Here is a 61,160-nt window from a genome sequence, read left to right on the forward strand (position 1 = left end):
CATTTCTGTTGGGCAGCCTGTCCTGGGACAGTCTCATCCCTTTGCTTAGATAAGAGATGCTGAATCCCGAGATGCAGAAAGAGGCTCTGGTTGAGCTGGGGGTGGAGCCGGTGTCTCCTGACTCCTAGGCCCAGCACCTGCACGGCTCAGGCCCTCTCTTCATGCCCGACAGCCACCATGCCAGGTTAGGTCATCAGAAACACCGCCAGGGATTTCCGAATGAACTCCTTACACAGTAAAAGGCGTGTCACAGAGTATGGGACAGAGCAGGGAAGGGTTCATCCTCACTTTGTCCCTGTGATTAGGTCAAAGGCCTCACTTTGTCCCTCTGATTAGGTCAAAGGCTTCACTTTGCCTCGAAATTGCAGACGAGCCCTTCTGGGCTGCCTAACCCCCCCACACACTTTCTGCTCTGTTTCCCCGTGTGTCCATTGTGCTGTCCCTCGGGCAGAAGAGGTTGAGATGCCTTTGCCGAGAGGTGGTCCCCCTTTGCTGGGGAGAGTGAGGGAAGTTGTGTACCCCCGGCCTATGGCCTCGGGCATTGTGTCTGGAGAGTGCTCATGGCGGTCTCACAGGTGAAGGTCGGAGAACCTAGCACGTGCAGCCGGGTCTGCTGTGGAGGCGGTGCTCTGTGATTCTTGAACTTACCCAAGATCAGATCCTACTTTCTGGTTGTTGGTCAGTTGGAGGAGAAGGTGCCAGAGAATTGAAAAAAAGAATGTCCAGACCAGCCCTGTGAGTGAGAGGCACAGGGGACCCGAGTCCCACCTGCGTGTGGATACCTGGCGAACTCTGAATGAATTTTCAGTTCCTCCCCGGATATTACTCTATGGCTTAAGGAAGGGGCAAGGCATGTTGTGGCAATGATCTGTACTTGTCCTCACAGGGCCCTTCGATCTACATGTCCGCACTCCCCTTCTGCTCCTTGGAGATGAGGTGGCAGGTTTAGGAGCCTGGGCACTGCTGAAGGCACAGCTGCCAGCACCGGGCTTCTCCCAGACTGGCTCCATTCACCTCACCTGTCACCTCCTGCTGAGCCCCCAGGCGTTAGTCCAGGTAGGTGCATCGGTGCAACGTAAGCAGGGACCAACTTCTCCCCCTGGACAGACTGCTGCGTGAGCAGTGGAAGCCTGGATCCATGACCCAGCCCCGTGGCCAGTGCTTCCTCTTTTGTCATAGGAGGCACTGGTGACATTTTTGCTCAGCAACTGCTTGGCTCTGAGTCTGCAGACCCACCAGAGAATGCCAGCTTATTTTTGCCTTTTCAAGTATGTCCTTGGGATTTGGCAGAGTAGATGGATGTGTGCTTAGCCCATAGCGGTTGACACTGTCACCATTCTTTACCCAGAATCTCGTGTACCAGGCATGGTTCTCGGCATCAAAATACAGCAGCGCATTAAACCTCCCTCCTGGTGGGTCTGTCTGTTTTGGTACAAAAAGCACCCAGCCAGCATCTGAACGTCAGTGATATAATGCGGCCAGTGAGCTCGGGTCAAGCACGTTCTTCTCCAGTCACTTTTACTCCATTGTTCCTTTTACTATTCTACAGTCATTAATTTATAAAACAATGCTTTGGTGCAGGAGCAGAGCCTAATCCTCTCCTGCTACTCTTGGTGGGAGTGAGTAAAACTGTCCAGCCTGAAATGTGACCACAGTTTGTAGCTCAAAAGCTGTCTAGGCGCATGTAGGTGGAGTTTTGGTTTGGGGCTCTGACCACGTTGGTGTTGCCCGGCAGCACTGCTCCACACAGGCCCCTGCCTTCCCTGGAGCAGGAGGTGAGGATGGGTCTCACTTTCCCTGCGTCCCTGGCCTCACACACTCACGTAAATTTTTGTACAGGCTGTCACATTCATTTTTGTTCTTGTGTGTTTCTAATTTTCGCTTGTTCCTCTTTTCCTTTTTCTTTTTTCCTTTTTCCCTTGTACTGCCCTTTGAGTATGTTGTTGCATCTGATAAGGTGGGCTGTGCACACCCTGCATTAGAAATAGCTGGATCGCCCTCCGTGCTGTCTCCATCGCTTTAAAAAGCAAAAACTTAACAGCTGCCTTGATCCATGTATTATCCTAGACATCTTTTAATTTTCTAATTTTTTGGAATATTTGCTTTGTTAGCACATAACCCACTGGTGTTTGATACCTGTTAAAATCCTTGCTTTGAGGAACCTGTTTGGTCCTCCTCATATTTGGTGACAAATGCGCCCTTATTAAATTTGTTTGTTTGTTTTGAAGAAGTGAGATGGGAATTGATTTAGGCGACTGCTGAAGGATTCTTTTCATGGAGTATTTAAACTTCTAAAGTCAAAGTCTGCAGCACCTTGCTCGATATTTGCTTTTACACAAAATTGCTCAGCACGTGGTTCCTGGCTGTCGCTGTGTCACGTGCGTGATAGCCCTTCCTGCCTGGCGGTCACTGGTGAGGAAGTGGCAGGCTCGGGGGTGAGCAGCTGCAGGGTACGCTGTTGGAGGAAGCAGTCACTTTTTTTTTTTTGCATTCAAATTCCCCTATGCCATTTACTTTACTTTGCCTTCATAAAGGGGCAGTATCGGGTCCAAAATCCATGCCACTCTTTTGTTCCCTGTACGAGGCTGGTTTTTCTGAGTATCAGGACAACATGGCCTTCTCCGAAGAGGCTGGCTCACCTGGATCTGGTGGACACAGGGACCGCTAAAGGGGACCATATGTTCCACTCTGCTTCATCCAGTGGGCATTCAGAGCCGGGTCTGTGGTTTGCCTCAGCAGCCGTGCAGGCCTCCCTGCACTGGCCTTTACTTTTAACCCACGTTGGCAGTAAATGGCTGACTCCGTGTCTGTTGCAGCTGATGTCCACCACTGACGGCCGTGTTGTTACTTTTCGGTAGTGAGACTCCAATACCCTAGTCAGCCGTGAAGGAAGATGCTTTGGCAGACCAAACCTTGTATTCTCACCCCTACCATGGTTCATCTCACCTGGGGGAAGGGTTTGGCCACCACCATCAGGCTGACCATGAGGCTTTGTTTCTCCTTTCATGCTCTGGCCCAAATGTCGACACTGCGTTTTTCACTGACTTGGTCTCGCTTGAGACAGGCCAGAATTTATGAAAGAGTCCATCACATTCTGGTTGGGGAACAGAACAGAAGTAAGTGTCACATATAGAAGGAGTCTAGGCTGTCCGGGTTGGCAAATGCAGGCTGGGATCTGTGATGGCTGGGCTGTGCCCTGGACACAGGCCTTTCCCGTGGCTCCTGAGAGCCCAGGGGTCAGAGTGAGAACAGCCTTGCCTGGGTTCCTCCATTCTCTTCTGCTCACTGGCAGGTGTGTCTGCTAATTAGGAGCTCCCCCAGACCTCGGGCCCTTCAAAGCTCAGACCATGGACGAACCTTGAGTCCCTTCTCCTGGGCCTTCTGTGTGAGAATCCAGTGCCTTCTGAGGTGACCAGAGGCAGGAGATGCCTCCTACTCCAGGGAGCACCATTCGGAGGACTGTGACTCACTGCATCATGCTGTGAGCTTGTGGGGTTCCGGCCGTGGTCCCTGCAGAACCAGACTTGAGATGGGCTTAGTGATGGAAATAACAGGACTGATTCCAGGGCAGGGGTGGTGGGAGGGAACAGGGGATATTGAATGTGACCTCAAACACCTAGGTGGGTGATGGTTCTGTTAGTTAAATTGGGAGCCTGGGAGGTACCTGCCAGGAATCAAATTCCAGAGTAAATGGTGGACATGAGGCATTTTTAAGATGCCATTTGTCATCCAAGTTAGGACTTCAAAGAGGCACTCGGGTCTATGAGCCTGGGGCTCAAGTGAAGGTGCCGGACTAGAGATACACGTTGGGATTTGTCTTTCTTAGCTGGAGTTCACAGCCTTACATGTGGGTTAGCTCTTCTCAAGAGGTGCAGACTGAGGCTGAGGGGGGGGCAGGGCTGAGCCTCGGTTGGAGGAAAGCCCAGACAATGCAGCTTTGGTGTGTCAGTCAGTGGCATTTGGGATTTTCAGAGCAATGGCATTTATCCTTAAAAGGCCGGGTGGTGGGCAGGGCCAGCCAGGATGAAATCTAAAGGGAGGGTCGTGGCCAGATGTGCATCTTGGGAAGATGCAGAGGCTGCAGGGTCCGGGAGGGGAGACTACTCAGAAGCTGGAGTTGGAGTGGGGAGAAGGTAGTCACACTTACTTGTGACGGTGGGAAGGAGTCCTAGGGAGTCCCCACCCTACCGGACTCTCTTTCCCATGAACAGAAGGCAATCAGAGGATCTGAGATGAAAAGTGATGCGTGCTGTGAGGGGAGCCAACCTGGAGAATGGTGCTTGGACAGTTCTGGAATAGTCTTCCTGCAAAATAGAGTTAAAAAAACACAGACTCTAAAGAATATTGACAGTAACTGAGGAGGAGGCAGTTTTTCTGCCCTCCTAAGGGTAAGTCATGTATACAGGGATACACAGAAGAATCGGGCAGTCTTTTGCGGGGGCTTGATGCTTACCAGAGGCAACAGTGCAAGTTTAAAGGGGGAGAAGGGCAGCGGAGGGAAACTAGCCAGGCCTCGTGTCAGGTACCAGTCGGCCGCCCTAATTGCGTATTCCATTCACATCCATCCCTCCCAGGTGGGCGGTGGCAGCCCCCTTTTGAGGATTGGCAAGACTTCTCAGAGGGGTTAAGGTAACGGTCCATTTAGCGGCTAGTAAATGCTGTAGCAGGATTCAAGCTGGGCCTTGTCAGACTTAAAGGGCATGTTTTATCTACTAATTCCGGTACCTCCCTGTTGTACCTGGAATGGTGAAGTGGGTCAGTTTTGGAGCCTTTCAGAAAAAGTGCGATTTAAGTGCCTCAGGACTGTTTCACAAATCTCAGTGTTCTTTGATTGTTCGGAAGCAACGCAGTGCTTTACGCCCTACCGATGTAAGGTCTTACTCCTTTGACGATGACGTGGTTGCAAATGACATACAGGTGCAAAACCAGACTTAGCAGCTTCTGAAGGGAAACTCTCCAGTTCTTCCTTGATCCACTGTCTTCTGCGGGATGTAACTCTGCTGCAGCGTAAGCCTGAGTTTTCCGTATGGATTGAGGGTTTGATAACCAATGTTAACATAAAATGATCAGATGGAGAAAATCAACGCTGGCAATTTATTTTTGGGTTTCATTAGACAAGATGCACTATCGGTTAATGGCCCATATAACGTATGAAATTGAGTACAGAACATTGCATTTCTTACTTTCTACTTAGAACTGTGTTCCATTGTAAGGTTGTCTGCTTTGAAAATTCAGCTCAGCCACTAGGGCGCCTGTCAGTGTATTGGTGTGATTGCATTTACACAGTGCATGTAATCTGGGCTTCCTCAACCCCAAACACTCCAGTGCAGAATCATGGGCTGCAGCAATCACTTAGTTATACAAATACTTCTGAAACTATATGATTCCAAAAAAAAAAAAAAAAAAAAAAGGAGAGAGAGATTGCCTTTATCAAAGTTCCTTTGGAATTAAACTGCAAACTGTTGTTGAGCAGTTCTGGCTTGCTTTATATATGAATATATACATTTCTTTGCATGTAACTTGGTTTTTGGACTAGAACACCAAGCTCTTGTTTTCCATGAGCCACAAAAATTGTAGCCAAATGACACACGTATGAAATATTTCTTTTTTTCTGAGAAAGTATCCTTAAATTTGGAACTTGGGCTCTGATTTTGCTTTTAGCTCTTCCCTACCCTCTTGTCATCTCACTCCTATTTCCCATGTGGCCTCCAAGATGTCATGGTCTCAAAGGAGTGGGTGGACAAACACCATTTGTTCGCCATGCAGTGCTGCTCTAGAGGAAGCCCAGCCAAGAACTAAAGGACATTATCAGAGCGGACTTCCTGGAAGAAATTGGATCTACATTCATTTCTGAGGACAGAGTAAGAGTCAGCCAGGAGAAGGAGTCAAGAAGGTGGCTCAGGTGGCAGGTGCAGCCCGGGAAGAGACATGGAGGCTTGTGGGGTGGGGACCCGGGGAAAGTGCCCTCTGTGGTCCAGGGTGGATGGTGCCCCTACTGGGGAGGACACTGGAGAGGACCTGGGAGGAGGCTTTGGAGGAGCTTGGGTTTTACTAAAACTGACCCAGGAGGCAGTGAAGGGTGTCAGCAGGAAGTGACTCTCAGGAAAGGTATTTCTGGTTTTGCTTCTGATATTCTACAGAAAGAAGGACCGGGATGGGCGAGAGCAGGTAAGTCTCTCCCTTTGAGACCCATCCCGTCATTCATTTATTCATAACATGCGCACTTCTGAGTGTCTAGGGGAGAGTGGACCCACATTAATAAGCAAAATTTATTAGCTTCTTGGGAGCTTAGCAGTGTCAGAAGTTGATGGCCTAGAATGTTCTAGGAATAGAGGAACAAAGTGCAGAGGTTGGAGGGAGGGAAGGCTTCCTTGAGAAACAGTCAAGATGAGCCTGGAGGCAAGTGGGAAGTAGGAGCAATTCAGGGGTCCCCTGAGGTCACTGAGGACCACGGTACTGAGGTGAGGCTTGGTGACCAGGGTCAGGGTCAGGGTCAGGGGTGGGGCTAGAACTCTACCAGGGAGCCTCTGAAGGGTTTGAATTGGGGGTTGATGTAATCAAATTTGTGCTTTGGGAAGGCTGCCCTGGCTATGTGTGTGTGTGTGTGTGTGTGTGTAGCGGGGAAGAGGGGGAGGGTGCCCCCAACTGGGGGGGCATTAGAAGACCATTCACAGGCTGGGAGGTGACCCGTGAGAGAGGGACGTTGGGGTTGCTTGGGGACGGCAGGGGCAGTGTGGATGCTGGATTTCCTTTTGGGGAGGGCTTGTTAGCGGGGCCGCCCAAGCGGCACCTTGTGGCTGGAAGAAAACAGATGGAGGCCACCAGGTGGACTTTCCTCTTCTCTCCTTCCCTGCCTTGCCTGATGATCTTAGCTCAGCCAACATTTGGAACAGAAGAGGTAAGTTCTAGGGTAGCCCAGTACTTTGTTGCGCTCGTTCGAGTGAGATCTGATAGGACATAAGTTTGTGTTCAGATCTGCATGTTCACTTAGCTAGAAACGTCCCGTCTTTTGGATTTCAATAGGGGTTTTTATTCTTGATAAAGATTGCTTTCTTGGTGAGAGGAAATTTAATACAGCTGTTGTTTTTCTCAAAAAGAAATCATATCTTTTAAGAAATTTAATATTCAAAAGAATCGGAATATTTAAAAATGATAAAGTAAGGTTTTGGGGTAGTTTCTTTGGTTTCTGAGTTAATGTGGAATTAGAGCCTTTGCATTAATTAATAGCACATCCTTGTCAGTATTTAAAGAGCTGTTAGTGAGCGCCACAGGCCCCACCTCTCAAAGCATCGTTAAAGTTTGCTCTGAAATAGTGAAGTCATACAGTTCTTGTTTGCAGAAGCTAAACTGTTGGTATATAATATGCATCATAGCTCCCTTTATAAAATAAAAATAGGATTAACATTAAGAAAGTGGAAGATACTTGATTTTTTTTAAAGCTGAAACAAAAACTTTCTTGTTCTAATGTTGCAATTGGAAATTTTGAAAAGAAAAATCCTTCTGTAATATCATCTACGTGGAATACATATATGACTTTCACGTTTGAAAAGTAACTGCGCAGTGGTTTTTGAAGTCAGGAGCATTCCACATCAGATACTGGCAGTGATGGTTGCTGGTTTTCAATGGAAGAGCCCAAATTTGCCTTCTTAGCATTTTTTTTTTTTTTTTGTAGTGAGCGGGTTGAGTAGTTCTTTGCCAGCATGATTTTGGGGCAATTTGGGGGCAGATGTCATGCACCAGCAGTGAGATGTTTCCATGAATTTTACTTTCTTGACATCAACAGGGCACATGTGGTGCTTATACCTGCAGGCTGGGATGCTGCAGTACTCCCTGATCCATCATCGTTATGTTCTGGAGCTGCTCCGGTCAGTGAATGATTTTCTGTGGCTTGGATGTAAGGTGGTCTGATGCAGATGATCAGATGTATAGTTAAAGTGCTATTACTTGAAATAAGAGAAACCAAGAAACATGGCTCTAAAAACACAGGATGAGGGAGGAGAATTGTCTGAGATGCTTGCAGTGGAGAGTCTTCTCAAGGGACTCCCTCCCCGTGATTCCTGCCAATATCCACCCCAGCCCTGAACGGTAATCCTGCCGAAGCAAGCATGCACTTTGCTCAGAAACGCAGTGAATTTCCTTGTGCCTCCATTGGTTGGCTTTTTTTTTTAAGGCAATTCTTGCCCTTTGTTTAAATGCCATCCCTGTTAGTCACCTTTTACACTCATTCTTCTGGACCTCGTCCATACATAGCTGCTGAATGGATGAACAGAATATAGTATCTCCATGTAATGGAACATTATTCAGACGTAAGAGTGAAAAAAAAAGAAAAAATAAAAATAAAAGGGAAGATGAAAAAGGCCTCCTTCTCTGGGAAGTCCACCCTGTCTGCTCAACCCTACCTTTTACCTTTGAAACCCAATACCTTATATTCCACTATACTCTTTTTGACAGTACTTACCAACTTCTAATAAACTTTAACGTTTTCCAAAAAAAAAACAAAAAAGAGGGAGATGCTGATACCACTTCAACATCTACGAGCCTTGATAACAGCATGTTTAGTGAAAGGAACCAGACACAAACGGCCACATATTGTTGATTTCAGTGATCTGAAAGGCCCAGAAAAGGCACATGCAGAGGCAGAGAGCAGGTGATGGTTGCAAAGGGCTGGGTGGAGGGGGGTTAGGGAGTGACTGCTAGTGACAAGGGTGCTCTTCTGGAGTGATGAAGTGTTCTGGAAATAGATGGTGGTGAGGGCTACACAACCTTGAGTGTGCAGATGACTGATGAGCGCTGTCTCTGGGAGTGCCTGTTGTTGCGGCCGCTTTATTTTGGCCTCATCCTGCAATGTGAAGAGGCATCTTCTGCTGTGGCCTTTCTACTCCTGAGAGTGGTGAGGCTCAGAGACTTTGTAGAGTCATGTTTCTTTTTTCCCCTTTGCTAGGTGTAGGCAAAAAAGGTTTAAGCCTGAGAAAGTGCTCCATCTGCAGAAATGTCCTTTAGTTTTGCATGGTGTAAAAATCTTGAGAGCTTTTTAATCGTTGAGGACAGTCTGTGGGGGGAGTTAACCCATGAAGCCTGGGTGAGACCTGGAAGAGCCGCGCTTCCCTCCCTGACACGGGTGGGGACTTCACCCCCGTTCAGGCAGTGAAGGGCCCAGACCCGTGAGCGGAGTTGACACTCGTGAATATTTACGTGTATCCGCTGCTTCATCTTGGATATTAATTTCAAGCTGAGTCTGTTTGTGGCAGCAGCCTCATCCTACATCAGGAATTTATAGCATCTGCTCTTTGAGGCGAAGACCAGACTTTATTATTTAACAGTCTCTCTTGAATTGATATCTCAGATTCCTTTGTCAAAAGCAAAACAGCAGAAATACAGATGTCCTTTAATGCCGATGTGACCTGGAACGGGTTTAGTCTCCGTGCATCAGTGGCCTTATCTGTGGGTGGAGAACATGATAACAATGCTTCCCTCAGAGGGGCTGGGGAGGGGGGAGTGAGAAGCACAAACGTAGGACTTACACGTGATGCTCATGAATGACCGAATTTAGTGCTCTCAGCCTGGTGAGGCCTCAGGGGCAGAGATGTCAGAACAGAGCACTCCTAGCCGGAACTCGATCCGTGTTGGCAGCTGTTACGATCACTATCACTGTGGGTTATCAGGTAGTTTTAAGACTTGGTAATATGAATTCCTGAATAATGTTAAAAGACTAGACATCTCAGACCCAGTTTACATAGTTCTCAAGAATTCCTCTGAGAAGTGGATGTTTTTTTCCCCATTTTAAATCTGAGTTGAGTCTCTAAAGAAATTCTGTATTCCTCCATCATTTTGCTTTAATTCTCCATTTCTTAAAAAAAAATTTAAATGAAGTTACTGGGGACTGAACTGAGGGCCTCATGCATGCTAAGTACGTACTCTCCCAAATGAGGTATAATCTCCCCCCTGTTTTTTTAAACTTTACTTTCTTAATATTCAGAGGTTAGAGGCCTCTAATTCTTTTTCTGGAGACTTGTCCGTGAACATGTAAATCTATAATTAATGGACAAAACTTGGTTTATTAAAAACATCAATAGAATATTCTGCAATCCATCCAAAAGGAAATGCTCATTGACTTAAAATGTTTCTCCTTTATGGTGATTTCTTCTTTTTGGTCTAGCTTAATTTATTAACAGCCATCCTCATCATCATAGTGACCAAACTCTCTGTGAGTGGACACTTACCTAAGGCTAAAATGCTTTCCTCATGTTTTACTTCATAGCAGGTGTTTGAGGGTAGGTATCAGTGTCTACTTTTTTGCAGCTGAGTGATTGAGAGATGGGCCAGCTTGTCCCAAATCACACACAGCTGGTGGTGTCTAGCTCGGTGCTGGAATCCAGGCTGCACAGGATGCAATCTCAATTGCTCCTCTAATCAGCCTCCCATTGAGTGGTTTCCCGAACTCCTCTGATTCCATAAATGACCGATTTTAGCAATCTCAGCCTGATGAGGTCTTCAAAGGAGAGACACCAGTGAGAATGTGAGACAGAGTGGCATAAATTAAAATTGTACATTTTCACAAATGTTTTATTCTCAGGTAATGACTTAAAAAGGTAATTTTTTTTTTTATTTTAGTGCTTTGTAAGCACTAAAAACAAATCATTTAAAATAATTATTGTGCAAAAGAGAAGTGGGCTTTGAAAATCCAACCATTGCTAATGTTACTGTTTTTCTCTAGGGGCGCTTATTGACTGAATAATTTACAAACACTGAATTGGTTTTGTGTAGTCTTAGTATGGAAGAAAAGATTGTCAGTGAGTATTGTAAGTAATATCCTTACTCTTTTCTTTCCTGATGATGAATATGTTAGTTGTTTTCATGGCTTAAGTATATTTCATCATTTGTGAAATTTGAGTAATATCGTTTACCTTGTCTGACTGTGAGAGTTAGACGCCTTGTATACAAAGCACCATAGAGGTGCTTAATAAAAATGTGCTGTCACAATGACTGATACTTTAGAAGTATCAACTCTGAATACTAACAGTGTAGCTTATTTCTGATGCATATTCAGTATGTATATATATGATATATATGAATATGGCTTAAAATAACAAGGATTCAGTTTATTTTTTTTTTAGTACAGTATGAAGTTTTAATGAAATCTGTATCATTCTTGTGAGACAGGGAATAATTAAATTGCCTTAAGCAGACGAACTTGAAGATTATTTACACAGAATGTGTAGTGTTAAAGTTCAGAATTCATGTTGCCGTGTAAACATCCACTCAGACTTTTAAATTCGTGGGATTCTGACCAGAACCATTAAGTTTAGAAAAATCCACATTGATCGTTTTCAGGGAATAAGCTTCTCTCATTTGTGATTAAAGAAAATTTTGATATTTTTTCTGCACTCTTAACAGGTTTTAAAATATCAAAATTTTGATTTGACATGTCACTTTTTTAATAGAGAGAATAAAGCTCAGGCTGTTTTACTATGTAAATAATTGTTTTTGTATTTCAACAAACTTGTATGAATTCCTGGCTCTTTGAGAAGTATTTTGCAAGATACTTAGATAACCTACGGTTGGAAAAATACAGACGTGACTTTTATGAATATAGGCCTAGTACAGATTTGTTGGTTTTTGCTACAGTGCAAGACATGAGGCTTAGGAGAACTTTGCTGCGGATTGCCAGGAGGACATATCCCAGGTCTCAGTCTCCCCTCCTGTAAAATGAAGTGGCTGGACTGGATTCTTTCCTCTTCTAAGATGTTTCCATGAGCCTGCGTCTTTTGTTTATATTCAGGACTATTAGCAATATCAGATTAAATACTGAATACCCCTCCCTTCCCCCGAAGCAAAGTGCAGTATGTGCTACAGTAGCTTTTAGTTACCTGATTTTCCTTTCTGATCCTACAGGCAATTTTTGTGTTGCATGTTTCCCGGGAACCTGGAAGGTCTTTTTAGCCGTAGGTGGCGCTGTTGCACCTTCTTAGAGTCTTAATTTTCCTGTTTTTAAAAGAAGGCTTAAACAACGTGATTTTATTTTGATTTCTTTGCTTAATGCTTCAGAATACCACAATGTCCATTGTTTCTGTCTACCTGGAAAAATTATTCTGCTTTTATCTTAGTTTTATTCTCTCATCTCGCTGTGAACATTTCAGACTTGCTGTGCAAACAATGGGAAAATCGGACATTTCTTCCAGTGTTAAAAATCAGTGGGCCGGGATTTTATAAAAGAGCAAGAAGAGGCCTCTGGAGCAGATTAAAGCTAAAAGGTGTGTTGAGTTCCCTGAGTATTGACCCCGCCGATGTGTGTTAATTGGTGGGAGATGATTTGGTACATATACAAAGGGGTGTAGTTTTTTGACTTGGGTTTGCGTGCATGTGCTGCCACTGAGCCATGTGAGCCTGAGTCAGTTCGTTCTGAGTTTTTCCCTCGTCCGTGAGATGGGGACGCTCGTATCTGCTTTGTAGAATTGTGAGAATTAGAAGTTATGTAAAGTGTTTACCACAGTGGGTATGTCAAGAGGGCTTATAAACTTTAGCTGCTGTTTTGTGTGAAGCCATCATTTGATGGTCTTTGGCAATTACTAAGAAACAGGAAAATAAGAAAAGCTGGTTTTATGATGAAAGATATTTGAGGAGGTTCCATAATTCCTATACCCATAATTTAGCATCAGCAGAGTCAGAACTGTTACACAGTCACCCTGAAACAATGTTAAGCCACAGAATTCTTTGTTACTTCATATATGTTGGGGCCTAAGAGGATCCAATACTTATACACATGTTGTCTCCAGCAGCCAACTGAGAGATGACACAAAAGAGTAGGCAGGCGTTAAATGTCCTCTTTGTTACTGATGAAGCCATGTTCTCCATGAACTTCAGGGCTGTGGGTAAATGAGTGTCGTGATACTGTGTCCCAGAAATAGAGACTTACCCTGTCCCAGATATCTCTGGGGCACAGCGAGCCTTCCCTTGAGAGGATCTGCCCCATCATGCACAGGGATGTCCTTCCATGGAGCTGAGCACCTCAGGTGCTTCCAAATGGTGGGCAACACTGCAGGCAAAGGAAGGGTTTCACATGCCCTGCTTGTCTCCCTGGAAACACACCTCACTCTGTTAGTGTGAGGAGGGCTAGCTGTGGACCAGGGGTCATTGGTGTGAAGGGAGAAGCACTCTCCATGGCCCAGAGGAGTTGGGAGGAGGCATCCCCTCCTTCAGTTTAAACAGGTGGTGGGATGGAACAGAAGGGTGCACCCCAAGAGTTTATAAAAGGAGAAATAAGGATTTCCTTTGGGAATTAGTCTAGCCAGGAAACACAGGAGATGATTAGAAAGGAGACTTGTAAACCACTGTAATATTAAGTTGACATTTGTTGAGCACCAAAAATATGCTACATTCTTTTCTGAGCGTTTTACAGAAATGCATCCTTCAATCTTCTCAACAAGCGAGTAAGGAAAGTTTGATTGTTATCCCAGTTTTACCGTGTGGAAATTGAGGCACACAGAGAGTAAGTTGGCCAAGGTCACAGAACTAGTAAGTGGCAGAGCTGGTACTTAAACACTGGCTGTCTGGCTTTGAGGCTCCGAAAATGGGCTTTGGCTGTTTAGATGTATCTGCATCCCTGGATTTCTGTACATCTCTGCATCAGTTAGCCCAGAAACGACAGGGAAAGGAGAGTCACACAGGTGCTCACAGTCGTGTCTCGGCCACTGTCCATGAAGAGTGCACCGTGATTAGCGTTAATTGTTTTCCAGGAGGTAGATCTGTTGGTATAACAGAAATTTAGTCCATTGAATTAATCTAGAAACCCTTCCTGCTCTGCTTCTGTCCACGCTTGCAATGTGACTGCCTGCTCGTGATTGGGCCATTGAGGAGAACATGTACTCATGGTTGAACTCTGATATTGCAGTCTGGTTCATAGTTTCAGGCCTTCTGTTACATTAATAAGTTAAATTTCTGGTTTTCTTGCATCAGTGTCTCATGAGTTTGGTTAATGTGAAACCAGTCCATGGGAGCCCAGGGTTAATGATGGTATAATTTCTTAGCACGTTGTGGCACTTCTAGCTGTGCAGACCTGCCTGGAGGATGTACGCCTTCCACACTGATTTACCCCAACAGCAGGGCCCTCTCCCACCCCCGGATGTGAGGCTGGGAGCTCTCTGAGTAGGCCAGTCAGAGGCCAAGTCCACCAATCAGAAAATGATGAAGTACCTGGAAGTGGGTTTAATAGTATTAAAGGGCTTCCAGGTAGTCCGACGTGCTGTTCGAGTAATTTAGTGAAAAGGTGTCCACTGTCTGTGGTTGAGCTGCTTCTTTGCTGTTGAAAATTCTGGATTAGATGAAGGGATTTTAAAAAGCAGAAAGGAATGATTTCAGGTGGTATATCCACACTGGGGAGAAGTGATGGATGACCGCCTGTGTGAGGCATAGACAGAGTCTTACAAACTTAATAAAACAGCTTTAAAAGCTTTGCCATCTGAGTGCACTTCATATGGGGTCCAGTTCATCACTGGTCACCCTGAGAGGGCAAATAATTTATGACGGCAGAAAGGACACGGAGGCAACAAAAAGGTTTCAGTCACGTTCCCGTTTTAAAGAATGTAGCATGGTGTAATATATTTCAGCTGGTTTTCCACTGAAAAATTTTTAGTGTTTTCTGGGACTCCCCAGTTCCCCAAGGTTCCATGCAGCTGGGTGTCCCCTCAGTGCAGCTCAGTCAGCGGTTGCCCTGGGCTGACGCGTTGTCACGGGGAGCAGGACGGTCAGCGTCCCCGACTCCTCCTAGCTCCGTCTCCTCATCCGCAGTGCCGGGATTCTCATGCGTGTCTACTTAGTAGGGTTGTTGAGAATCACATGTGATGGTTGTCAGGTGTGATTTGTGGTTGTCTCTGTGATTGGCATATAGTCAATATTTGATAGAAACTCTTGTTTTTTTATTCCAATTGTGGCTTCTAGATTGCAGTGGTTTTTAGTCTGCATTTTTTTATAACTTTACTCATTTTTAAATATGCACTTATTTTTATTTATTTGTTTGGAGGTACTGGGGACTGAAGCCAGGACATTTTGCATGCTAAACAGGTGGTCTACAACTGAGTAACACCCACCCTCCTTGTCTGCACTTAAAAATAAATATTGCAATACACAAAAGAGCTCTTAAACACCATCATGGGACCTAGTCTATGTATAGGCATTTGAACATGTATACTATATCAATAAGAATAAATGTTGTTGGGACAAACCTTTCTGAATCTGTTAATGTGCTTAAAAACGATCATAGCTAGTGATAAACACGAGACTTGGATACAGTACTTCTTAGGGTCTGTTTTGCCATCATGGGAAATTACATTCCACAGAGAACTCTAATTGATAGGGTCTCTTTGATAATTGGATGGTTTAGCAGATGATCAAGGCTTTCAAAACTGACAGTTTTGTATTTTAAACTAACTACAAATTTATCTTCTAGAAGTTGGAAGTCCTAAGCTTGTGAAGTGTCCAGTAATCCAGGGGGAATATGTCTGTGTCTCTGTGAACGTTTGTGTGTGTGATTTCAGGAAGGTAGAAAGAAGTTCCATATAGACTTCTGATATATTTCTCCTCTAGTTTAAGCTGTAGGCATATATTTACACAAATAAATTGATATTCTTTTGTCATTTGGCATATTGATGGGAATAAGAGGTTGCCATACTTGTTTCAGAAGGGTTGGGGAGCATGAGCTTAGAAAATGGGAGGAGAAAGAGGCAGGGAGGCACTTCACACTCTGTGCAGGATATGAGAAACAGTAGCTTTTCTTTTCTCTTTTATTCTAAAGCAAACTGGCACTGAATCATAACATACTATTACTCAGAATTGCTTTTCTGATCAGATACAAGTGCCTCAGATTTCTCAAGGCAACATGAATGATGAAATGTGTTTTAGCATTTATCTTTAAAAGTAGTTTTATTTTTCAAGGAAAAGGCTAGAGCTGTTCTTTCTTCCAGCGGTACATGAAGTTCTCATTGATCCAGGTACATGATCTATGTGCTTAGTTTCTTTGGGTTTTTTGTTTTTTTTTAAGTGCGTGTTTCATTGTGGTGTGAATGAATGTTTAAAATTTCTGGATTTTGATCTTTAGAACATGCTGATTTATCAGAAGTGTTAAAAACCTGATTGTTCTTTGGTCCTTGTTTGGTGGGGCACCCTATTGATTACTGTTGTCTGTTAAAGACAGAAATTCTTCCTCTAGCCTGCAGATCATTAAGTGAATGGTTTGCAGTGTGCCTTTAAATTTCCTTGAATGCTTTGAACATGATTGTCCAGTGAATTTTGGATTGACTCATAGTAATGACTTTGCTTTGTTTCTGTGGCTTTTGCTCCTCTCCAGAAGAGTTTGAATTATCTATTGCATTTTGTATAAGTGTTCTTAACAGGGGAAGATATTTTGAATTTTTTACAGAGGTGGGTTTTCCTAACCCCTCTGAATGCCTTCTGTAATTGATACAACAAAAATCTGTAATTGCAGTGCTTAGTTATTTCATACACTAGTTTTTGGCTTAATTAGAAACAGTGAGAGAGTGATAATAAAATATAGGAAAACCTTCCTTCCTTTGAAGAATAGAAATCAGGTGGTCAGGCTCACCCATGCTTTACTCTCATGTCATTGTGTATCATGATTCGTAGATGGAGTTGCTTCAGTTTTATAGATTTTTGTTTAAACATTTGTGTTGAATTCTTTCTCCAGGCTGATGTATCCTGTTGGGTTTGTTGAAAGTGTAGAAGGGAAACAAATGCTTTTTTTTTGTTTTCTGGAGGCCTGAGTTGCTGATGATAATGAGTTGAGTGTGGGCTGAGGAACAAAGTGACACTCCCTCTACCCACAGCTGAAACTGATGAACAATGAAATCAATTAAGTGTATCGATATTTGACCAAAAGAATTCAGCGAGACCAAACTGGCTAGTTATCCCCAAAGAAAGTACTGAATTCACCTGCAGAATTAGTTGCTTTACCATGAAGCAGCTTAGAGCAATCAGAAAAATCAGTCCTATGATGAGATATAAAATGAATATAATAACTTTTATTTCTGAAACTTTTCTACGTTAAGTTGTGTAGAGCTAAAATCAAGTTTCAAGCACCAGGAGTTAAGAGTGTGGGTGGTTGTGTAGGATCGTTATTCAGGGATCTGCCTAGACCCTGCTAGAGTGGCTGAAGCTGGCAGGAAAAGGCCCAGAGCCAGGATTTGTCATCCAAGGGTGTCCTCCATAATGGTTCCATGTGGGAGCCCATGATTGGGTTAAAAAATTTTAAGAGATCCCAGCCGCCTGTCAACTTTAAGGAGAAAAAAAAGCTTAGTAACTGCTTTGCAAGCAAGCGCCTGTGCATCCTCACTCCTGTCTCCTTGCCTTAAAAAGCAGAGACAATGCTTTGCTTGCGTAGTTGAGGTATTAGGTAGCACTCTGCTCATTGCAAAGCAATGACCCAGGCCCTCAGCTATAAACGCTGGGCTTGTGTGCAGTTAGATAGTCTATTATCCCCAAAACAAGGACTTAGCTGGTCTGGTGGTCTGCATTGTAATTCACATATCTAAAGAATGTATCTTATTCCCCTCACCCCATGACTTCCCTAAAGATACACTAAGACTTTGTACTCATGGTGGATTCTACAATCTCTTTCTCATCCCTTCTTTCCCCAAGTTCCTGCTTACTATCACACAACTGTTAATGACATTTTCCTTTGATTATACACAATAAATATGGGAGCATTTGATAGGCTCGTGGAGTTGGCTCCCTACTCCCTATCAATTTCTGGGCTTTTTCCACAGAGTCTTGAGTAATCATTTACTGTAGGTAAGAATTCTACAAGCCAGAACCCACAGATCCAGGTGAGAAGGATGCAGGTTTATCTCTCCTACCAGAGGGAGAGAGAGTAGAGAATTGAGATCTGCTTCCTTGTGGTCTCTTCCTGCCCCAGGGCAACTCCAGTTCACCTGCAGCCTTCTGGCCTCTGCTCAGAGGGCCTCTGTCCCATGACTGACTGCAGCCTTTTCTTCCCTTGTCAACATTTCCTGTGTCTTTTAGAAGTTGGTCTCTTCTCTGCAATACAACCCTTGCAGAAGTGATGGTGGTCAGTGTGCTGGTGGGCAGTCACTTGGGGACTGCCAGGAACCATGCTGATTCTCATGAGTCTCTCATTCGGGGTTACAGAACTGTCGAGCACCGGAGGAAGCCTATTCACGTGAGGCCAGCACAGCATTGCGTCACTTTCATTTTATTTTTGAATTTTCAGTGGAGAAATTATTTGTAGCAAACTGTTCCAGATTTTCGGCCGCCTGCTTTCCTCACCACCATTTCCTTGTTGGCTCTGGTGCTAGTTCTTAGAACAAGGTATCTTCTCTGGTCATTTCTAGCAGCTGGGCTTGCTAAATCCTTGATCTGCATTTGAAGCAGAATGTTTCTTCGTGATGTCAAGCTGATTTTCCTATTTCTGAATATTTTGTGTACACTCAGCAACTGTTTCAAGTGAAATGCTCTTGTCCAGTTTCAGTTTACCCACATTTGATGATCTCCTGCTTTCATGCTGAGGGAAGTTTCTTCTTCCTGTAATAAAAGTTAGCAATTTGTATCTACTATTTCAAAGTACTGGTGCTAGGTGCTTTTGTCCTTAACAGTTTTAATACAATTCAACCAATAAAATTTACAGCGGTTTTTACTCTATGCCCAGAATTGTGCATCCCATTCAATCTTAGAACATTTTCTTCCCCCCCAACAGGAAGCCCCATATGCACAAGCAGTTATTCCCATCTTCCCCATCCTCCCCCAGCCCCAGGCAGCCACTGTTCTCTCTCTGTGGATTTGCCTGTGTTGGACATTTCATGTAAAACGAGACATTTCATGTAAATGGAACCGTCTCTTGTGACTGACTTCTTTCACACTGAGTAACGTTTTAAATGTTTGTCCACGTTGTTGCCTGGGTCAGTACTCTATGCTTTGCTATTGCTGAATAATATTCCACTGTATGGCTGGGCCCCACTCTTTACTCATTCATTAGGTGATAGTCATTTGTGTTGTTTCTGCTTTTTGGCTGTGATGAGTAATGGCGCCGTGAATATTCCTGTAGGAGTTTTTATGTGGACATTTGTTTTCAGTTCTCCTACGTGTGTGCCCAGAGAGCAGAAAGGCTGTGTCATTCATAAACCAAACGTTCAAACCTCTGAGGACCTGTCAGGCTGTTTTCCAAAGTGGCCACACAGCGTTACGTCCTCACCAGCAAGGGCTGCGAGCTCCGCTTCCTCTGTGTCCTCATTAGTGCTTGTTATTCTTTTTTTTTATTATAACCTATTGTAGTGAGTGTGAAGCGGTTTCTCCTAGGGGTTTTGACTTGATTTCCCTTACAGCTAATGATATTGAACATCGTTTGATTGTGCTTATTGGCCATTTGTATATTTTCTTTGAAAAATACATTTTCAAATCCTTTATTCACTTTTTAATTGAGTTCCCTTTTTATTGTTGAGTTATAGGAATTTTTTTTTATTTGAAGACAAAAATTCCTAATCAGATAAATGATTTGAAAAAATTTTCTCCTGTCTGTTGTTTTTTCACTTTCTGGATGGTGTCCTTTGAAGAAAAGTTTTACATTTTGATGAATTCCAATTTATCACTGTTTTCTTTGTTCCTTGTGTTTTGGGGTAATATTTATAATCTGAGGTATTTTATTTAAACTTTTATATATAAAATAATTTAATTCTTAGGACCGTTCTAGGAGACAGGTGCTGTTGTTGTCCCCAGTCTATGGATAGGAGACTGAGATGCAGAAAATTTCACTGACATATCAGTGTCACAGCTACCCAGTGCTGTGGGAGTTCAGACCCTTATGTTTGTCCCAAGCATCTGTGCTCTTCACCAACATGCTCCACTCCTTCCTGGAATCGTTATGGAAAAAGTCTTTCCTTTTTTGATTTCTTGTTTGTTTTCTCATTGGGGAACTCAACTCCTCATTTTCCTTGCAGAGATCAGTGTAGGTTTATTTTAGGTCTCATGTAGGAAAAAGAATTGCTATCAGTTTACTTCTTTATTACTCACTCTCCATTGATGATTGTTGCTAGTTGACCTAATCAAGTCATGCTTAAGTCTTTCCTGCTCATCACACTAAAAACAGAGTTATTACTTACAGAATGCTCAAAGAAGAAAGTACTTGAGTGATTTTATTTTTCTAACCAATCAAACTAATCAAATAAAAACCCCAGTGTTAGAACAGATTATAAGCCCTCCATAATAGGGTCACTGTCATCCTTGTGTTTCATTTGTTTTGTCACAGTGTCTGGATAGTGCCTTGTTGTCCAGCAGTTATGTTAGGATACAGTGCTCGTGAATCATTGTAAGGACAGAAGTTTGACAACAGACTGTGTTGTTCATTTCACGAGGGAAAAGTTAATATAGAAATACTGCTCAGATCTATTTTAAAATTAAGCTTGGCTTTTGAGAAGAGTTCAAGAAAGCATACAAAGATATTTTTCACTAATTTTATAACTATCTTAATCACATTATTTTTACATAGCAGAGTAACTTATCAACTAGATTTGACAAGAGTAGTGTATTATTGATTATTTGTTTTAGTTGAAATATTCTACCTGGGATAAAGTAATCAGTGCCCATAATTGAACAAATATGTTTGTATTTCTATGCAACATGGGAGCAGACTTTATATGTTTCTATGTAATATATATGACTGTGTGTTTTAATCTGTCTGTCAGTGTTTTTATAGTTTTTCAGCAATGTTATAACCTTAGAATTCTTCTAAGAAAATCACCCCCGATTCTAGTGCAGTGTGTACTGTGTATCCTGTCTTATGCATGGGATTCCACTCTTCCCTCAGTGAGGAATTTCCTCTCCTATTAAGTTAGTAGCAGAGTTAAAGGAACTGTGATTTCTAGGCCTTTGCTCTCCATGTGTTTGCAGTTGGCTGTCAATCACGATATTCCCTTTCTTGAGTTTTCATTGTTCAATTAGAATTTTTGAAAATAACTATTAATATGTTGCATCGGTCTCCCTGGAAACTTGATGTGTTTGTACTTTTCAGTTTTAAATTTATGAAAAATGTGAATGTACTCTTGTTTTAAGTAGTCCTTTTTCACTAGATATTTGTTTACCACTTTATAGTTAAAATATTACTTTCCCAATGAATGAATCGGTGTGTATGTTTTAAAAGATACCTTACTGTTTATTTTTCTTATTGTAACAGTTATTTTCATTGTAGAGAATTTAGAAAATAAGGATAAACACAATAATAACTTAAAAATGGCCTCTAACCTCACCTGGAGATACAGTTGTAAGGTTTGAAATTGAGAGTTACAAGTTCTCTCATGTTGTTCTTTTTCAAGCACATTTTGGTTACTGAGACCCTTGAATTCCCATATGAATTGTAGCAGCAGCTAGTCAGTTTCTGAGGTGGAGCTGGCTGGGATTGTGATCGAGACCAAGTTGTATGTATGGATCGCTCTGGGGAGCACTGCCATTCCAAGAGCACTGTCTTCTGATCCAGGAATGTGCGTGGTGTGTCTGTCCATGTATTTAGGTCTTCTTTAATTTTTTTCAACAATGCTTTGAGTTTACAGAGCATTATTTTACTTTTTTTTTTTTGCCTTTACACTGAGGACAAGTGTGCCAGGTACCGGGATCAGAAGTTTCTTTGAGCCCCGCCACTTGCTGCCACCATGGACGCTGCACTCTTGCTTTGCCCTCTGTACAATCTTGCACAAAATAGGACCTCAGTAACTCTCTCTTGAATGAATGATAATATGATTGTTGAATGATGCTTGAGAGTCCTTGTGACGATGTCTTTTTCCCAGCCTTTCCCCTATTCATAACGATGCCCTTTCCCTTCCTTTCCTCCAGCCTGGTTTTCAGCCTGCCTGTGGCATTGATTTTCCCTGTCTGTAGACTCTTCTTTTCACTGGTTCACGATAATGTTACATGTGGGCTGTGGAAACTTGCTAAATGACAAGAAAGAGCAAATCCATTGCATGCTAGTATTTTTAGAGTGTGTTATTCTTTTATCGATTGAAATTAAATCAGGCTGACCCCCTGAGCCCTCCCATGAGCTTTTTCCGCTTTCCTACAGGTGATACTGCTCTGGTTGCTGCATGTCCCTGCCCCCAGCCTTGGTTTTGGAATTGAGTATGTCACCATCAGTGGAGCACTCTCTTTAAAAGTTGAAGACAACATTTGCTCCTTCTCCCTCATTGGGGACTTGGATGAGATGAGGTACCAGATAAAGAATGGAGTCCCAACTCATTCTGACCCCCGCTCTTTCCATTCCTTTCTCCAGGGGAAAAGAGTACAATTCAACAGTATAAAGATTGATTGTGAGCTAATGAGATAGACAAGACAACCGAACATTTATTAAATATCCTTTCATGCCAGAAAAAAATGTATTATACACACAAAAAGCACACAGAGCACGTTAGTACCGTGGTTACAAACGTGGGTCCGTGTTCGAGTCCTGTTCTGGAGTGATCAGTCCTGTGAGATGGAGAAATGTTAGGTCAGCTTAGCCTCTCCCGGACTTGTTTCCTGTCCTGCAAAGACGGGCTCGCTAGGCGTCCTCCCCCTTAGAGGTGCTGTGGGTGTAAATGGCGCGCGTGGGCAGCCCGAGCACAGCTGCTCGTTCCTCGTAAGTCCAGGATAGAATGGATTTGTGGAGACAGCTTTATGGCCGCACCGTGTAGACTCTCAGTGCTCTAAAGGGAAGACTTGTGGTTTGGATATGGGATTCTCACTTCTGTAAATACCCAAGGATTGTGTTATTGGGCCCTGCTGATTTAAATCTATTCTTTAGAAAGTACATATCGTAGATATATTTTTTCAAGCATGCATGCTTTTTTTCTTTTATTATTTATAGTTCTACCCTCTCATCTCTTGGTGTGACTTTTCATGGAATCCAGGAAACAGCCCTAAGGTACCTGCCTCTTCACACTACTCCGTGGTGGCTTTCTTCCCTGACTAGAAGAGGGTTTTGCATAGGAAATTTTCTTTGTTCCCCTTTTCTTGCAGTCTCTCTGTCTGTCTGCCCATCTCTCACCTGTCCATCTGTCCATTTATCTACCCACTAATTCTTCTGACATGTTCCAATAAGCACTTCAGGCAGCTTACAGAAGAACAGATACCAAATAAACAGGTGAGAAAATGGGGCCAAGTTCATACAGGGAGGCTAGGAAGTGAGCCTGTGTGACGGTTGCAGGCGTGAGACACACGCCTCTGCCCTGTGACTTATAAGATCGACAACAAGAGTGTGCCTGAGGCTCCCAGCAGACACAGGGAAACAGTGTTTGTGGGAGATGCTCACTGGCTGTGAAATAAATAAGTGGTTTAGGAGAAGCCCAGCCTTTCCAGCTCCTAAGGCTTAGGAGAATATTTTGAGTGTCTTCCAAAATCAGTGTATTTCATCTTTTATTTTGTCAGAGTTCTACATATTTTTGGTTACATTCTAAACCTGGAAATTTCTACAAAACTCCTTCCCACATGAGTCCCATGGCTCAGGAATGGGGTGGTTCTGCTCATTGACGGTGTTTGGACAGAAACAGAAAATGACAGCCTCCAAGGAGCCTGGGATTTGTCAGTTATGTTTTGTCAGTGCTGTAGATTTCAGACAATGTTTTCACCGTTTCTCTCCATCTGAGGCAGCAGTGTGCTCTCTTAGCAGCATCAGGAGCTCAGTGCCACGGGATGGTGAGTGCTGACTGCACTGCCTTCAAGACATCTAAGGTAGTCACTGCAGGCGTGGTGCTTTTACATACGGCATTTCATGTTCTTTAATAGAAGGTTTCAACAGGGAGTTAATTGAGTTAATTAACATTTAATAAATATGATGCTTTGTTGAAAAGACAGTTATAAGCAGAATATAAGCTGTGAAGATTTTAAGAACGGTTTCATTACTGAAATTTCAGTAGGGAAGATTCACAGTTTACCTTATTTATGCCTCTCTTTTAAAGTAACAAATAAGACAGAAAAAGCATACGATGATTTTTGTTCTTCCTCTCGGCTTGCAGGTGCCCTCACCTCCAGTGACATCCATCCAGACACCAGCACTGACACTGGCCGTGCTCAGAACTGCCTCAGCCCTGAAGACACAACTGACAAATAGAAGGGGGCCATGCCCTGTTACAGCAGGTGCTCTCACTTAGTGGGTCCTTATGTAACTGTGCGGTGTTAATCAGGATCACCCGTTCTACATTGTGTGGCGCTACTGCGGTGTCTCCTAGTTACTTGTTTCTATATGTACTCGTGTATTTTCTCCAATGTGAGGTACTACACATCTTAAAATGCTTTTTTTCAGATGAAAAATAATGTGTATTTAATATAATAAGTCTGAAAAAAGGGGCAAAAGAGGTTATCCTGATCCCACTACTCAGAGATAATAATTAACACTTTAACATCTATTTTCTGTTCTTTACATCAGTGTGTATCAACTCTCTCATAAAAACCAGTGAGCACTCTGTGCCTGTTTACTTTGTGGAGACCTCCATTTTCCATTCTGCTTTTTATATGTTTTTCTACAATATTCTAATTCCCCTGGCATGATTTTTAATGACCAGTATAGCATTCTGTCTTGTGGAGGCATCGTCCATTTTACTTCGGACTTAAATAAACTTTTAAATTCCAAGTATACTTAACTGAAATACTGAAAAGAGAACTGTGGTGGTACTTAAAGGCCCCTCCATCCCTTCCCCTTTTTTCCTGAGGGCGAAACTGTTGACAATGTGGTGTATATATTTCATGACATTTATGCCTATGACATATATATGTATACCCATACATACATACACGTACATGAGAAGTCTATGTATATGTGTGTGTATATATGCTTTATTGAAAAATAAGGCCATAATATATGTTTTATGCAGATCGCTTTATTCACTCAGGGGTATATCATAGACGTCCTCCCACTCCATAATCATCCGGTCCTTTCAGATAGAGTGGAGGGGTCCCCTGATGTGCAGGTGTGTTCTCTTGTGCAAGGACAACTTTGTTGGGAGAGTGCTGTAGACAAGGAATTGGACCACTCCGAAACGCCGGCCCCATCAGAGCACACAGCTCGCCGTGTTTTACCGCTTCGTCGTCTTGATGGTGGATACTTGAGTTTTCTCCATTTTCCACTGTCAGAAAAGATGTTTGACTGGCATCCTTCTTCTGTAAATATTCCTGTGATCTCGTATGAGTATTCCTTTATTTAAGGCTTCTGGAAATTTAGTCCCTGGATGTGACATTTACCTTCATCACAGGCTGTTTTCAAGTGACTCTAGAAATTGCTTCTCCAGTGGGGAATGAAAAGATGTAGAATTACTTATGTAAACATTTCTCTATCACTGGATTTGATTTCACTTCAGCTTTTCATCCCACCATTGTAAACAGTGCTGTGAAAATATCCTGATGAGTACATCTTTTTGAACTGATTTTTTTCTAAACGAAACGCTTCCTAGAAGTGGAGTTGAGTCTGTGTGTACACACGTTTTTCAGAGTTTACATATCCATTGACATGTCATCCTCCAAACACGTTGCTCACAGTTTGTTCTCTCACAGATGGACACTAGCTAGAATAACTTTTAAAAATATTTGCCAACATGATGAGCAAAAGTGCTTTTTCATTGTTTTAGTTTGCATTTGATGACCAGTGAGGTATTCAGCATTTTTCACTTATTAGCCATCTGACTTTTAAAAAGTGAATGATCCCTTTTGTCCTTCGCAAACATTTATGTGAGGGAGCTTCTTGTTGCATTGTGACAGCTCTTTGTATGTTATGAACATTAACCCCTTGACTTCATCAACATGTATCACACAGCTTTATCTTGTCATTTCTTGCCTTTCATTTTGTTCAGTAGGTTTACTTTTGTTGTGGCCCAAAATATATTTAAGATAGTAAATGTCTTCTTTTTGGGTTTTATTTTTGGTATTATTTTAGAAATACTTTCTTATAATGGTACAAATCTCTTCTGTAGGTTTTTTAATCTCTAAGATGGAGATGATAGTAGTACTTGTTATAGTGAGAGGAAGTTGAATTAATATGAGCAAAGAGTTGTATTTGCTGTTATTAGTACTTTTTAACATTTACATCAATATCTGTAATTTTTCTTGTGGTCATTATGACAGGAATATAATTTGTTCTTTCCAGGTGATTCTCTGATTGTCCCAGGACAATTATTGAATTCATACTTTGCTCTTTGATTTGAAATCCCACATGTACAAAATACTTATATACACCAGAGTCTCTTTTTGAGCTCATGCTTTATTTCTGTCAATCTTAATTTCTTACTCAAGCGCTATATATTACATATTGTAAAAATTTATTTAATATCTGACAGTGTGATTTTTTTTTTTGATTCTTTTCTTCCATCCCAATTTTTCTTGGCTAGTATTATGACTTTATTATTCCTGAAGAATTCTAAAATACTTTGTTCAAGTTAAAAAAAAAAACAGATAAGGGTTTTCATAGGATTTTTTAGTAAGTTTTGAATTATCTTTAGCAGAACATTCATCTTTACAAAACTGCTTTCCTCCATGCAATATGTTGATGTCTCTACATTCACATCTCTTATTTACCCCTCAGTACAGTCCTGTAGTTTTCTCCATGTAGAACATGGGCATTATTTTTGAGTTTAGCCCAGATTACTGTTTATGTTTTAGTTAATTTTGTAAGTGAGAATTTTTTGCTATTATATTTTTAACTCTTTAAACTGACACCTAGGAAGGCAGATTCGGTTTGTAAATACTCACTTTGTAACTTGTCATTTAAAATTGTAAGTATTAAATACTTGTTCCAGAATCCTTTCTTTTCTGTTTTTCAAAATTTGTTTCCAAGATTATCAAAATGGTCATAGCTAAGTAGTATATTTGGGGAGACTGATGGAGAGAGGTAGTGTGGCTCATGTACAAACTCTGAGCAGTTTCATGGCTGTCTTTGGGCTGGAGAGGCCTCCTAAGAGCCCAGGTAAGACCAGGGATGGCTTTTTATTCACTTGAAAGCCAGCATTCCTGCCTTTATGGAGAAGCCTGTTGGACATGACAGGTAGATGATCAAGGTCCAATGGAGGCCATTGGCTGCACAGAGTGCTGTGACTTTGAGAACTGGAGACCATCACCATGGGAAATCCTTGGTGCCAGGAAAACTGCAGGGGAGCTGGGAAGCCTGTGTGTTAAGGATTTTCCAGTCCTGGGAGTGAGAAGAGCAGACTCTGCATTCAGATCTGAGTTTGAATTCATCCTCTCTTGTTTACTGGTTCTCTGACTTTTGTCAAGTTATATACCTGCTTTGAACTCCTGTTTTCTTGTGTCTCAAAATAGGAGAATTATGGTCTGCTGCTAGAGTGTTTGATCAGGGTAAATGATTTGTGTCTATAAGATGCCACGTACTGTCACAAGTTCAGTGAGAAATGGGCTGTTGCCTATTCTTCTGCAACTCAGTGTTCGACAAGACATTGGGGGAAAGCCAGTCCCTAATTTGTGTGTGATGCAAGTAGGAACAAAATTGATGTCTTGCCTTTCACTAGCAGTATTCTTACTCCTTTGCTTCATTTACTTCTTTCCTCCTTTCATTTCCCTTTTCCCCTCCTCCACCAAAAGAGCCTAAGAATATCTCAGAACACTAGATTCAAATTACTTTAAAGGTTGTCTCATCCTCATGAATTGACAGTAACATAAAAAAACTGTACACATCCCAGAATTCATTGTATTTGATTTACACACACACACGCACGCACACACACACACACACACAAAATCAGGCTACCTCCCACTTACTGAGGAAGGAGAACCACTTATTCTGAGTTTTCATTCACTGACCATGGAGCAAAGTGTCTTACGCAGACTTTCACCTGGCTTCATGCATGGTGTTTTTAGTTGGATTTCTGCTTTGTGGCCATAGAATTATTCTCCTAACAGAAGAGAGGAAGTGGAGACATAGACATTCTGCTGAGATATTGGTGTCATCATATTTGAGTTGGGAAGGACTTAAGACAGCATAGAGTCGTAACTGTTTATGGTTGAGAATCCATGATGTTGTAACTTGGACAAGAACCTGGATCATCTGCCATCGTGTCCACACAGGTGAAGAGGCAACTTGGTGGGGGATGGCAGTGATCCTTCTTGCTTGAGTTCCAGGGTCTTGCTAGTTTTCATTGCTCACCTTCCTTTAGTTTATGTCCATGTGGCCTCTCATGGGAAGGTCACTCTGTTCTGATAAATAAAGTTACTAATCAGCAAAAAGCTCTGGACCCACTCATATTTCCTAGAGTTTTTTCGCTGACCTGCTGACACTTTATATAAATGAGACCTAAGAAATTACTGGATATAAAATCCTCTGTGTTATCATTAGCCCTCGAGTTCCATAGGAATGGGGTGCTGTCTCATGCTGTCTAAGGCTAGATCTGAATAAAGATAGGGTGATAGGCTTTGCTGCTGGACCCTCCACAATCAAATGTGTTTTCCACCTTGGTGTTTAGAATCAGGCAGATGAGCTCAAACTTGCCTTTACCAGTTATTAGCTTGGGGAAGGAACTGTACTTATTTGTGTCCAATTTTATTTGTTTGTAAATAAGTTCAGTATTTATTTTAAGGTTTTTATTTTAGAATTGAATGAGATAATTTCCTCATTTATACCTAAAATACAGATCGCATGGCTCTATGATGGTGCCTTGGTTGTTGATTACTAAGGCACTCGACAGAGAGAAAGTGGGTGGGGGACCCCTGGATTCTAGAGTTTATATTCCAGGGTATGCTTGTAAAAGACTGGATGTGCAGTGGATATTTAGTAAATATCCATTCCTTTCCTAATCCGCATTGATTGTGTATATACCTTTATATTAATATATGAACAATTTTATAATGCAATTTAAATATTTCTGTAGAATTTAAAATATGTAGTTGTAACAAAAATACGTGAAATAAAATGATTTCACTTTTATTTTCTTTTCAATAAGCAAAACAAAATAAAATAGAAAAGAAAAAAAGGTTTGAAGGAGTAGAAATAACTTTGTTTCCGTAGAATCAATTCCCTAACATAGGTTTATAGGTTGTGTTGTTAAAATTGATAGGTTGTGACATATTGGAAATGAGGAAACAATGGAGACATACTACCACCAATGCAGTCTTTTTGTTACCAAGTCCAAACTCATTCTGCTTGCTGCATAACAGGCCAATAAATCAGGAGATGAGGTGTTGGAGCAAAGAATAGTGACTTTATTTGAAAAGCTGGCAGACTCAGAAGATAGCATACTGATATCCTGGAGAACCCTCTTCCCCAAGTCAGAATTCAGTCTCCTTTTATACTAAAAAGGGGCAGGGGTGTGGTTGATTGTTGCAAACTTCTTTCTGTATGAATTGTTTGTCCTTGGAGTCCTTTGTTCTTACAGCTGTCCATGTGGGTCAAATCATGGTGCCCCTGTAAAACCTCCAAAAATAAACAAAGTTTATTCTCTGTTTTAAAACTTGCCATCTATATATAAGTGCAGAAGAGCTAACATCCTTAAAGATCAGAGCCCGGAGAATAGTCTCTCCCGGATATTTCAGCCTAAAGGCAACTTTCTTTTACAAAAGGTCCAGAGATAGCAAGTCTGAGCCTAGAAAACAGGGCAGAGGTTTAAAGCCAAAGGAACACATCTAATATGGAGTCAAATTTGTTCTATTCTATTACAATTAATTTTCCCACCTCATAAATAATTTTAGTAAGAAACATGGGCAATTTTTTTTTATTTTTGCTTCTTAATAACTGATAAGTGGTCCAAATACATTTTTGTGATCAGGGATGCTGTGCGTGCCTTGGGGTCACAGCAAATACTTGTTGTGGGTGGTCGACCCTGCAACATGCCTGATGCCCCGTGAGTGTTGGTGAGGGTCCCCCTAATCAGGGGCTCTCTTCAGGAACCAGCATATGGGCATTGACTTCTGGAGACCTCTTTTTCAGGTCCAGGAAATTTTTTCAGATTCTGTGATTGAAAAATCACTCCAGCTGGGGAAAATTAGGGAATAAAGGAAGAGGAAAGGGGCTTGGAGTAGAGTAGAAGAGAAGGACAGAAGATCAGGGAGCCTGGGGGCTTGGCAGCGGGGCCTCCGGAGAGAGAGAAGCAGGGGTGAGGAGGGGCCCAGTTCCAGAACCAGCTCCTGCACCTGTCCCCTTGCCCAAGCCACACAGCATTTAATTACCCAGGACTCTGCTGTCTGGGCATCACCCTAGGCAGAACTTTGAGAATCAAAATTAAGGTGTGGGCAGTGCTCAGTTAGGGGGTCACAGAGGACTTTGTTCAAGTCCACGGTGCCTTTTCTGGTCATGTGTCTTCACTTGTCCTTTATCTTAGGATCTGAGGAACAGGAGCAAGGAACTCAGGGAGAGATCCAGGAAGACATCTGAGTGTGTTAGGGAGGACATTCACAGCGACACGGGGAGCGAGGACACTTGCAGCAAAGTAAAATGACTTTACAACTATTGCATCAGAGCTGCAGGTGTGAGAGAGCCTAAGCCTGTCTCAGAGTGCAGGGGACAAGCGGAAAGGAATGGTAAAATTTCCACTGACAATTGAAATTTTGTTAAATAGCCTGCTACTCTTAATTGTATCACTTGAATGTAGGCAGGTGTATTTCTGTGAGCATTTATAGGTTCACACAAACCCACCAGCCCCTCTTGCCCCCCTCGGGGATGGGCTTTCTCAAGCACAGTGCACCTCCTGCTTTGGGGGACCACGCTGCATGTCCTCGCCTGGGGCCGGGCTGCTGCAGGGCACTGAGTCCCCGAGTCACGGGCTGTGAAACATGACAGGAACATCTCTGCTCATGACTGAGAGCCTCTGTTTCCCCCTGCAGTGTAAGGATGCAGGTGACTGAGTTAGAAGCATGCTTCGAAGCTGTCGGTGTCCTTGTCATCCAGAAGCGGAGCCTGGGAGCTTCCGAATTTCTCCAGAATGCCGTATACTTTCACCTTCGATAGGTGAGTGTATGTCCACTTACAAGTGGAGGAATTACTGCAGTTTTTCTGAAACTTACTTACCACTATTCCATCTGATTTTTCTGTGCTAGGATTCAGTATAGCCTGCTAAAAATTCTGGAGTCAGATCTTGAAACCCTGATGAAGAGGACTATTTATCTTATTTCTTTATATGATAGTATTTTACTTTCAAAATTCAGTTTTCTGTTCCTTGAGGAATTTTTTCGGGGGTTGGAGAATCAACGTTGCTCTTACCATCTATGTGACCTGTTGCTATATGCCTCTCACCTGTCTTCTGTCACTTGTGAGGCAGTTCCATTTGTGACCCTGTCCGGGTTGTTCATGTTATAAAACAAAGTCTATAAAAGTACAGTCCCTTTTACTCTGAAGACATTCCACAAGTACTACTTAAATCTGGGTGTGGTTTTTAGAAGACAGAATCATTAGAACATGTACTTGCAGGTTGCTAGTGCAAAATCCCCAAATCAATAGTCTAGCTCAACATCTAAAATCTTTCTAATCTACCTTGGATTTATATGGACAAGTGAAGCAGTTTGCTAAGAACACAAGACCAGGTTTACAATACAGCCTGGTGTAGCTCAGCAGGTCCTCCCAAGCTGAAGCTCTGCCAGAGGGTGGGGCTGACCAGAGAGGGCGTGTCCTGCCCACCCTGAGCTGACAGTTTGATGACAAAGATCTTCACCAGGTGAAGAACTGGGAGTTTCTTCTAAGGACAGTGGGTTTTAAAAGAGGCCTAAAACCGCGGGAGTGACACAATCCCATTTGTCTCAAGTAGGGGAAAGTGGCTGTGGGGCCACTTGGGAGACCCGTGAGTCCAGGTGGGCAGTGTTGGTGGCTTCATTTTGAGTGGTGGGACGGTCAGTGGGTAAAAGCGAACAGATTGAAAGCATGTTTAGATGGTAACAGGAAAGGATGAATGATATCTGTGAATGTAGTATGGAGTAAGGCCCAGGTTTCTGTGTGCATTAATGAGGTAAATGATGGTCCCACTGTGCTCTGAGGAGGGAAAGCTGCAGAGGGAGCTCTGGGGGAAAACTGATGAATTCAGCTGTGGGTAAAGTGAAAGGCTGTTAGATGTGTGTTCTGGGAGCTCTGGTGAGAGCCCGTAGTGAGTAGGGTGAGGGGAGAGAGACTTTCAAATCATTTTGTCTTGTGAACATACAAATAAGTATGAGTAATGACAGACTTAGCACCTCTATATTCTGGATTTAAAGCCCTGTAACATTTTGCTATATTGACTGCAGAGATTTTTAATTTTTTTAATAGAAATAAAATAAATAGAAACAAAATAGTGTATTTAATGAACATCTTAGAGTTGATGTGTGTCCTTGTATATATTTTGATACCTCATCTGTTTATACCTATAATCTACAAAAAGTTAGCTTGTTTAGCATAAGAGTTAAACAGAGGGACGTGACACACACTGTTGGGGGTTGAAGCTGATCACCTTGGGCAAACTATGTCGCCTCTCTGTGCCTTAGTTGCATCTTCTGTGACTGCCCCCGGGCCCCTCGTCACAGCTGATTTCCTAGACTAGATGTTGGGAGGGAGGCTGCTGAAGGGAGTAAGAAGTGGCAACTGCTAGGGACACTGAAGAGAGAGACAAAAGCAGATTAAAGCTGATAAACTGAGTGCAAATACCCTCAAAAGAGAAAGAATCCCGCAGTGTTTTGAACCACTTAGCGTAAGGAAAACAAAAGCACGTGGACCCAATTCTCTTGAGAATGTGAGTATTGTGGGTAGGAGGGTGTCATCAGAAAACAGTTGAGAAAAGGCCTTTTGGTTTCCCTTGATGTTTCCAGTAAGGATGGGGAGCAGAAGCTAAAACCCACCGCTTCACAGTGCAAGCTGCTGTTTTGTGCATAACTGACCAAAGGTTGGAAACCAGTCATCAGCGGTGCTGGCAAATGAAGAGACTTCTGGATTGGGTGGGGCACTTGCTGTGACTTCCAGGTGAGCTGCTGGCTGGGGGCTGTGAGACTGGCAGTAGGTTTGCAGGGTGATTCGGGCATAATCCCTGGCTCTGAGGCTGCTGGTCTGACTAGCAGGCCTGGGCACAGGCAGTCCTAATGGGGCAGCTCGGGATGTGGCCTGGGACACCTGCTGTGCTGAGGGCGAGAAGAGGGCTTCCCTGAGGGGGTGTCCCTGCGGAGAGTGGAAACGTCCTCCTGCAGGGGAGGAAGTGACTCTGAGCAGGGTGCTGGATGCACAGGCAAGACCAGCCTGAGCACGGAGGGTTTGGGAAGCCGGAATTCATACAGTGGCCCAAACAGCCTTGTTCCTGAGAGACTGGAGGGAAAAGATGCTGAAAACGCAGGCTAGGGTCCGACACTGTTGTGGGTTATGAGTGACAGGAAAGGACTGCTCAGGCAGGCACGAGAGCACCTTGTGGCCGTCCCAGCTGGGGCGTCATGCCGGAGGGAGGAGCAGAGTTATAGACTTTGCCACTTATTAGCTGTGTGACTTTGAGCAATATCACCCCACCTCTCTCTTTATATAATCTTCATCTGTAAAGTGACACAGTGACAAGCTCGTGTCATCAGAAGGCTTAGTTTAGCTCTGATCCTCTGTGTCCAGTCCTGTCAGTGCTGCCCTGCAAGGTTCTGCAGCGGCTGCTCTTACCCTGAAATGGGAGGGCTTAGATGGACATTGTAGCACCCGAGGGCAGGAAGGGGTTGCTTTAAACAGACATGTAGCCTCCTGCAGCTGCAGACCTGCAGTCAGTTTGGTTGACGGTCATGGAGAGGACTTTGGAGGCCTTAGCATTGTCTTAAGACTTGTTTTCACTTGGGGACAAGATTTACCTTTGCAGATTAATATTGAAGATTTGGGCTTCTAGCAAAGCTGTTTTCAGAGATGGGTATATACGTAACATATCATATAAATTAAAATGATTTATTTAACGTGTGGGACTTTGCAGCTTTTGGGAACAGCTATGTTGGCCTGGTCTCCATGGAGGACACTAGGGGTCAGCAGAGCGTGCGGGAGGGCAAGCAGCCCGCAGTGCTGCTGAGGGGTGTTCTCCCCAGTAGGGCAGTCTGCTGAGTTGACTCTTCTCTGAGTTTGGTTGCCAGATGAGCAGACAGCAAAGTAATGAGTTCTGATGGGATTGTATAATGACAGGAAGAAAGAGGAACCCATAGTTTTTCGAGACTAGAACACGCTTTTGGTTCCTGATCCAGTGTGTTCCATTACAGAATTGGTGAGTTTTGTCTATTCTGGGATTTGATTGAAATAAACGTTCAGCCTAAAATTTAAGAGTTATGTTTTATTTGGCAGGAGGGCTCGAGCCGAGATGACAGCCTCTCAGATCACTCTGAGGGACTGCTCCCAAGAGGTAGGGTAGGAGCTAGGATATATAGGAGCTTTACAACAAAGACCAGGTAGTTGGAACAATAAAAGATTGCTTGTTATCTAAAGAAAGCCAGGTATCTCAAGTTCAAGTATTTAGTGGTTTTCTATGTATGGGAGGAAGCAAACATTTGTGTCATTGAATTCATACTTTAGCAAGCACCTAGCTATCTAGGGCCAGTATCCTGTCGTTTCTTATTCTGAGTCAGCTCAGAGGGCACCACTGTGATTGGCTGAGAGGTTGGGCTGCAGGCATGTCCTCGCTGGGGAGTGGCAGCAGCCGCTGATGACTTGGTTTCAGCATTCTTTGTTTACTGACATGGTTGCAGTATTTTCATTCACATTGTAGTACTTTCATTCACAGTACTACCCCTTGGTCCTAAATTCGACCAATATTTTGAGAGACATTTCATGACCTATTTTGTCCCACGGTGCTAGGATTGCTCATTCCTAGTTCAGGTGAAGAATCTTCTGAGCTGTCTTTCAAGGTGTTAGTTTTTCTATCAGGCCCTGTTGATACTAAACTTTCTCTGGATCGCCTGTTTTACTAGTCTATTATGATCCAGGAAATGTTTACCCTTCATTGTGCATTCCCATACCTAGAATCACACTATTACAATTATTTTATGCAGGGTTATAAATTTGATCTATTTCTTCTAGATGTTTGCCACCATCAATCTTTTATGCCTAGTTACACATTGGGAAATGTAACAGACAACAATTTTATTATATAGACAGGATATAAGTAATTCACCTAGTAATGTTTATAAAGTCATGAGTAAGAATTTAATATTCAAGAAGTTATATTTTTTGGTTAAAATTTTGCTTGTGTTTCTGATTGAGTTTGAGTGATCTTATGAGAAATTTCATATTTATGGTCAGGGTCAGAGCAGGTATTAATTGGCCAGGTGAGGTCTCCCACCTTGTAAGATCAACAGTGGGCTAAACAGAACTATAATTTTCTTTTTAGAATAAAGTTCCTGAGGGCTATCTAGTTTGTGCCTTGGAGTAGGGAATCCCACCAAGGTAACACAGAAGTACTAGACATAGGTAATTTACCAAAAACTTAACAATTGGAGTAGTTCATAATCAAAGGTAGGGGAAATTATCAAAGTAATTCATATACAGGCCTGGTCCGGTGTCTTGGGTCAGCTGTCTTACCTCAGATGTCGTCTTCTTCTCATCCTGGCCTGGGTAGCTTTTTCTCCATTTGGGCATTGTTTTAAGATGAGCAGTGCTCTATAGGTCAGGGCACTGTAGGGTCTGTTTCTGATAGGAAATTAATTGGAAAATCTGTTTCCTTCAGCTTTTGTGTGTATGGTCTAGTTAAGAGTACCTGGTAGAGGGTCCTTCCATTCAGCTTGGAGACAGTTCTTTAAGTCATGCCTGTTCCAGTATGTATAATCCCCTGGCTGCAGGTCTTGGGGCATTGGAACTTTACCCAAGGATAGATTACTGAGCTTCAGAAACAAACCTAGAGTATCCTTTTCATAATTCAATTAAACTTTACAGCAATGTGACATAACAGCAAGGAATGATCTGGGAAATGTCTTATTAAACATAGACCTCAATTAACAAAACTAGAATTAAATATCCACTAAAATATAATCCTTTTTCTCTGTAAAGTTACCCTCATTTTTCTCAAATATAGCCAAATCAAGATTAATTTGTTTACAAATTAAGTCTGATTATTTGATCATATAGGCTTTTTTAAATTGGCTGTGTTGGAACTTTTAATAAGGAGTCTCAGGGTAGAATGTTAATAAGGTTTCTGAAGGCCAGGAAAGCCACGTCAAGGGCTTGTCATGGGTTTCTGCCTTACAGATTTAGGTAAATTCTTTTCTCTTTAAAATCCTTAAAATACCTTGAGATTTTTATATCTGTTAGGAGATGATCTTCCTAATTTGTCTGATAGAGCCACTGGGGACCTAATAGTTTTTAGTCTCTTGAGGGATCAGATAGAAAAGATAACTGTTCCAAGTCGGATTACATAGGTATAATTTATCAAATTTCTGTAAATCATAACTAGCTAAAGCAGAATAATTTCTTTACGTCTGGGAAACAGGTTAAAAGCCAGTAGTATTTCAGACAAAATCAAAAAGTATAACCATATTCACCAGTTTACTCAGTCCCATGTAACTAATTCATTTAATGAGAGTTTTCATTAGAACTTTAAAATTTCTTACCCAGTTTACTTCAGTGCTATATTTTGAAATTTATTAGAAATCAGTAAATCTCCTTGAAGAGAAAGCATTTTGCAAACTCATTAGAAGAAAACAATTAACTGTCTATAAATGACAATAGATTTAAAAGCATGGTTAAAAACCATTACACTATAATCAATAAAGAAACCTGGTCACTACAACCAGAATTATGACTGGTAACATTTCAGATATACCAGAATTTTAGGTAGTCCATATAATTTCTAGAATATCTATATTAATAGTACTTTCTCATGCAGTATATCCTAGGAAGATTTACTATTCATTTGACAATACCATGTTATTTAACATGCAAAATGAAACTTACTAGTTTAAAATCTCTCTTTGAGATGTTTCAGGGGCCCTCTGTAGCATCCCAAACTTAACTGGAGATTAAAAGAACTTTAATTAGAAATTGATATTTGGGGAGCTTGTTAAAAGTTTTCAGAACACTTGGTCACGTAAACATATAGATCACTGTAAATAAGTACTTATTCTTTAACAAGAAAATACGTCAAAGGTAAAGGCAGAACAGATCAGTTAAGTGGTATAAAAGCTTTACAATTTGTTACTGAAAGTGGATTAACATTTTAAGAAAATTATGCCCTCTTAACAGTGAGAAAACCAAATCTATTCTTGTACCAGCTTGCTTCTAAGATTAATTTTCTTTGCCCAAGTTCATTCTAAACTTAGCCAGTTCCGACCACGTACAAAACTCTTTCCTCAGGTTTCCTCTTCCACAAGCCTTCCACAGCTTTCTATACTTATATTAGTGTGTCCCTTATTTTCTCTTCCATTCAGAAGTAGCCAGCTTCAGGAGAAAGTCACTATTTTTTATTAACAAAATATAATTCCATTCTTATATCTTCCTTTACACATTTATCTTACTTTCCTAGGATACTTAGATCATTGCCTTAATAATAGAGACTATTTCAGGGTGGCACCAACCATTTATTAATATTTCTAAACACCTTTAGTTTCTCTGTAAGAAGAAGTTAATTGTTAAGTAATTCATGTTTCAATCTTATTTTATCTGAAAATGGCATAGCTATTTAATAAAATCCTATCAGTTAACTTAATTTAGCACAACTCTAGAATTTAAAGATACTAAACATTTTAGAGATTATCTTAAGCATACATTTTAAAAATATATTTTAAAAATATACCCAAAGCTCTCATCTCATTTGCATTTAATTTACTTAAAATTTTACCACGCCATATTAATATTATTTTTTTCCTGACAAATCTGCAACAGATATAACAGGATCTTATTTGACTTTCATTAAACCTAGGTACAGTAAAGGTATTATACTTAATATTGATGACTTTAAAGATGTCTATATTAATTAGAACACACTTAAACTAAACAATATCAAATATTATCTTAATATTGAATATTTTCCAGTTCACGTGAAGCTGAAATTCAATTTGGTCAGTTTTTATTTTAAAAATACTTAAATTGTAAGCTCTTATTTTTACGTCAATTAAGCAGAGCTCTTTGACTTTGATTTTTTTTTTTTCAGCTGTAGAAATATCTCACATCTATAATGTGTATGCAGGCTTATAAACAGACAAAAGCTAGAGATCTCATAGCTTCACTTTAAAACTTACTTATTAGATAGGTATAATAATAGCTGGAGTAAGCTGAATTTGCTTGCTCAAATCACTAAGGCTTACTATTTATGAAACAGACATTTAAGATTTCTTGACAAAGTCTGAAGGACCGGTCAGAGTTCTGAGTTCTAAAATGCCAAAAATTTCTTGGCCTTAAGTTTTATCTCCTTGAGCTAATTAGGCTCAGTCCTAGGTCACTGTTTGCTGTATTTACATTTCTGATCTGCAAGACAATGACACACGCTTCCAGTTCCCCAGAGAACTGCTCTGTCACCCAGGCCAAATTGTATCTCATTAATTGGCTTTTTTGTATCAGTGAGAAGAGCTGTAAACAAAGAATTCCTTGTTTTAAAACTTTAAGGTTTAATTTATCATGTTTTCCAAAGCTTGCGTAAGGAACTTAATAAGGTCTCTTTTCCTTGAGTTATAAGTTAGACCCAGGGTAAACCTCTTATTATATTTTTTTATTAGCCACTGAATATTAGTTTTTAGTTTTATGTTATACTGGACGGCTCATGTAACTCTATTGGTTTCCTTTACTTTGTACAATTAATATTTTCTGAGGAACAAATATGGGCCCAGCCTTATTAAACCAAGAAGGGAGGCGTTTTTCCACTGAAACATATGTATCCCACAACATAATTAAGCAGAAGGCTTATATAAAGCCCATTTAAATATACCAATTTTACAAACTTTTACCTCAATTTTATTAAATCTTATACCTTTAATTTTTATATTTATTAGGTTTAATCAGTAATTCTTAATTCTAGAAGGAGTGCCAGAAGCCTTTTTGTGTGTGTGTGTGTGTTTGTGCATTTTATCTAATTTTATAGAAAAGTCTCTAGGATCCCCAAGTTTGAGCCAAAGAGCTTAGGCCCTTCTCAGTTTTTAATTTGATTATTTGGTCTGTTGTCCCAATCATTGATCAAGTATTTCAGTCTCTCTCTATATATATTTCTTTTTTAGCCCTATAAATACATATATTTTAAACTGTGGTAAATAAAATGGACTTGTTTGAACTTTAATGTTCGGGGGCAGTAGGTGATCTCTTTGGCCCTTTTTTTTTTAACTTTATGTAGTGTAGTATCAAAACCTTGTATCTAAATCCAAAAATGTCCATTTTATTTATCTCATTCAAAATAAACATATAAAAATATTTATCCATTTGGGATAAGCCCCTTATCTTTTTTTTTCTGACATTTTTACAATCCTTTTTCCAGTTATTCAGCCTAATTAACATTAATTATTCTAAGTTTTTATTAGCATATCTAAAACCATTGATCAGAAAGGAAAAACACAAATGTAGCTTTTCAAATCAGTTTTTTTTTTTAACTAAGTTCTTAGGTTAACAATTAAATATATTTTTCTACCTTTAAACTTGATTTTAATAGGTACCAATAAAACAGCTGTTTATAATGAGAGCTCTTTCAACTTTCACCAATTTAAAAGTTTTTCCAAATTATAGGATCCATCATATGGCCATCAATTTATATATATATATATATATATATATATATATATATATATATATATATATATATATATATATATATAGTGATTTTAAACCAATAAGATGAAGAGGCTTTTCACATGAGATTGGGGGTGTTGCCTAAATAAAATTCAAAAGTTTACTCTCCAAAAGGTAAATGCCTTTGTGGTCCAGGCTGATGCAACAAAGATTAAGATGGCAAAATGTCTGAAAATTAGTATTATAAAAGGATTGTTGAGAATACAAATTTATTTGCGTGGCCACCATATGTACACAATACTTGTACCTTTTGCATGACAGAGTCCAAATATTCCTTTAAAAAAAGGAAACAAATATATACATACATACACACACATAAAACACTCAGAGAAAGATAAAACGTTTACAATTCAAGGACACAGGAAGAGAAATCCAATTTCCCCCTAAAGGGGATTTTGTTTTTATAAGTTCAGAATTCCAAAAAAAGTTTTTATCAGGCCTGGTTATTTACTTTCAGAGTGAAATATATTTTTTCTAATTCCTAAATAATATTGAAAGTATTTTACGTATATAAACCTGGCTGGGGTAATAGTTGGAGGATGGCAATCTGTTATTTCTTTTTCTTTCCTTTTCTGTTTTTTTTTTTTTTTTTTGAAAGTTCTATTCCCCACTGTAAGGTCAGGTTCTCAGAATAAAATTGCTGATAAGATTTCCCACAGGGACAACTCTATGGCATGAAATCTTTGCCTCTAACATTCCTGCAAGTTTCTCTGTCATCCGAGAAAGCTGTTATCAGCCAGGAGGACGGTCCCATTTTTGGAGTTGAAAGGTTCCTCATAAGAGTTTTACTTTTATCCCGAAAAATTCAATGGAGGTAACCAAATTGAGGAAAATATTAGACCAGCCTCTTACCTAACCACTCAGTCCTGAACCCAGAGTCTTTCAACTTAGACCCACTCAGGACGTCTCCACTGGGTGAGTATTTTCCTGGAATGTTTCCACCAGCCCCACTTCGGACACCTCCTCAAGGTGGGTGTTTCCTGTTATCATTCAACCAGGCCCCACCCAGCATGTCTCCACTGGGTGGGTAATTCTCCCCCAGTAACTTTCAACTGGAGGGCCAGGTACCTGGATACACCACGAAATAAAACTCAGGATCATCAACCAATATGGGAGATCCTAGAACCAGGAGAGACTCACCCAAATTCATCTGGACTCCCCGAGGAGGCGGATGGGCACAAAGGGCCACTGCTGGTACAAAGGCCCCGGTTCCTTGGAGAGTTCAGGTGGAGAGAAGTCTGCTCTGGGTCCCTTCATGGTTTCCAAAACTGTTGACTGAAATACATGTGCAGCCTAAAAGCTGAGTTATGATTTATTTGGCAGGAGGACTTGAGCTGGGATGACAGCCTCTCAGATCGCTCTGAGGGACTGCTCAGAAGAGGTTGGGGAGGAACTAGGTTATATAGGAGCTTTACATCAAAGACCAGGTAGTTGGAACAATAAAAGATTGCTTGTTATCTAAAGAAAGCCAGGTATCTCAAGTTCAAGAATTTAGTGCTTTTCTATTTATGGGAAGAAGCAAACATTTTGACTCACTGAATTCATTCTTTAGACAAGCGCCCAGCTACCTAGGGCCAGTATCCTGTCCTTTCTTATTCTGAGTCTGCTCAGAGGGCATGATTGTGAGTGGCTGCAGAGGCTGGGCTGCAGGCCTGTCCTTGCTGGGGTGTGTTGGCAGCCGCTGATGACTTGGTTTCAGCTTTCTTTGTTTACTGACATGGTTGCAGTATTTTCATTCACATTGTCATAAATTCTTTCACAGACTGACTATGGATAGATAATCTGCAAACTTGGAAAGCAACCGAGATGGAATTACTGCAGGTACCTTCTATTTTAATAAGCCATGTGCAAACATAAACATGGAGGAAGGATACAAAAGGATTTGGTGGTGTAGGGAAGGCTTTCTGCACATTACAGGAGAAGGCAAGGCAGAATTCCTCTCCTTTGTGGGCAGGGACGTGATTCCACCTTTCTCTTCTGTAGTGGTTTCTGAGAACAATTTATGGTAATTAACCAACATTGACGAAAGTTGGAACACAATGCATTTAAGAGCTGGTCAGCTGGAAATTGTGTATTGGACAGGTGGATTACATAGGCAAGTGGTCAGGTGGATGGGAGAGAGATGGAGCCCAATTCTGGGCCCAGATTCAGGTTTCAATCGCCATTTCCTCACCATAGGGCCTTGGAATAGAATGTAACCTCTCTTAACCTGTTGGTGATTCTGTGAAATGCGCATGATCATATTCGATTGTTCCTGGGATTGTTGTAAGTTGTAAAGAGTATTAGAGCACACATGAAGCACTTAACACACTGGCACTTAGCAGCGTTCACTGTGTGTGGCAGCCCCGCTTGGTGTGTGTCAGAGCCATAAAGGCAGCATGTGTCTGTTGAGGGCGCATTGGTTGCCCCTTGAATACGTTGTGAATTTGGTGATTTCTATTAATCCTTGTAACTCTGTGTGCCATGGGCAGTTATTTTCATGGACAGATGAGGAATCTCAGGGTAAAGTAGACTGTGTAATTTGCCCTAAGTCAGACCATAATTTTGGGTGCAGGGGCCTCGATTTGGCATGGGACCCTGGGCCTTCTACCCTCTTCGTTAAGCACCAGAGCCAGATGTGGGGTCGACTGTCACCCAGCACAGAATATCCATCAGGCAGCAAGACACACCTGGCCCTGTGCTGCTTGAGCAAAACTCCAGAGGGGAGGAAGTTACAAAAGGGATAAACATAAAAACAGATGACTGCAAACTGTGATCAGCTCTGAGAAGGAAAGGAACAGGCCTCGCCTTGCAGAGCTGGGATCTTTCCCGTCGGGGCTGCTCTGGGGGCGTTCATTTCAGCTAAACAAGCTCTGCTGCTGCACCAAGGCAGGAAGGCAGGGCACGTGTGACCAGGTAGACTGGGCCTCGTTGGTCATACTCATTCCCCATTAAGCGGCAGCTGTCATGGGCACTTACCTAGTAAACAGTTGTCGGCCATAATCATCACGCACTTTGCTTGGTAGTTTTATAGGCCCCACCTTTGAGATGAGGTCATTGAAGCTGGGGAGTTTGCTGCATGCCCGTGATCACCTTGGAAATACCCCCACTGGTCTTTCAACCTAGGCTGGCGTGGCTGTCATGTCCCAGCCCTGTGAATGGCATCGTGTAGCTTCTCCCAAGTGGCCCAAATGACTGATATTGATTTTCTTAATTCGTAGGAAATGGTATGTGATAATAGGAGAAAAGGGTAGTAAGAAATTTTTTGGAAAACTAGAAAAAAATTCAATTCTTCCCCAGCTGGGGGAGCGTAAGCTCTGTCACACACCCCACTCACTGCCTGGCACCTCCTCCCTGCCGACTCTGTGTTCAGAAGCCACTCTGAGCCTTTGAAGAACATTTTGCCTCATGACACTGTTGACAAGGACCTGCGACCTCTCTGTCCCTGGTTAACTCTCTCTTCAAAGCCATTTAAATTTTATGCAGGCTCATCTGCTCAAATGTAAGACTAGCCTCTTTAAACGTCTTGATGCAGCTCCTTAATGAAGATCTTGCGAAGGAAACCTAGCCAAAACCAGGGATGTACGCACATAGTGACTGTAACCTCAGCACTTTTTGAAGTTCAGAACCAGATGGGTGGGAGACTCAGGAAAGACTTTTTTAAGGTAGCAAGGGTAAAGTGGAAGGACGCAGGCTGTGTGAGACTGAAACATCTCGGTCCCAGCCAGCAAGGCACCTGCGTTCAGGATGGTGTGTGGGGAGTGCAGAGTTCTCACAAAGAAAGAAGTGGTGGGATCGGAGGGAGGACAGTTAGGTTTTTACTGGGGAAGGAAAATGTGGGCTGAACATTTCCTGGTTGAACAAGAGGACTGTGACATGATGTGCTTGTATTTTGGAGAGAAGGGTTTTGTGGAGATAGGCCTAGGGAGAACTCTGTCTGGCTGTGGAGTCAGCACAACAGAGAACCACAGAGAACTGAGCAGACCCCAGGCCCCTGCTGGGGGAGGGGCTTCCCGCCAATTCAAGCCCTGGGGGCTGCTTCTGTCCCTTAGCTGGGGCCTCAGAGCTCCCTTCACAACCCAGTCCTGTTGATACAAGAAAAAATACTTGGGGCATGAGAAGGGCTGTGTCCCAGGCTTTGGTTGAAACCCTGGGATGTGCCCCGCCAGATGATGGTCCTTGGCTTCATGCAGGAAAGAATTCAAGAGCAAGCCAGTGTTGAGTAAACGTAGATTTATTCAGAGAGATACATAGAAAGGCAAGAGAAACGCCACAAGGTGTGGGGATTTGATGCTCAGATTAAAAGTAAGTACACAATCCACAGAGTGTGGGCCTTCTCCAAAAAGGGAGAGAGAGAGGAGTGACCGCGAGGTGGCCCTGTGTTGCTTGTTTTCATGGGCTTGGTTGTTTCATATGCTAGTAAGTAGAATGAGTAGCCTAAGGGCAAGGGGCTGGGATTCCCAGGGAGTTGGCCATTTCCCACCCTTTGACATTTTGTGGCTAGCCTTGGGATGGCCATGGTGCCTTGGGCGTGTTATTCGCCATGTTACTATTACAACGGATGTATAATGAAGCTCAAGATCAGCTAGAAGTTAAATCTCTTCATCCTGAGCCTCAAGGCCTACTGGGGGTTGAATCCTTCACCATATTGATGTTAATTGCTGTGGCCTTCATTGAATGGCTGTGCTCTGCCCCCTTCCATCCTGTCTCACTGTGTTGACACAGAGAGAGCAAAGGCTGGCCCTGCCTGTGCTCCTGCATTTAACAGGGGGAGGGGTGGTGTGGGCTGAGGATGACTCTGAGTGGTGTGAATGATGTTTCAGATTTTCCCACGTGGGACATGGGGACGTGCCAGCAGCCACCGCAGATTTATCTCATAGGCATTATCGCTTGTGTCACTCATTTATTTCTATTTTTCTTTTTTTTTTTTTCAAGTATTTAATCTAAATTTAATATCAGGATTTTTTAGGAAAGAAATTTTTCTTTTTCTTTTCTTTGGGGCTCTTTTGAGGGGTAGGTAATTTGGTGTATTTATTTGTTAGTAGAGGCCCTGGCGCTTGAACCCAGGACCCCATGCACGCTAAGTACACGCTCTACCACTGAGCTCTACCACCCGCCCCATCATCTTTTTCTTTTTGCTTTAGCTGCCAAGAATCTTACAGCTGAATTTCTAGTCGGCCTTTAACACTTACCCTGACTTCATGGCATCCATTTTTATGACTTTACCTCCCCCTGGTTTCGTTTAAGTATTGAATCTCCATTTTCTCTTCACTCTCAATTTTGTCTTTTTGTTGTTATGGTTGTTAAGTTGTGTTTAAAAAATTGTTTAATTTCTCTTTTAGCAGAAGGCTGAAAGTAAATAACTATGTAAACAAACTTATCACAATTTAATATTTTATACATTCTAAGCTGTTTAGTAGTTACTTAAAAACCGAATTGAATACTAAAGTGATAAAATTTTTAAATTATTTTTAAATTTTTTATAAAGGTAGAGCTGATTTACAATATGATATAAGTTTCAGGTGTACAATAGTTGCACAATTTTTATTGTTATGCTCCATTTATAGTTATTGTAAAACATTGGCTATATTCCCTGTGTTGTAAGACACATCCCTGTAGCGTGTTTACATAACATGTTACAGTTTGTATAAGAAAGTTGGGTAACACAGAGTCTGGGGCGCCGCTGTGTCTGACACAGGTTCACGCTCACCCTGCCTGTCAGAGCCCAGGCCCTCACTCCTGTCTTCAGGGCGGCTAGTGGAGGCAGCTTTCATCAGCGCTGGCACCACCCTCTGAGTGGCAGTGACAGCAGTGACTTTCTGTGGACGTGCAAACTGTTGTTCCAGGAGTTTTACATTCATTTCTGCATTTAATAATTAAAACCCTCCTGTGAGGAATCATTTTATGTTTTTAATGAATAATACATTTTATTTTGATTTTGATAGACTTCAAACCTCCAGAAAATGTACTGGAATAGTACAATAAACGGTTAGATACAGTTCACCTAAAAGGGAACTATTTGCTCTTTTGTGTCTGGCTTATTTTAGTATAAACTTTCAAGGTTCATCCATGTTGTAGCGTCAATCAGTACATTATTCTTTTGGTTTGATAATATCCTTTTTCTTTTTTTTGTTTTTTGTCTATTTAAAAATATTTTCATTGAATTCTAGTCAGTTTATAATGTTGGATCAGTTTCTTGTGTACAGCACAACCCTTCATTTATATAGAAAGATACCTGTATTCATTTTCATATTCTTTTTCAACATAAGTTACTATAAGATATTAAATATATTCTCCTGTACTATAGAGTATAAACTTGCTGTTTATTCTATACATACTGAGTATCTTCAAATCTTGAACTCCCAATTTATTCCTTCCCACACCCTCTTCCCTCTGGTAACCATAGTTTGGTTTCTATGTCTCTGTGTCTGTTTCTGTACTATAGATAATTTTATCTTTTTGTTTGTTTTTTCTTTTTTTTTTTTTTTGATTCCACATGTGAGTGATCTCATATGTTATTTTTCTTTCTCTTTCTGGGTTACTTCACTTAGAATGACATTCTCCAGATCCATTGATGTTGCTACAAATGATATTATTTTATTTTTTTTTTATGGGTGAATAGTACTCTATTGTACAAATATACTAAAACCTCTTTATCCAGTCATCTGTCAGTGGACATTTAGGATGTTTCCATGTCTTGCTATTGTAAATAGTGCTGTTGTGAACATTGGGGTGTAGGTGTCTTTTTGAATTACGGATCCTTCTGGATATATGCCCAGGAGTGGGATTGCTGGGTCATATGGGAGGTCAATTTTTTGTCTTTTGAGGAACCTCTGTACTGTTTTCCACATTGGCTCCACCAAACTGCATTCCCTCCACAGTGTAGGAGGGTTCCATATTCTCCACAGCCTCTCCAGCATTTATTGTTTGTGAACTTCTGAATGATGGCTATTCTGACTGGTAAGAGGTGATACTTGATTGCAGTTTTGATTTGCATTTCTCTGATAATGATATTGAGCATTTTTTCATGTGCCTATTGGCCATTTGTATGTCTTCATTGGAGAAATGTTTCTTTAGGACTTCTGCCCATTTTTGAATTGAATTGTTTGTTTTTCTTTCTTATGAAGTGTAAAAGCTGTTTACATATTCTGGGAATTAAGCCCTTGTCAGTTTCATTCATTGCAACTATTTTCTCCCATTCCATAGATTGTCTTTTTGTTTTGCTTTTTGTTTCCTTTTCTGTGCTAAAGCTTGTAAGTTTAATTAGATCCCACTTGTATATTTTTGCTTGTATTTCTATTGCTTGACTAGATTGCTCTAGGAAAACATTGTTGAGATGTAAGTCAGATGTTTTGTCTATGTTTTCTTCTAAGAAGTTTATAGTGTCTTGACTAATGTTTAAGTCTTTAAGACATTTTGAATTCATTTTTGTGTATGCTGTGAGGGAGTAGTCTAACTTCATTCATTTACATGCAGCTGTCCAGTTTTCCCTACACCATTTGCTGAAGAGGCTGTCTTTACTCCATTGTATGTTCTCACCTCTTTGTCAAAGATTCAATGACCAAAAGTTTGTGGGACTATTCTTGGTAATTTTGTTTATCCGTTCATTGATGGATGGATATTGTTTGTAACCTTTGGCTACTCTGAATGATACTGCTATGAATATTGATGTGCAAGATTTTGTGAGAATACGTTTTCATTCGGTTGGCTGTACAGTTGGCCCGCCATATCTGTAGTTTCCACTTCTTGGATCCAGATGGCTGATTGTAAAGAGACTCGAACATCCCTGGATTATGGAATCGAGGGTGGGGGGTTCCTGAAACCAACCCCCCGAGGATACTGAGGGATGACTCTACATGTAGGAGTGGAATTGCTGAGCCATATAACTCTAACCATTTGAGGAAACACCAGACTTCTGCAAAGAAGCTGCACCATTGTCCCTTTCCACTGGCCGCATATAAGGTATCTCTTCCTCCTGAACAACACTTGTTATTGTCCATGTTTTGATTATAACCATCCTAGTGGGTGTAAAATGAGATATCATTTTGATTTTGATTTGGCTAGTGATGATGAGCATCTTTTCATATGCTTATTGGCCATTTGTGTATTTATTTAAATCCTTGGCAAATTTAAAAATTGGGTCGATTTTCTTTGTATTGTTCAGTTGTAAGCATTTGTTATATATCCTGAATACTAGTCTCTTATTAGATACACGCTTTGCAAAATTTTTCCCCTATTCTGCAGATTGTCCTTTCACTTTAGTTTTTTAAACATTAAAACAGTTTATAGGGGAGGTAATTAGATGTATTGACTTATTTTATTTTTCTTGCTAAGCACGCACTCTATCACATGAGATACCCGATTCCCCTGTCATTTCACTTTCTTGATGATGTCCTTTATAACAAAAAGGTTTTAATTTTGATGAAGTCCAGTTTATCTGCTTTTTTCTTCTATCACTTGTGCTCTTCGTATTGTATCTAGGAAACCAAAGCCTATCCTAGGGCCACAAATATTTATACTGTGTCTTCTTTTAGAAAGTTTATAAGTTTAGTTTTTACATTTCTGTCTGTGATCCATTTTGAATTAATTTTTATTTGTTATATAAAATATGGAGATCCAGATTCCACATTCATTCTTTTGCCTGCAGATACCCAGGTGTCCCTGCACCATTTGTTGAATAGACTATTCTTTCAATGGAGTGTTGTTGGCACTCTTGTGGAAAACTGACTGTAAATGTAAGATATTTCCCCCTGGATTTTTATTGTGTCTCATAGATTTATTTATCAAAACTTATGTCAGTACCATAATGACTTAGTACTATAGCTTTTTAGTACACTTTAAAGTGAGTCCTCCAAATTTTCTCTGCTTTTTCAAGATTGTTTTGTCTGTCCTGGGCCCCTTGCACTTCCATATGAATTTTGGTATCAGTTTTTCAATTTTTGCAAAGAAGTCAGCTGGAATTTTGATAGCGATTCCACTGAATTTGTAGGTCACTTTGGGGAGTCTTTACATTTTAAACAATATTGTCTACCATTCCATGAACATGGGATGTCTTCCATATATGTAGATCTTTTAAACTTTAATTCCGTGATACTTCAAAATGTTCAATGTACAAATATTGTAAATTTTTGTTAAATGTATCTCTCATTTTATTTTTAATGCTGTTGTAAATGGAAAGGCTGAGCTTCTTGAGGGTAGGACTATATATCAATTTGTTTATTTCTAGGATTCCTACACAGCAAATCCCCTAGGTTTATATTTGCTACATAAATCTATCCACAACTCTTACCACCCCCTTGTTACAAGAAACCAAGACCCAGGTTAAGCTACCTGAAAAACTATGTGGAAGTGAGAAATGAGACATTTATGTGGGGCTTTGTGCAGATGATACTGAGAGCTTACTTAGGATGGCTTCATCTTAATTTCTTTTAAACAACACTTTCGGTGTTGTCAGATACATTAAGATCATGCCTTTTGATGTGCAGAGGAGCTAAGACTATCATTTTCAAATAATTTCTAGTGAGAGTGTTGTACTTGAAATCTAATTTGCATCAGTCTTTGAAGATTTATGTTTCAGGAGCTTTGACTAAAGAACACATGTCTTTATTCATTAATGACAACTAAATGCTCAAGCAACATGTAAGAGTTTGAACAAACTGCCCCCGCCCCGTAGTGCTGGGTGGCTGCAGCTGTAACTGGAGTCAGCGCTTACCTTTCCCTGCACGCTTGGGCTGATCTGCTCAAAGGGGTTCGTCCAACAATTTATCTGTAGTCTGTTGGACAAAGCCATAAAACACTGAGTTAAGATTGCTGGAATGCAATATATTCTTATTAATATTAAGTAAGCACATATTGAGTTCTTACTGTATGTTGGGAATTGTCCCTCAGCCTCACATGAATATTATTTCACTTAAAACCTCACATATTTCCTTGTTATTCTCACTTTACAGATAAGGAGACTGAGAATTAGGTCTTCTTTCTTTTGGGTGGAGCTCATTATCAATGATGGGAAGTTGTAAGGAAAAAGATATTGATTCACCCTGAGAAAACATTTTTCTGAGAGTCAGCAGTGAAGAGGGTGAACACTGAAGAAGGTGATCATTGTTTGATTGAGATGAGCCCCGGGTTGTACGGAGTCAGCATCCTTGTCCTGGGCACAGCCAGTGTAGTGCTGCATGGTGGGTGAGGCGGCGTGGCCACGCAGGGAACGCGGATGCTGGGCCATTGGGCTGTGCTCAGGCCCGGGGGGGGCTTTCTCCTAAGGGCAGTGGACTGTCATTGACAGATTTTAAGTAGGGGAGTGGGGTGCTCTTGTAGATCACTTTTGTCTTGTAGAATGGTTAGAAACATTTAGAAGGCTCAGCAGGAGGTGATGTGATGAGTCAGAGTAGGGTGGTTGCCAGGTGTAGGAGTGTAGAATTTTCAAGTGTTTTTCAGTCCCATGTTTGTGGCTCAGTAGCCGTGTCACTTTGGATGATTCACTCAAGGAAGTGAAACAATTTATCTAATCAATTAAAGCAGTGATGTACCGACCTCCAAGGACTGCTGTGGAGATCCAGTGAGATAACGTGTTCGCAGTGTGCAGCGTGGTCCCCAGCACAGAGTCAGTGCTGCGTGAGTGCCAGTGAGTATCTGGTAGGACAAGTGTGGGTGGTGGGCCTCGGTAACTGATGAAATCTGAGGCCTTAAGGAGGGGTCCAGTCACATCTGTGAGTGATGGGCCTGAGCTGGGAGAGGCAGGGAGACCTTGCTCCCCGACCAGGGGCCCTGGGCAGGACGGCTATGGGAGGAGAACCGTGAAGTCAGCTCTTTGTAGGTGGAGTTGGAGTTGCCCTTGAGACATCTAAGTGCAGTGTCACAAGCTCAAAGGTTAGGTCTGGGCCCGGGCTGTGAATTTTCCTATAATCTTAATCCCTGAGGATGCTGAGATATTGATCACTGAACGTGAAGACATACTTTACAGGACAAGTGAATAGTAGTATCATCTCTTTCATCAAAGCTCACGTCTCTTTATTCATCACTCACTTTGCTATTTGGGTACTTACAGAGCTCACTTCACCGCCCTCCCCTGGGCTCAGGCTCCACAGTAAAGAGCTGGTGAGCCTCCCTCCTTTCCAGAAGAAGACACATTTAGCTGGTAGCCTTCTGTACCTCGCCAGACTTAGAATTTTAGTTTGTTGTTTTAATTCTATTTTCTGTTAGCCATCTCCTGACAGGAGAGACGTTTTACATCATGGTCATATTTCAATTAGCTGTTACTGAGAATTGCTGATCTGATCCATAGTGTAAGTATTATATTAACCTTGTAGAGTATTTATCATTTTTCTGTCTTTGCCTTTTAATTTTGTATTCCCCTTCAAGTCTCTATCCTATTTGGGGCCTTATTGTTTTTAATATAAAAATGTCTGTTGTAGTTAAGAGAATGAAAGAAAAAATACACATGATAGCTAAACTTAGAAAATATCTAGTGTGTTTTCTGTCTCGGCAATGGAGTGTTGTAGAAACTCGTGAAAACTTTCATTACACAAGTTTCTTAAAATGCTAATTAAGAAATAAAACCTTCCTTCCTCATCTTTCAAGCTGCACAGCTAATTGTCAAGAAAGTGAGGGGAAATCCTCAGAAGCCAAGACAAACCAGAAAGCAGGGATTCTGGGAGATACGTGAGCCTTAGAAGCCCTGGGGTGCCTGTTGGCTCCTGTACTGAGTTTCAGTTGCCCTGGCAGGAGGGCAGGAGGTGAGCCCGAGGCCTCTCACACTGGGAGTTGGATGACTGATCATATGTAAGGCCAAGCAGAACCCGAGAAGCATGGTTTACTATAGGGTGAACTAGGAAAAAAAATTCCTCAAGACAAGACAGTAAGGAAAGTCAATTTTGTTGGAAGAGGGGAAAAATAACAAATCCAAAGTAAGGATATAGTTTAAAGCTGTTCTGGCATGAGAGTGACCACAAACTCCTGGCAGAGAAGCACAGCTACTCCTGGAATGAGAAGCTGTGGTTTGAATAAATCAGTGAGCAGCCATTCCGTAAAAGGCCTCCAGAGTCTTGTGGATCAAGATACTGGACCGCAAACACCTCTCTTCCAAGGTCTCATTCAAATAACCAGAAAGGTTTTAAAGGAAAGAAGCCATAATCATAGTTCTATTTATTGACATTACTATATGCTAGGAATTCAGAAGTGACTATGGAGTTGTCTCCTCTTTTATGGACCTTACTTTCTCTTTGGGGAGACAAACTGACATAGTCGGGGAGCTTGGTGGAGGGGGGTGTTAGTCTGTTGCAATTAGCCAGGAGAGGAGATTAAGAAAGCAGTGAAGGGTGGGTGAACTTTTTAGCTGAGGACAGACAGTCTTGTTCAGTTGGCTTTTAATTGCAGGCTCAATGAGCTGTCACTGGAGGGAATAGATCTTATGGAGGGTGGACTTAGCTCATGCCTCTTTAGAATGGACAAGTGAACCTGGACAAAGACAGCCAAAACTGTGCAGACATTGAAGTTCACTTGAATGTGCTCTAACCCTGAGCCAAAGATAGGACAAATATGCAGCACTTCTTGAGGACAGAGGAGTGGTTTTTAAGGTTCTCCAAGAATTAATCCCAGGGAACCGAGATGGCCAGTTGTCAAACTGTGACTTTACTTTTTCGACGGTGTACCCACCAAGTATATTGGAATTTTATAGGTTTTCATTTCTCTTTAATACATGTCAGGTGATGAGGACGTGGGCACAAGTGTTTGACAACTTGTCGAGGTGACTTTGGGTACCTGCCTAGAAGCACGGGCACAGCTACGGCTGCGTCATACATCTTGCCGCCCATCCCGCTCCCCGGCTCCGTGATCACGGCCGAGTGGTCCCTTGGTGACCTGTCCGTCTCCTCTGTGACATCATAACCCATGAAAAGACCAGAGCGTATTGACTTGGCTTTGTTAAAGTCAAAGGAACAGATCAAATATGGAGTCAGATTTGTTTTTTCCTATTTCAGTAGTACCATGGAGAAGGCAGTTTGGGCAGCTTTTGGTAGGGTCCTGGAGGCTTTCTCTCTCAGCCTCTGGGCGCCTCTATTGAAAACCCTTCATAGCTCTCTGGCGTGCTGGAAAACCACTCCGACTGTTTTGCCCTGAAGATGTGCTCTGATTATAACTCATCTCTACTCCTTGGAAAACAACTCAATTAAAAACTCAGTTGGTTTTCCACCAGCCATGGGCAGGGGTGAGGGATACCTTGTTATTATTTCATAGAATAACAATAACAGTAATAATATTAATAATAATAATAATAATAATAATTAATAAAAATAATAAAAGAAGTCTTAAAACACCACTGGGCACATTGGAGAGAGTCAATAAATGCTTCCTGGCTTAAATCAAAAGTGATGACTCAGTGATTCCATGGCTGCTGTATTTGCTGAGCTAATTACTCCTTTGCTTGATTACACATATTTTTAACTGAAAAAGAAATACATGCAAATTTTTTTAAATAATTCAAACAGAGCACAAAAATACACAAGTGAAAGAAGTTTTCTCTCATGCTCTCTTCTTTCAGCCCTCCCTGGAGATGCCACTGTTTACTAATCTTTGTGTGATTTTCCAGATAGGCTATGCACATTCCCACCTATGTATGTAAATTCCTTTAAAGTTTTAGTTATTTTTAACTTAAAGGGATTTAAATCCTCAAGTGGCTTCTGCCTGGGTAATAGAACAGAACAAATCTGACTCCATATTAGATCTGTTCCTTTGACTTTAACCCTATGCTCTGTCTCCTAGGCTTCATCTTGCTTGTAAAACAATGTTGCCTAGAGCCTGAAATATATAGGAGAGCCTATTCTGAAGGCTCTGACCTTTAAGGATATTTAACACTTTTTCATTCATAAAAAGATAACAAATTGCAGAATAGAAAATAACGTTTGTTTTGTTGGAGGTTTACAGTGATCTGACCCAGGCAGATAGCTGCAAGAACAAAGGATTATAAAGATAAGGAATTCCTACACCAAGAAGATTGCAACAACCAAGCATGTAGGAAAGGAGCCTGAATTCTGACTTGGGGAGATGGTTTTCCAGGACATTAGTTTGCCATCTAGGTCTACAGAAACTTGCTATTCCATGCCCCAACACCTGGTCTCCCAACTTATTGGCCTGTCCTGCACTGAGGAGAATGAATTTGGATTTGGTAACACTCTTATCTACGTAGCAAGCTGAGCACTGGAACTGAGTGTTATGGAAACAACAGGCCAGCCAAGAAACAAGCACCACTCGGAGTGTTGGTGTACTCAGATTTATTATTCCGGCGGGCTCAGAGTGGTTTCTGCTCCGAAGTTATGAGCACCCCGAGACGTGCACATGTGGTTTTAAAGGGTTAATTACAAGTAAGGGGGTATTAGCCAATAAGGCTCAAACAACAAAAAGCAAGGAATCAGTACACTAGAGCTTATCAACTTGTAATAGTTCAGGTTACTGACAATTGTTGAGCTTGGATTTACGAGTTACTTGTTAGCCCAGTAAACTGACACTAAACTTCAGATTTATGAGTTAGCCCAGCAGAATTTAGATCAGTAAACCGACACTTATCACACTTAGATTTGTGACTTAGCTTGTTAGCCCAGCTTGGCTTTTCCTTCACATGAGGATAGCTCTCCCACACCCAGGGAACTACTGTGAGCCCTTTATGGTTCCACTAGGATGGGGTGTGGTTTACCCAGGAGGGATGGGGACTATGCACCAACACTCAGGCAGTCTGCTCTGTCTGGGGCTCTGATCTTGTACCACCCCGCTCCCCGCCAGCCCAACACCTGGGACAGTGGAGCTAAGGCAGAGATCGTGCCTGCCTGTTTCCCAGCGTGTAAAAGGGGAATATGTACCCTTCCCAAGGTAGTTCTGAGCGACAACACCTGCGGGTGCTTGGTTCCCAGAGCAACAGAAAACCAAGCTCCGTGTGGGGCAATGGGTGTGATACCCGTAGGGGTTCTGCAGAAGCATCGGAAGGAGGGCTGGATCAGAGAGGTAAAACGTGAGCTGCGGGCCTTGAAGGGTTACAGAATGGTACAGAGGCAGGACTGCCGCCTCCTTCGGGGTGACCCCAGAGGTAAAGCTTTTTCTCCCCATCTCCGCTACTCCCCTCCCCTCTCCAGATCCCTCCCTTTTCTCTGCTCTTCCTGTCCATCTGTCTCCCTCCACTTTTCCCCTCCTCCCCTCCCCCTCCTCTCCTCCCCCTCCCATCTTCTCCCTCCCTCGCTGCCCCACCTTCCCTCACAGAACCCAGAGGATCGCTGGCACTCCTGCGCATGGGCAGTCAGTGCCAGCTGGACCCCGAGTTGGAAGCTCCAGCTCCGAGCCAGGAATCGGCCCCAAAACCTTCTCAGCTCTGTCGCCCGGTAGGCCTTTGGCTCCTGCCCGGGGCCGGGGCCACCGGCTGTGGAAGTGCAACGTGGGGTTTCCCGGGAAAGGGGTCAGGCGACTGCGGGAGGGCGGTCGGCATGTCACAGCCCCCAGGGCGCCAGTCAGCCTGTGTTCAGCTGAATTGCTCTGGCCAGACCCCTCTGCCCGCGCCACCTTCCCCGGGGCCCCGGCCAAACCTGACCAGGGCCAGGTGTGCACCTTCTGCCTCTCACCCAGCCGGCCACCACTCAGTCCGCGGGTGGCGTCCCATTCCTCTCTCCCGCCCGCGAGTCCTCTCCTCCCGGGCTTCCTCTCCTCGGCCGCCGGGCAGTCCCCACACCTGGGCGGGCTGTGTCCCGGGCGGGCGGCTGGGACTGGGGCTGGACTCCGAGCGGGGCTGCAGCCCGCTTCCCCATCCCCCCGCTTTCCCTGCCCCACGACCCCGGGGCTGCCCTCCTCTCCCTTTCCCGCTCCCTCAGGACCAGCTCAGTGGCGTGGGCACTGCTCCCCCGGCTGAGAGCCCCCGGCTGTAACGCCCAGCTTCTCCTAGTGGAGTCGGGAAAAGGGATCCTCAGTGTTGAGCGAGCTTCAATCTCCTCCCTCAGTGTTTCTGCCGCAGGTAAGTATCTTGAACACTTTCAGGTGTTATGATGGCGGTGCTTGTTTATGTCACTTTTTTTATAGTGCGAGGGATTACAGTGTTGAAAGCAGGGCTTGGTTCAGTTAAAAATGTGCTGAAGCTATGAGGCTGTGACATCCTCCTTCCTTCCCTCTCCCAGGGTGAAACGTGTGACCGTCGATTTTAAAAAGATAGTTACCGTCCCTAACTAGACCAGCCCAGCTAGGGTATGTTAACAGGAACAGCACCACCAGGGGAGTTGGAGACCCAGGGATATTGCAGTCCTAAAGAGCTCCTGGCACAGTTTGGTTTGTTTTGGTTTTTTGTTTTTCTTAAATTGTAGGGCAGACTAGTAGTATAGAGGGAAAAATAATTTTCAAGAAATATTTTTTCATATAACAGCTTTATTGTGATATTGTTCACACACCATGAAGTCCATCCATTTATATGGTACAATTCAGCAGCTTTTAGCATATTCACAGTTGTGCAACAATTATTATTCCAGAACGTTTCATCACATCAGAAAGACCAGAGGAAATGAGTGACCTATCCACCCCTCTCCAGTGGTGGTTCTAAAGAAGGTTCTTGGCTATTCCTGACCATAAATTAACTTGTTACATTCCATGAAAAATCTGGTAGGAATTCTAATCAGAATTGCAATGCATTTGTCTATCAAAACAGGAAGAATTAATGTCTTTATGGCATAAATTTCTTCTAAACATGAATATATCTGGAACCGTATCTTTCCATCTCTCCAGAGCCTGGCCCATGGGAAGTCCTCACTAATTTTTGGGCTTGTGAATGATGAGATTCTATACATCGTTAGTTGCTACTGTTGCCTTTCACAGGAGAGAAAAGTAACCTCAGTGAAGCCAAGTGACTCTCTGATGGTCAGAAAGAGTGACAGCCAGTGCTGGAGTGATCCAGTGGACTTGGTGCTTGCAACCAGAATTCTCCAGCACCTACAGCTAAGGGGATTACAGTATTCTTTTATTTTTTCTTAATGGCGTTGCTTTTATTTTTACTTATTTTTTAAAATTATTTTTTATAGAAGTGTAGTCAATTTACAATGATAGTTTCAGGTGTACAGCAGAAATTCAGTTATAAACATATGCATATATATATACATAAGTTTTAGATTGTTTTTAGTACAAGTCATTACAAGAAATTGAATATAGTTCCCTGTGCTATATAGTAGGTCCTTGTCATTTATTTTATATTTATTAATGTGCATCTGTTAATCCCCCCTTTCCTGGCTGCTAACCACAGTTTGCTTTCTATGTCCATGAGTCCATTTCTAGCAGCACCGTTTTTCCTAGTAATATATGCTCTTTGGCTGCTTTCAGCTTCAGTAATTCCATCTTATCTGTGGGCGCTTTTCTTCTGGTGGCCTTTATGTGGTTTGCACACATGGTAATAGAGATCTGTATTTGGGAGAACTCCAGGCCTCGTGTACTCCCTGGTACAGAGTGCCCACTGAGTTGATGCTTGAACTGGGAAAACAACATAGTAAATGTTGGAATTTCCACTATGGTTGAGACTTCCAGGTTTCTATAACCTGTTTAGCCCACCTTAATATTGGCTGCACCCATAATGGGTAATTTGGTGGAATTTCATGGTATGGTGGTGTAGAGACAGGGTCTTTTATGCTTCTTCTCTTTCTGTTTTCTAACACTCATTCTCCTGGGCCTCCCAGATCCTCCCCTAGAAGTTCCCAGGGCTGGCTTGGTGCTGCGCTGAGGCAATATTTATTAATGAGGACCTTTCCTCATCTATTCTGACCCTCCGTTTCTTTCTCTGCACAATGAGGGCTTAGACTAGATAAGTGATTTTCAGTTTCTTTTAAAGCCATATTTCCTTTGAGAAACAGAAAATGCAAATCTCTCCTCCCATCCCAACCCTTTAGATTTTGATACGTCCTCCAAGGAGTGACATTGCTGTTTGTGGAAAATTGATGTGATTGTGATTCCAGGTGGCACAGAAAAGACTCTTCAGAGATTTATTGCAGGGAGAGGGCAGGACAGCGGCAGTATGTCACACTTTCTAGTGTGAGCACTGGAGCAGGCGCTTGGATTTAAATATGGTGTCTGTCGTGTCCTCTCTTTAATCTTGTACAATGTGATAAACTTCTCTACCTCAGTTTCTTGATGTGTCAAGTTGGGGTGATAATATTTTAGGGCTTTTGTGAAACATTATACACACAATCCATTTGTGTCTCAGTAGAATCAAGACCTGCTAGTGTTTCAGGAATTTGTTTAAAAAAAAAAAAATCTTGTCCATAGCACTCTGTCGGTGTGTATTTTGAATTTCCTGGAGGGTGAGGGTTGAGTCTAAAGTCCATCGTGGGACAGGTGGCCCATGGGTCTGTGTGCCCCAGATTGCCCCCTCTTCCCCAGTCCTCATCCTCAGTCCAGGATGAAGTTCCCTAGTAAATTTACACAGAGGTCTTGTGGAAATGGCTTTTCATTTTATTGTTTCACCAAGAAGGGCTGCCTTCATGATATCTGTGGTCAGGTTTTGAAGGGCTGCCATCATGATGTCTGGTCAGGTGAAGCCTATGCATTTGGGAGTTTCTATTTCATAAAAAGAAAAAAATTACAAATAGAAAATTAGAACAATGGTGGTGACAGGGGCTCTGGTAAGTGGGCACCATTAGCTTTGTTAGCTTCAGGTGCATTGGCCTCTTGCCACGAGGACTCATCCTCTTGCTCTGAAGTTGGAGGGACCAGTGGGTTCAGTGGGAATGTTAACTGAGTGTATCTCATGTGCTGGGCATTGTCCTATTTGTACTGTGTGTTCCTTATTTGAGACAGTGATCTCATTTAACCTCAATAGCCTCTTTAAACAATTAGACATTTTATTTTGAGATGTAATGTAGATTCCCATGTAGTTGTAAGAGATAATATGGAGGGGGCCTATGAACCCTTTGCCCAGTTTTCCTTAATGATTCCATCTTGCAAATTTGGGATACAATTCATTACTGACTCACAAACAATTTGAGGTTTGTGTTATTGCCCTCATTTCTATTCATGATTAACCTGGGGCTTAGAGAATCACACAGGCCTGCCCAGTTCACCCACATGGTTCGTGTAGAGACAGGTGGAACTTGGGCTTGGGATTTCCAGGCAGTACCATTATGATGGTCTGTGGCAGGGAGCAGCATTCACTTTGCTTGTTTATTCATTCATTCAACAAACATTTATTGAGTACCTCTGTGGGTCAGATGCTTTCATAGGGTTACCTGATTCTTCAGCAGTACTGAGAATCAGGTAATACTTACTTTTTTTTAATCAGAGAAAAATTAGCTCTGAAAAGTTATAACCCCCCAAAAGGAAATATAGCTCATAAAGGAGCAATAGTAAGTTTGTACAGTCACCCCTTTTTATGCAGGTGGTACCCTAGGCATTTTACATTTGCAAACTTCTGTTATCCAGATATATTCTTGTAAGGCAAGGATTTTTTTTTAATTGAATTATAGTCAAGTTTACAATGTTGTGTGAATTGCAAGGTGTTTTTTGAATTTTGAATTAAAAAGTATTTTTTGAGGAGGGTAATTAGGTTTATTTATTTGTTTCATTTATTAAAATGAGGTACTGGGGTTTGAACCCAGGACCTCGTACATGATAAGCACGTGCCCTACCACTGAACTGTACCCTCCTCCCCAAGGCAAGTTTTCTTATCCATTATTCTGCAGCTTATGAGTTCAAATAAATTGGAGTTGAAATCCAGATGTTTTGATCCCACTGTGGTTCTTTTCTTTATATTCTGCTGAAGGGGGTTGGGGAAAGCAGTTCCTTTGTTCGTTTCTTTATTCAGCATTTTTGAGCAGTGACTTTGCATCAGGGCTTTGCTAGGTGCTTGGGAAAAGAAAACAAGAAATGACCCTTCTCTGCAGGGGCAGGAAGCCTAGACCAAAAGCTGGGTAATGTGATCCGAGCTACGGTAGCCATGTGCAGACACTGAAGGACAATCTGTAACCCCGGATTTATTTTGGCTTCCCTTGCCTTCTGGCTGGTACACACCAGGTCACCGCATCCCAGATGGGCCTGCAGCCCACAGCACTGTATGTACCTCGATCTCCTCTCCCCTCTTGGCAGGGCCTGCAACATGAGCATCCCTGACTACGTGTAGTGTGCTGAGGACTATGAGACTCTTCCAGTGGTGGTCTAACCCCTGAGGATCATCTCAGAGGAGAATTTCTTTTGCATCTATAAGCGAATCTCCTTGGTGAGCCAGATCATCCGTGCGGCTCGCATTGGGCACTCTGTATGCACTACAGTCACCACTATGCACCCGAGAATGGGTGGAGTAACTTCCAGACCCACCGCAAGGTCGTGGGCCTTGTCACTATTAACGACTGCCTCTCGGCCAAGGCCTTCGAGAAGCTCCACGTTCAGAGGAGCTGTATGGCACCACGCTTCATGACTCTCAGTTTTTTGTCTTTGTGCTGCATGGGGAGGTAGCCGAGCAGCCGAGCACAGACGTGGCCTTCAATCTACGAGGACTGCAGGGTGGTGGAGAAGAGGATCGAGGACTTCACTGAGTCACTCTTCTTCTTGCTCAAGTCCAAGTGGCTGGATGGGGCCCCCGACAAGTCTGGGGACAAGATCCCACTCCTCTGCATGCCGTTTGAGGAGGAGGACTTCATGGGACTGGACACAGACAGCACGTAAGTTTACCTGGAGGCCAGTCCACCCTGGCTGTGTGCCTGGTTTCTTCCATACATCCAGAAAGGGATCAGCAAGGAAGAGGACTCTCTTGTAGCCAAGGGTGGAAGGAGGTTTCAGCCCGCCGGCTTACAGACATTTAAAAGTGAATCCGCCTTTGTTTCAAAGAGATCCTTTTAGGGTTATTGTGGACACTTACTCCCGCTTTTCAGCCAGGACCCTGGTGTGACCCCTGGAGTTGCTGTCCAATAGAGTAGCCACAGCCACTGATGCTAGGAGCACTGGGGAGGAGGCTGGTCTGAGCTGAGATGTGCTGTAGTTCAAATGCACATGAGACGTTGAGTCTTGTCTAGTAAAAGAATATAAACTATCTTGTTACTTCCTATATTGATTACATGTCAAAATGATAGTATTTTACATACAGTAGATTAAGTAAGATCTGCTCTTAAAATCAATTTCTAGTATTTGTTTTTTGTTTGTTGGTTAGTTTGTTTGTTTACCGTTTTAAATGTGGCAACTGGGAAATTTTCCTTACATGGCTCTCATTTCATTTCTGTTGGGCAGCCTGTCCTGGGACAGTCTCATCCCTTTGCTTATACATGAGATGCTGAATCCCGAGAGGCAGAACAAGGCGCTGGTTGAGCTGGCCTGGAGCCGGTGTCTCCTGCCTCCCAGGCCCAGCACCTGTTTGGCTCAGGCCCTCTCTTCCTGCCCGACAGCCACCATGCCATGTTTGGACATCAAAAACACCGCCAAGGACCTCCGAATGAACTCCTTATGCAGGGAAAGGCGTATCACGGAGTATGGGAAAAAGCAGGGAAATGTTCATTTTCATTTTGTCCCTGTGATTAAGTCAACGGCCCCACTTTGCCTCGGAATTACAGACGAGCTATTCTGG

At 42.2% G+C, this 61,160-nt stretch overlaps 1 long non-coding RNA gene across 1 annotated transcript; it reads left to right on the forward strand.

Moving 5' to 3' along the window:
- The first annotated feature begins 32,362 nt into the window (after window positions 1-32,362).
- On the forward strand, window positions 32,363-55,594 carry LOC135320028 (uncharacterized). Its single transcript, XR_010379155.1, has 3 exons — window positions 32,363-32,890; window positions 54,730-54,972; window positions 55,456-55,594. It is a non-coding gene; the product is annotated as an uncharacterized LOC135320028 (long non-coding RNA).
- The last annotated feature ends 5,566 nt before the right edge of the window (window positions 55,595-61,160 follow it).

This window comes from Camelus dromedarius, chromosome 35 (assembly GCF_036321535.1).
Source record: "Camelus dromedarius isolate mCamDro1 chromosome 35, mCamDro1.pat, whole genome shotgun sequence".
Classification (NCBI taxonomy): domain Eukaryota; kingdom Metazoa; phylum Chordata; class Mammalia; order Artiodactyla; family Camelidae; genus Camelus; species Camelus dromedarius.